This window comes from Felis catus, chromosome B3, assembly GCF_018350175.1.
Source record: "Felis catus isolate Fca126 chromosome B3, F.catus_Fca126_mat1.0, whole genome shotgun sequence".
NCBI lineage: Eukaryota > Metazoa > Chordata > Mammalia > Carnivora > Felidae > Felis > Felis catus.
The window spans coordinates 74,674,204-74,743,702 of NC_058373.1; the positions used below are offsets into that span (position 1 = coordinate 74,674,204).

Genomic DNA, 69,499 nt, shown 5'->3' on the forward strand with positions numbered 1-69,499 from the left:
AACCAAGAGCAATATTATATTCATGGAGACATTCAGAGATTAGTGCAACCACCAAATTATAGAAGGATGCAAGAGTGATGATTCCTACCACATCTCCATTCAGATCACCTATTTGGTCTACTTAGTTTTTAGTTATAGGACTTCTGGGATCTCTGTCTTACGCCTGAGGAACTCTCAATGTTTTTTTAAAGGTTTGTCTATCTATCTATCTATCTATCTATCTATCTATCTATCTATCTATCTATCTATCGGGAGAGAGAGAATCCCAAGCAGGCCCCACACTATCAGTGCAGAGCCCAATGTGGGGCTTGAACCCATGAACGGTGAGATCATGACCTAAGCTGAAACCAAGAGTCGGATGCTTAACCGACTGAACCACCCAGGCGCCCCTCAATTTTTTTAAAATTGTGTTGGTGCTTGAAGGTGTTAGAGAACAAAGAAGCCAGGGAGATAATAGGTTGAGGGGATGTGGATTGTAATGTCTCAGGGAGAGAACTCCCTCTGGGGTGAAAGATGGCAGGAGAGCTTGTTTTATTTATTTTCCTTTCTCACTTCTGTTGTAGGCTCATTGCAGAGCTGAGAACAGTTGGCTTTGCATTGTTTCCTTTTCTTTCTTTCTTTCTTTCTTTCTTTCTTTCTTTCTTTCTTTCTTTCTTTCTTTCTTTTTCTTTCTTTTCTTAAAAAATTTTAATGTTTATTTTTAAGAGAGACAGAGACAGAGTATAAGTGGGGGAGAGGACCTTAAGAGAGAGGAAGACACAGAATCTGAAGCAGGCTCCAGGCTCTGAGCTGTCAGCTCAGAGCCCAGTGTGGGGTTTGAACTCACGAACTGTGAGATCATGACCTGAGCTGAAGTTGGACACTTAACTGTCTGAGCCACCCAGTTGCCCCTGTCTCATCTCCTTTCAATAGCTTCTAAATTTATGGACATGCTAGGCAGTCCTCAGGCCGTCCCCTTCCCAAGGGTTTGAGTAGTCCCTTAAATCTTGGATGCTTCTTTCATTAACCATGTGATGCTGCCAGTCTGTCAGCAATCAGCATTGGTCAGGCCAGCAAGAGACAGCTCTCTGCATCTTAGAATCAAATCTATCAATGGCAATCTTCCCATTATCTAGTGAGCTGTTGGAGGAGATCTGTTTGCACCATCTGTCTTTTTCATTTGCCTGCTTGAAGTTTGATTTGTGGTTGCTGCAAGGAATGAGATGGGGCAGCTGCTAGGAGCCAGCACAGCAGCAAGGGTCAGGGACATAGTCTCAAGGTGTCTTTTATGCTCTCCCATCTGTGGGTTCAATTAACTGAAGGGGTGCTACTCAGAACTCTCCATTTAACTTTCCAGGATGTTTTCTCATGTAATGATTCTTGCAATTCCTTATCTCTTTATAGAACCATCCAGGAATAACTTTCTCCTTCCCTTAGATACCACATATGATTGATAAACTTTTGAGCTTTTGGCTGGTCTGTGGATACTGCTATGGTGGAGGGACCCAAGCACTAAGATCTCCTGTGAAGGCTGACTTTTTAATGCTTGTAAGAGGATTGTCATATGGAGAAGAGAGGAGTGCATCTCTTAGGGCAAACATCTCTCATTTGAATATAAAGATCACACTGTCAAGGCTTGGGAAAGGGTTATCCTTTTCTTATAGAAGCCTTATTCAGACCAAGCATTTGGGAGCTAGGTGAAGTAAGTGCATAGTTAAGAGCTCTGGAATCAGACTGTGGAATCCTGGTAGTGTCCTTTACTAGCTTTGTGATTTGGGGTAAGTTTCTTCAACTCTTAGCCTCTCCCACCCAATAATTCATCTTCATAAGATGGTGAAGATTAGGGGCGCCTGGGTGGCTCAGTCAGTTAAGCGTCTGACTTCAGTTCAGGTCGTGATCTCATGGCCTGTGGGTTTGAGCCCCACGTCCGGCTCTGTGCTGACAGCTTGGAGCCTGGAGCCTGCCTTGGACTCTGTGTCTCTGCCTCTCTGTCCTTCCCTTGCTCTGTCTCTCAAAATATATAAACATAAAACTATTAAAAAAAAAAGAATGGTGAAGATTAAAGGGGAGCCTTGGTGGCTCTGTCAGTTAAGCATCCAACTGCAGCTCAGGTCATGATCTCATGGTTCGTGAGTTTGAGCCCCACATCAGGCTCTCTGCTGTCAGCACAGAGCCTGCTTTGGATCCTCTGTCCTCCTCTCTCTCCTCCCCTTCCCCACTCGTGCTCTCTCTCTCTCAAAAATAAATAAACATTAAAAAAGTGGTGAAGATTAAATAAGAGAATTTATTTGTGTAAAGTACCAGGTAAAGTAAGTACTCAAAGTTAATTACTAGTATTAGCATTATGAGCCCCCAAGATCACAAACCTCTTCCAAGAGTTTGTGAACCAGAATTGTCTTCCTCTAAGTTGTGCCAGGACTCTAAAAAGCCAATGGAAGTAAAAAGCACCTTCTAGCACTTGGAACCATCTTCTATCTGCCCCAAACCTATGACTGTATCTGAGTGAGTCTGGGACCCTCCATTCTGTTCTCAGGGGAGTGGTGGCTCTGTGCCCTGGGGTTTCCCAGCCCTGTGGGAATGCTGTCCTGCTTTCCATGTTAAACTGTGGGAGCTGAGTGCTGGAGCAGCTGGTTCCATCTCCGTTTTGTGTTCTGGGACCTCCTAGACCATATTTCTGTGGATTCTTTTTTTTTTTTTTTAATTTTTTTTAATGTTTATTTATTTTTGAGACAGAGAGAGACAGAGCATGAATAGGGGAGGGTCAGAGAGAGAGGGAGACACAGAATCGGAAGCAGGCTCCAGGCTCTGAGCCATCAGCCCAGAGCCTGACGTGGGGCTCGAACTCACGAACCATGAGATCGTGACCTGAGCTGAAGTCGGATGCTCAACCAACTGAGCCACCCAGGCGCCCCTCTGTGGATTCTTTAAGCTGCTCATCTCCTTCCTAATTTCATGGCCTTTTCCACCCAGTCTTTTTTTTTTTTTTTTTTTAATTTAATATTTAAATTTACATCCAAATTAATTAGCATACAGTGCAACAATGATTTCAGGAGTAGATTCCTTAATGCCTTACCCATTTAGCCCATCTCCCCCACCCCCTCCAGTAACCCTCTGTTTATTCTCCATATTTATGAGTCTCTTATGCTTTGTCCTCTCCCTGTTTTTATATTAATTTTGTTTCCCTTCCCTCATGTTCATCTGTTTTGTCTCTTAAAGTCCTCATATGAGTGAAGTCATAGGATTTTTGTCTTTCTCTGACTAATTTCACTTAGCATAAAATGCTCCAGTTCCATCCATATAGTTGCAAATGGCAAGATTTCATTCTTTTTGATTGCCGAGTAATACTCCATTGTATATATATACATCACATCTTCTTTATCCATTCATCCATCGATGGACATTGGGCTCTTTCCATACTTTGGCTATTATTGATAGTGCTGCAATACATTGGGGTGCATGTGTCCCTTTGAAACAGCACACCTGTATCCCTTGGATAAATACCTAGTAGTGCAATTGCTGGGTCATAGGGTAGTTCTATTTAAAAAAATTTTTACAATGTTTTTAATTTATTTTTGAAGGAGAGAGAGAGAGAGCATGAGCAGGGGAGGAGCAGAGAGAGAGGGAGACACAGAATTCGAAGCAGGCTCCAGGCTCTATGTTGTCAGCACAGAGCCCAATGTGGGGCTCGAACTCATGAACTGTGAGATCATGACCTGAGCTGAAGTCGGATGCTCAACCGACTGAGCCACACAAGAGTCCAGGTAGTTCTATTTTTAGTTTTTTGAGGAACCTCCATGCTGTTTTCCAGAGTGGCTGCACCACCTTGCATTCCCACTAACAATGCAAAAGAGATCCTCTTTCTCTGCATCCTCGCCACCTGTTGTTGCCTGAGTTGTTAATGTTAGCCATTCTGACAGGTGTAAGGTGGTATCTCACGGTGGTTCTGATATGTATTTCCCTGACGATGAGTGGTGTTGAGCATTTCTTCACGTATTGGTTGGCCATCTGGATGTCTTCTTTGGAGAAGTGTCTATTCATGTCTTTTGCCCATTTCTTCACTGGATTATTTGTTTTTTGGGTGTTGAGTTTGATCAGTTCTTTATAGATTTTGGATACTAACCCTTTATCTGATATGTCGTTTGCAAATATCTTCTCTCATTCTGTCAGTTGCCTTTTAGTTTTGCTGATTGTTTCCTTTGCTGTGCAGGAGTTTTTTTTTTTGATGCGGTCCCAGTAGTTCATTTTTGCTTTTGTTTCCCTTGCCTCTGGAGACGTGTTGAGTAAGAAGTTGCTGTGGCCAAGGTCGGAGAGGTTTTTGCCTGCTTTCTCCTTGAGGATTTTGATGGCTTCCTGTCTTACATTGAGGTCTTTCATCCATTTTGAGTTTATTGTTGTGTCTGGTGTAAGAAAGTGGTCCAGGTTCATTGTTCTGCATGTTGCTGTCCAGTTTTCCCAGCACCACTTGCTGAAGAGACTGTCTTTATTCCATTGGATATTCTTTCCTGCTTTGTCAAAGATTAGCCGGCCATACATTTGTGGGTCCATTTCTGAGTTCTCTATTCTGTTCCACTGATCTGAGTGTTCTTGTGCCAGTACCATACTGTCTTGATGATTACAGCTTTGTAGTATAAGTTGATATCTGGGATTGTGATGCCTCCTGCTTTGTTTTTCTTTTTCAAGATTGCTTTGTCTATTCGGGGTCTTTTCTGGTTCCATACAAATTTTAGGATCGTTTGTTCTAGCTCTGAGAAGAATGCTGGTGTTATTTTGATAGAGATTGCGCTGAATATGTAGATTGCTTTGGGTAGTATCGACATTTTAATAATATTTGTTCTTCCTACCCAGGAGCATGGAATCTTTTTTTTCCATTTTTTGGTGTGTTCTTCAATTTCTTTCATAAGCTTTCTATAGTTTTCAGTGTATAGATTTTTCACCTCGTTGGTTAGATTTATTCCTAGGTATTTTATGGTTTTTTTGTGTAACTGTCAATGGGATCAATTCCTTGATTTCTCTTTCTGTTGCTTCATTGTTGGTGTATAGGAATGCAACCGATTTCTGTGCATTGATTTTATATCCTGTGACTTTGCTGAATTCATGGATCAGTTCTAGCAGTTTTTTGGCAGAATCTTTAGGGTTTTCCATATAGAGTATCATGTCATCTGCGAAGAGTGAAAGTTTGACCTCCTCCTGGCCGATTTGGATGCCTTTTATTTCTTTGTGTTGTCTGATTGCAGAGGCTAAGACTTCCAATACTATGTTGAAAAACAGTGGCGACAGAGGACATCCCTGTCTTGTTCCTGACCTTAGGGGGAAAGCTCTCAGTTTTTCCCCATTGAGGATGATATTGTGTTGGGATGCTCGTATATGGCTTTTATTATCTCGAGGTATGCTCCTTCTATCCCTACTTTCTTGAGGGTTTTTATCAAGAGAGGATGCTATATTTTGTCAAATGCTTTCTCTGCATCTATTGAGAGGATCATATGGTTCTTGTCCTTTCTTTTATTGATGTGATGAATCACGTTAATTGTTTTGTGGATATTGAACCAGCCCTGTATCCCAGGTATAAATCCCATTTGGTCGTGGTGAATATTTTTTTTTAATGTATTGTTGGAGCCGGTTGGCTAATATCTTGTTGAGGATTTTTGCATTCATGTTCTTCAGGGAAATTGGTCTATAGTTCTCCTTTTTAGTGAGGTCTCTGTCTGGTTTTGGAATCAAGGTAATGCTGGCTTCATAGAATGAGTTTGGAAGTTTTCCTTTCATTTCTATTTTTTGGAACAGTTTCAAGAGAATAGGTGTTAACTCTTCCTTAAATGTTTGGTAGAATTCCCCGGGAAAGCCATCTGGCCCTGAACTCTTGTTTTTTGGGAGATTTTTGATTACTAATTTGATTTCCTTACTGGCTATGGGTCTGTTCAAATTTTCTATTTCTTCCTGTTTCAGTTTTGGTAGTGTGTATGTTTCTAGGAATTTGTCCATTTCTTCCAGATTGCCCATTTTATTGGCATATAATTGCTCATAATATTTAGTCCCTATTATTGTTTTTATTTCTGCTGTGTTGGTTGTGATCTCTCCTCTTTCATTCTTGATTTTATTTGGGTCTTTTCCTTTACTTTTTGATCAGACTGGGTAGTAGTTTATCAATTTTGTTAATTCTTTCAAAGAACCAGCTTCTGGTTTCATTGATCTGCTCTGCTGTTTTTTTGGTTTCAATAGCATTAATTTCTTCCCTACTCTTTATTATTTCCTGTCTTCTTCTGGCTTTGGGTTTTATTTTCTGTTCTTTTTCCAGCTCCTTAAGGTGTAAGTTTAGGTTGTGTATCTGAGATCTTTCTTTCTTCTTTAGGAAGGCTTGAATTGCTGTATACTTTCCTCTAATAACCGCCTTTGCTGTGTCCCAGAGGTTTTGGGTTGTGGTGTTCATTTTCATTGGCTTCCATATAATTTTAAATTTCCTCTTTAACTTCTTGGTTAGACCATTCATTCTTTAGTAGGATGTTCTTCAGTCTCCAAGTATTTGTTACCTTTCCAACTTTTCTCTTATGGTTTATTTTGAGTTTCATAGCGTTGTGGTCTGAAAATATGCACTATGATCTCAATCTTTTTGTACTTGCTGAGGGATGATCTTTGTCCCAGTACGTGGTCTATTCTGGAGAATGTTCCATGTGCACTGGAGAAGATTGTATATTCTGCTGCTTTCGGATGAAATGTTCTGAATATATCTGTTAAGTCCATCTGGTCCAGTGTGTCCTTCAAAGCCACTGTTTCCTTGTTGATTTTTTTTAATGTTTATTTATTTTTGAGACAGAGAGAGACAGAGCATGAATGGGGGAGGGTCAGAGAGAGAGGGAGACACAGAATCTGAAACAGGATCCAGGCTCTGAGCTGTCAGCACAGAGCCCGATGTGGGGCTTGAATTCACAGACCGTGAGATCATGACCTGAGCCAAAGTCGAACACTTAACCGACTGAGCCACTCAGGCGACCCCCTTGTTGATTTTTTGATTAGATGATTTGTCCATTGCTGTGAGTGGGGTGTTGAAGTCTCCTACTATTATGGTATTATGATCAATGAGTTTATGTTTGTGATTAATATATTTGGGTGCTGCCACATTTGGCGCATAAATGTTTACAATTGTTAGGTCTTCTTAGTCTATAGACTCCTTGATTATGATATAATGCCTTTCTGCATCTCTTGATACAGTCTTTATTTTAAAGTCTAGATTGTCTGATATAAGTATGGCTACTCCAGCTTTTTTTTGATGACCATTAGCATGATAGATGGTTTTCCATCCCCTTACTTTCAATCTGAAGGTGTCTTTAGGTCTAAAGTGGGTCGCTTGTAAACAGCATATAGATGGATCTTATTTTCTTATTCATTTTGTTACCCTATGTCTTTTGATTGGTGCATTGAGTCCATCGATGTTTAGAGTGAGTACTGAAAGGTATGAATTTATTGCCATTATGATGCTTGTAGAGTTGGAGTTTCTGGTGGTGTTCTCTGGTCCTTTCTAATCTTTGTTGCTTTTGGTCTTGTCTTTTCTTTCTTTCTTTCTTTCTTTCTTTCTTTCTTTCTTTCTTTCTTTCTTTCTTTCTTCTTTCTTTCTTTTCTCTTTCTATTTTCATCTATTCTCCCCTCAGAGAGTCCCCCTTAAAATTTCTTGTAGGGCTGGTTTAGTGGTCACAAACTCCTTTAATTTTTGTTTGTCTGGGAAATTTTTTATCTCTCCTTCTATTTTGAATGACAGCCTTGCTGGATAAAGAATTCTTGGCTGCATATTTTTCTGATTCAGCACATTGAATATATCCTGCCACTCCTTTCTGGCCTGCCAAATTTCTCTGGATAGGTCTCTTGTGAACCTGATATGTCTTCCCTTTTAGGTTAAGGACTTTTTTTTTTTCCTTTGCTGCCTTCATGATTCTCTCCTGCCTGAGTATTTTGTGAATTTGACTATGATATGCCTTGTTGATCGTCAGTTTATGTTGAATCTAATGGGAGTCCTCTGTGCTTCCTGGATTTTGATGTCTGTGTCTTTCCCCAGGTTAAAACTTCCCCAAAGTTTTCCACTATGATTTGCTCCCATAACGCTTCTAAGCCTATTTCTCTCTCTTCCTCTTCTGGGACCCTTATGATTCTCATGTTGTTCCTTTTTAATGAGTTACTGATTTTTCTAATTTTTTTTTTGTTTATTTGTTTTTGAGAAAGAGACATGGAGCGCGAGCAGGGGAGGGACAGAGAGAGAGAGGGAGACACAGAATTCGAAGCAGGCTCCAGGCTCTGAGCTGTCAGCACAGACCCTGATGCAGGGCTCCAGCTCACCAACTGCGAGATCATGATCTGAGCCGAAGTTGGACACTTAACCAACTGAGGCACCCAGGTGCCCCTGATTTCTCTAATTCTTTTTTTTTTTTAATTTTTTTTTAACATTTATTTATTTTTGAGACAGAGAGACAGAGCATGAACAGCAGAGGGGCAGAGAGAGAGGGAGACACAGAATCTGAAACAGGCTTCAGGCTCTGAGCTGTCAGCACAGAGCCCGCTGCAGAGCTCGAACTCATGGAGCGTGAGATCATGACCTGAGCCGAAGTCAGACACTTAACCGACCGAGCCACCCAGGCGCCCCTGATTTCTCTAATTCTTAAATTGTGCTCTTTTGCCTTAATCTCCCTTTTTTTTCTGCTTTGTTATTCCCCATAAGTTTGTCCGCTATATTGCTGATTCTCTGTTCTACCTCATCCATCCTTGCCACTGTGGCATCCGTTTGTGATCGCAGCTCAGTTATAGCATTTTTTATTTTATCCTGACTAGTTTTTACTTCTTTTATCTCTGCAGAAAGGGATTCTAGCCTTTTTTGACTCCAGCTAGTATTATTATCGTGATTCTAAATTCTGGTTCAGACATCTTGCTTGTCTGTGTTGGTCAAGTCCCTGGCTATCGTTTCTTCCTGCTCTTTCTTTTGGGGTGAGTTCCTTTGTTTCATCATTTTGAAGGGAGAAAAGGAATTAATGAGGCAGAAAAAATTAAAATTAAAAAAATAAAATTAAAAAAATTAAAATTTAAAAAATATTAAAATTAAAAAATTAAAAATACACACACACACAAAATCGAATAAATGATGCTAGATCCTAGGTGTGTTTTGGTCTGAGTGTTGAAAGTGGCTTGATTGGGGCGCCTGGGTGGCTTGGTCAGTTGGGCGTCCGACTTTGGCTCAGGTCACGATCTCGCGGTCCGTGAGTTCGAGCCCCACGTCGGGTTCTGTGCTGACAGCTCAGAGCCTGGATCCTGTTTCAGATTCTGTGTCTCCCTCTCTCTCTGACCTTCCCCCATTCATGCTCTGTCTCTCTCTGTCTCAAAAATGAATAAACATTAAAAAAAAATTAAAAAAAAGTGGCTTGATTAGAGAAAAAAGGGGAAAGAAGAAAAAAAAGAGGAAATCGTTTGAAAATTTGAAAAAATGAATACACTGAAGTAGACTAAAATGAAATGATGGAAGTAAACTAGAATTTGAAAAAACTTACGCAAAGGGGGGCGCCTGGGTGGCACAGTCGGTTAAGCGTCCGACTTCAGCCAGGTCACGATCTCGTGGTCGGTGAGTTCGAGCCCCACGTCGGGCTCTGGGCTGATGGCTCAGAGCCTGGAGCCTATTTCAGATTCTGTGTCTCCCTCTCTCTCTGCCCCTCCCCCGTTCATGCTCTGTCTCTCTCTGTCCCAAAAATAAATAAACGTTGAAAAAAAAATTAAAACTTACGCAAAGGTAAAAAATATAGTAGAAAAAAATTAAAGAAAAATATTTTTAATAAAAATTAAAAATAAAGATGAATCTTTTCTCTTTCTGTATTCAAGAAAAAGAAATGAAAAAGAGAAAAATGAAAGTAAAAAAAGGAAATCGTTTGAAAATTTGAAAAAATGAATACACTGAAGTAGAGGAAAATAAAATGATGGAAGTAAAATAGAATTTCAAAAAAATTTACACAAAAGTAAAAAAATGGTAAAAAATATTTTTAATAAAAATTGAAAATAAAAATGAATTTTTTCTTTCTGTATTCAAGAAAAAGAAAAGAAATGAAAAAGAGAAAAAAAGAAAAAAAAGGGAAAGAAAATTGAGTAGATGGACCTACTGACAGACTAAATACGGCTGAAATTACTTCGTTTCCCCCTAGAAATCAGACTATGAAGCGGTTTATAGTCCATAAACTAAGCAGGCGGTGAGACTTTTATTCTTGAAGAGTGAGGTTGGCCCAGTTGGGTGGGGTTTAGTGTAATGGCTCCGTTCTCCACTAGATGGTGCTGCTAGCCTCCTGGGGTAGATTATTGTGGTGCTCACAGGTGTGTATGTGCATGTGCGGGAGCGGTGAAAATGGCATCACCCAGGTACCCGGTCTTTAGTATCAGAACTCTGTTCTCCCTGATCAGCAACCGCGCACCCGTCCTTTGTCTTCAGCTTTCATCCGTGACCAAACCCCAGGTAGTATCTCTCTCCTGAGTTTTGTCTCAGATGGGGTTGTTTTTCCTGACCCCTTACTTCTGAAGGACTGCGGCTTTGACCCGTTCTGCCTCTCTGTGGAGGGTCTCACCGAGCAATGGCTGGGTGCCAGCTGCACCCAGGAAAGTTTGTGGGATAGTGTAGCAGCAGTGTCAGGGATTATAGAAAATCACAACACACATCTGGCACCAGGCTTCACCCTTAGCGACCTTGTTCCAGCACCAGTGAATGTGGCCGTTCTCTGGGGTCTGCTGGGACCAGGTGGCTTCAACAGTCTCTACCAAACGTCCTTTCAGCAGTGGAACTGCTTCTCCCCATGTGGCTTGAGAACCTCCCGGGCCCCAGTCTGCTCCTGAGGATTCGCCCTTCCCACCAGAGCACTGCCAGGTATTGTACTGAGGAGTTTCAGACTCTGTGCTCCCCTTGTTTACAGTCTTAATGGAATTTAAACCCTCTCCTTTCTCCTTTCTCCTTTCTCCTTTCTCCTTTCTCCTTTCTCCTTTCTCCTTTCTCCTTTCTCCTTTCTCCTTTCTCCTTTCTCCTTTCTCCTTTCTCCTTTCTCCCTTTTTAGTTCAGCTCCTGTGGCTGTTTCCAATTTTTCACTTTCTCTCTAGCTGCTTTTCAGGAGGGGTGCTTTTCTGTATTCTCCCCCCTGACTCCGTCCTCTCTCTGCACGCAAAAACACTTCCCTGCTTTCCGTGACTCCTCTCTCCCCAAGTTCACCTCTCTGTGCAGTGTACCTGCTGAATTCTATTGTTCAGGTTGTGCAGATTGTTGTGTTAATCAGATCAGTTTTGTAGGTGTGCAGGATGGTTTAGTGTTGGTCTGGCTGTATCTCATGAATGCGAGACACACAGAAAACTTCCGTGCTGTTCTGCCATCTTGGCTCCCCCCACTTCCACTCAGTCTTAATCCCTTGATGATCACATGACACATAATTGGCACTATCTCCCTTATCCTGACCTTCCATTTATCTTCTCTTACTAACATATGAGTTCTTTCAGTGACAATGTTAGTGTCAGCCTGGATATCACAATTCTCCATTCCTCTCAGGCTCTGGGTTTCTGATAAAATGCCACTCACTTACTCACTTTATCGTTCAAAAATGTTTGATGGCCACTTACCAGGTGCCAGACCCTGATGAGTGTGCCATCTCATCATCGCAGTGCAAACAGCACAGTGCAAATAGCACAGTGCTGTAATGGACAGATGTAGAGACACTGTGGGTGGTAAGAGAAGCTGTCCATGCCAACCTGGGAAGGCAGCGACAGCTTCATTCTGTCTGAGATCAGAAGGATACGTTATATTTTGTCACTGGACAAATTGAGACAGGTCCTTCTCAGCAGAAGTAGCAACATATCTAAAAAGGGCAAGGGAAAGCCTGCGTGATTGGGGAAACTACAAGTCCCTCAGTATTACTGAGGCATAATGTTAATGAAACAAGGGCAGGAATGGTGGAAGATGAGGCCAGCTAGATAGGAGCCAGTTTAGGGATGGCTTGTCTGCTGTAGAAGTGTGGAGTTTGTCCTATAGGTCAGCGGTTACAATATGGTGGTAAAAAACACATTAACATAAAACTTACCATCTCCACTATTTCTGAGTATGCAGAACACTGGTGTTAACCTTATGCACATTATTGTGCAATAAAAATGTTTATTTATTTTGAGAGAGAGAGAGAGAGAGAGAGAGAGAGAGAGAGAGCGAGCAAGTGGAGGGGAGAGGGGCAGAGAGAATCCCAAGCAGGATCTGCATTGTCAGCACAAAGACCTGATGCAGGGCTCAAACTCACAAACCATCAGATCATGACCTGAGCTGAAATCAAGAGTCTGACACTTAACTGACTGAGCCACCCAGGCGCCCCACTAGGATTTTTTCATCTTGTAAAACAGAAACTCTGTACCCATTGGACAACAGCTGCCCTTTTCTCCTTCCCACAATTTTTGGGAAATCACCGTTCTAGTTGTTTCTTTTTTTATTATTTATTTGTTTATTTATTGAGAGAGTGCACACAAGTGAAGGAGAGGGACAGAGGGAGAGAGACAAAAAGAATCTTAAGGCTGCATGCCGGGGCGCTTACGTGGCACAGTTGGTTGAGCATCCAACTTCAGCTCAGGTCATGATCTCACAGTTTGTGAGTTTGAGCCCCACATTGGGCTCTGTGCTGACAGCTCAGAGTTTGGAGCCTGCTTCAGTTTCTGTGTCTCCCTCTCTCTGCTCCTCCCCTGCTTGCTCTGTGTTTCTCGAAAATAAATAAACCTTAAAAAAAAAATAAGGCTCCATGCTGAGTGGGGCTTGGTCTCATGATCCTGGGATCATGACCTGAGCCAAAATCAAGAGTTGGATACTCAACAGACTGAACCATTCAGGTGCCCTATGTTCTATTTGTTTCTAAGAGTTTGACTACTTTAGATACTTCATATTAGTGGAGTATTTTCTTTTTAAGACCGGTTACTTAGTATAGTGTCCTCAAGTTTCATCCACGTTGTAACATATGACAGGATTTCCTTCCTTTTTAGGGTTAAATGATACTCCATTGTATGTATCTATCACATTTTTTTTAACTTAAAAATTTTTTAAATATTTATTTTATTTTTGAGAGAGAGAGAGAGAGTACGAGTGGGGGAGGTGCAGAGAGGGAGGGAGACACAGGATCTGAAGCAGGCTCCACACTCTGAGCTTTCAGCATGGAGCCCCACGTGGGGCTCATACTCACAGACCGTGAGATCATGACTCGAGCCGAAGTTGGTGCTCAACTGACTGAACCGCCCAGGCACTCCTTCCTTTTTTTTTTTTTTAAGTTTTGTTTATTCATTTTGAGAGAGACAGAGAGAGTATGAGTGGGGGAGAGGCAGAGAGAGAGGGAGACAGAGGATCTGAAGCAGGCTCTATGCTGACAGCAGAGAGCCCTATGTGGAACTTGAATTCATGAACCGTGAGATCATGACCTGATCCGAAGTCTGATGCTTAACCTACTGAGCCACCCAGGTGCCCTATAACTTGTACCTTTCATTTAAAATTATGTTTGTGGGATTTGTTCATGGGTCATTGTTTCTGTTGTATGAATACATCATAATTTATATATCCATTTTACAGGTGATGGACACCTTTTTTTTCTAGTTTTTGATTATTAGGGATAATGCCAGTGAAAGCATTCTTAAACACATATCCAGTGCACATTTGCATGAATTTCTTTATGGCTGTAACTAGGAATGTAATCATTAGGTCAAAGCATATGCATTCCTTTAACTCTGATAGGAAATGCCAAACTGTTTCCAGAATCATTTTGCAAATTTGTGCTCTCATCAGCAACTTATAAGACTCCTTTTTGCTCCATATTTGCACTAGCATATAGTATTTTCAGATTTTTTTAAAAGTCTATTTTTATTTATTTTGAGAGAGTGGTAAAGAGCAAGCGGGGAAAGGGGCAGACAGAGAGGGAGACAGAATCCCGAGCAGGTTCCGCACTGTCAGCACAGAGCCTGATGCAGGGCTTGAGCTCGTGAACTGTGAGATCATGACCTGAACTGAAGTCAAGAATCAGCCACCTAGGCACCCCTCAGATATTTTTATTTTAGAGAGAGAGAGAGCGCGCGAGAGCATGTGGGCCAGTGGGGGAGGGGCAGAAGGAGGCGGGGATAGAGAGAATTGTAAGCAGGCTTCATTCATGCTCAATGTAGAGCCTGACTTGGGGTCCATCCCATGACCCTGGAATCATGATCTGAGGCAAAATCAAGAGTAGGAAAAATCAACCAAAATCAATCAACTGAGCCATCCAGGCACTCCTTCAGATATTTTTTAAGTAAATTTTTTTTTGAAGAATTACACATATCAAAGTATACAAATCTTGTGCTGGAAGTCCTTGCTAGATTAATTTGGCAAGAGAAAGACACAAAAGGCATCCAAATTAGAAAGGAAGAAGCACAATTGATATTTGCAGGTGATATGACCTTATATGTAGAAAACCCTAAAGTCTCAATCAAAACTCTATTGGAACTAATCAAGGAATTCAGTAAATTTGTAGGATATAAAATCAACATACATAAATCAGTTACATTTCTAAATACTAACAATAAAATACCTGAAAAAGAAATGAGGAAAGCTATTCTATTCACCAGGAGATCATGGTGCTGTGAATCTGGGTGTTTTCTAACAGTATGATAAGGAAGACTTGCTCGCTCCTCCTGTCAAAGAAAGAATAGTTTTGGCAGGGGAGAAGTGGGGGGAAAAAAAAAGCAATTTGCATTTTTCATTTGTATTGTGAAATGTGAAAATAAAATTGTCAACTGTTTTAGTTAAAAACAACAACAACAACAACATACTCCTGGGGCACCTGAGTGACTCAGTTGGTTAAGTGTCCTACTCTTGATTTCAGCTCAGGTCATGATCTCATGCGGTTCATGGGACTGAGCCCCGCGTCCGGCTCTGGGCTGACAGCGTGGAGCCTGTTTGGGATTCTCTCTCTCTCTCTCTCTCTCTCTCTCTCTCTGCTCCCTGCCCCCAAAATAAATCAATAAACTTAATATATATATATATATGTATATATATATATGTATCTACATATATATATATACATATATATGTATATATATATATATACATATATATGTATATATATATATATATATATATACATATATATGTATATATATACACACACACATATATACTCCCAATAAACTATCATAAAGTGGCACACTCATGAAACTATAGCCTAGATCAGAAAATAGACTATTGCCAGCACCCCAGAAGCTCCTCTCTGCCCTTGCCAGTCAATCTCTTTCTTTACCCTAAATGTAACCTCTATCCTGACTTTCATCACCATAGATTAATTTTGCCTATTTATTTTTAAACTTTATACATTTAGAATCAATCAGTATGTATTCTTTTGTGTGTGGCTTCTTTTATTCAACATTGTTTTCATTTTTTTTTAATTTATTTTTTTTAATGTTTATTTATTTTTGAGAGAGAGACAGAGTGTGAGCAGGGGAGGGGCAGAGAGAGAGGGAGACACAGAATCGGAAGCAGGCTCCAGGCTCCGAGCTGTCAGCGCGGAGCCCGATGCGCGGCTGGAACTCACAGACTGTGTGGTCATGACCTGAGCTGAAGTCGGACGCTTAACCCACCGAGCCACCCAGGCGCCCCAACATTGTTTTTATTTTTTATTACTTTTTTCAACATCATGTTTTTGAAGACTCATCTTTGTGGGTTGTTTGGAATGGTTTTTCTTTCATTCTCATCGATGATTCATGTTCTATTATGATTATTCTACAATTTATATGCCCATTTTACTGGATATTGGAATTTCCAGAGTTTTTGCTATTGGCAATAGAGCTGCTATGAACACCATGTATCAGTATCTTATTGCAGTTTTTATCTTTTTTGTCTTTAGCTTTCTCTGAAGACTAATACTGTTGCAAAATTTTTTACATACTTATGGGCCATTTTGGTATTATTTTGCAAAATGTGTGAGATTTTGCTCATTTAAAATATTACGTTGCTGAGGAGTGCCAGGGTGGCTCAGTCAGTGGAGCGTGTGACTCTCAATCTCGGGGTTGTGAATTTTGAGCCCTGTGTTGGGTGTAAACATTACTTAAAAATAAAATCTTAAAAAAATTACATTGCCTGTATTTATCTCAGTGATTTGTGGAAGTTGTGTGGCTTTATATATCCTGGATGTAAGTCCTTTGTCAAATATATGCCTTGCAAAGGTTTTCTCCCACTTTACGGTTTGCCTTTTCACTCTCTCATCTTTTCATAAACAAAAATGCTTTTTAAAGATATTTTTCCTTATGATTAGTGTTTTTTTGTGCCTTATTTAAGAAAATTCTTACCCACCTGGAGGTCATGAAGATAGTCTTCTATATTAACTTCTGAAGTTTTCTTTGGGAGGATATTTTATTTTTATTTTTATTTAGTTTTTATTTTTAAAAGAGATTTTATTCATTTATTTATTTTAAGCAGTCTCCACACCCAGCCTGGGGCTCAGACTCACAACCCAAAGATCAAGAGTTGTGTGCTCTATGGACTGAGCCAGCCAGGCACCCCCTCTGGGGGAAGATTTAAAATCAGATTCTATCTCTTCAACAGACATTGGGCTAGTCATATTTTCAAAGTTTCTTGTGTCAGTTTCGATGAGTTATGTTTTTCTAAGAATCCATGAATTTTCTAATCTAGAATTTCAAATTAGTTATCATCAAGTTTTATTATGTACAATTATAATATCATTTAAAAATATGTTTATTGTCTGCAAAATGTGGAGTGATGCCAAACTTAGGAGATAGGAAGAAACTGAAACAGCATTAGGGTGGGAAAGTCAGGGTAAGGCAGTAGGGGCATAGCAAGGATTCAGAAACCAGGCCACGGTATTCCAAAAGAGTGCCCAGAATCTGCTAGGGAAGGTGGACAGATGACGACACATGTAAGAAATAGGCAGAGGTCTTACCCTTCAGGGACTCTGAGCATACCAGGGCTCAGGAAAAAGGTCTGCTCAGCCCAAGTTGAGTTGGGATGGGGAGTAACTTCTTTCTTCCTTCTCTCTGTCTCTCTCTCTGTTTTTCTTTTGAGCCCCCAGCAGGAAAATGAAATGCCCCTTAAGCATTTTCTCCTGGGCAGAGTAGCTGGGGGTGGGGTGGGGGTGGGAATGTGAGGTCTGGACATTTTTTAGTGTGAAATTTTAGTGCTGGTCCTGGTGGGGACTGGGGAAGTCCTAAATATATAATGATTTGCATTTAACAAATTGCAGGGTGGGAGTGACCATCTTTCTCCAGACTGCTGCTTGAATTGGGGGAAATCCTGGGAGTAACAAAATGAAACGAAAACCAGATAAGGATGTTGGTTTTCTTGAGTTCATCACTTTCTCATCACGAGTCTCATCAAGATCATGGCAAGTTCTCACTTGCATGGTGGCATTCTTTTCTCTATCCTGTCCATCACTTTTCAGAAAGCTGATAAATGAAGTCACATTTTTTTCCCCCAAAGGAAACAAAAAAGTCTTAAGGGTGTAACCCTAAGCCTGTGCTCCTCATCTACTCTTTCTTCAAAGGTCACTGCCTAAGGAGCTTTACGAAGATGGGTCCCTTGGCTCACTCTTGGACCTGAGGCTTACGGAAGCTTCCCTCTGGGCTTCTTCTCCCATTGTATTTCTTTGCTTTTCCTGTCAGATTGTCTCAGTATTAGCTAGACACAATTCAGGAGAACTTGGTCCTAGGAACATCCCAGCCCTGGGCTCTGAGAGAGTTTTCAGGGAGGGTCTTGTGTGGTGAATGGGCTCCCTGCTGTCTCACAGAGCAAATGAAGAACTGAGAGTGAGGGTGTTTAACTCAGAACACAGTGGAATTGCCTGGGTTGGGATGGGGCAGGTGTGTGTGGCAGCTGACTGGAAGCATTATATGGACTGTCATATGGTTTGTGTTTTGTTTGGACCTATGCTTTCATATGTATGGTGGAAAAGGGAAGAGGTTGAATTCCATGTACTTTCTGTCCAGGTTGTTGTCTGAGTAGCCAGATGGGCGAGGTTGGGATGCAGGCTGGTGAGGAAGGAGGTGGCTACGCGAACTGAAGCTCTCTTGCTGCTGAAATGGTTGCGTCTTGGAGAGGACTGGCCTGGCAGTTGGGACACCAAGGTTCCCATCTGGGGACAGCTCTCTGAATGGCCCCATGTGGTTACTTCCCTTTCTGTGCCTCAGTTTCTTCATATTTCCAAGGAGGAAGTTGTTATATATCAATGGGTTTCAAAATTATTAATTTTATAATGCCAGGTATATCTTTTATCAAAGAAAATTTTATACCTATGCCTGTACCTGAAAGAGCTAGAGATAGGCTCTTCTGATTGAATCAGAAGTGAGGGACTGGGACCTGAGATTATTTCATTCATTACCATTCTCTTCCTGTTTAAAAGCCATGGAACAAGATGATAAATTACACAAGCAACCTTCTGTTCTAGTGCCAATAGAATGTATGTTTAGGACTAATGAGCGAAGGAACTGAAACCTTGACAATTTTGAGTCTTTCTACCCATGATCATGGAATACCTCTTCATTTATTTAGTTTTTCTGTGACATCACTCATCAGAGTTTTGTTGTTTTCCTTATATAGATCTTGCACACATTTTGTTAAGTTTATACTTAAGTATTCCATTTTTTTGGTGCCAATAATGTAAATAATATTGTTTTTAATTTTGAATTCCACTTGTTCATTGCTAGTATATAGAAAAGTGATTGATTTGTGTTTATTAATCTTGCACCCTGCAACCTCGTTATAATGGCTTATTAGTTCCAGCTGTGTTTTTGTCAATTCCTTTAGACTTTCTACATAGATAATTATCTCCTCTGTAAATATAGACTTTATTCTTTCTTCCCAATCCATTTACCTCCTTCCCACCCTTTCTTATTTCATTAGCTAGAACTTCCAGTATGATGTTGAAAAGAAGTGGTGAGAGGGGACATCCTTGCCTTGTAGCTGATCTTAAGTGGAAACTTTCTCGTTTTTCACCACTAAGTATGATAATAGCTGCAGGTTTTTTGTAGATATTCTTTATCAAGTTGAAGAAGTTCCCCTGTATATCTAGTTTGTGGTAAGTTTTTATCATAAATTGGTGTTAGATTTTGTCAAATGTTTTTCTATATCTATTGATACGGTCACGTGAGTTTTATTTTTCAGCTTGTTGATGTGATGGATTACATTAATCGACTTTCAAATGTTGAACCAGCCTTGAACACCTGAGGTGAACCCCACTCATTTGGGGTGTATAATTCTTTAAAAAACATTATTGGATCTGATTTGATCATGTTTTATTGAGGATTTTTGCATCTATGTTCATGAGAGTTAATTGGTCTGTAGTTTCTTTTCTTGTAATGTCTTTGTCTGGTTTTGGTATTTAGGTATAGCTGGCTCCAAAGAATGAGTTAGGAAGTAATCCCTGTACTTCTATCTTCTGAAAGAGATTACAGAGAATTGGCATAATTTCTTCCTTAAATGCTTGGTAGAATTTACTAGTGAATCCATCTGGGCCTGGTGCTTTCTGTTTCAGAAGGCTATTGATTTATTGGTAATCTCTTCACTAGATATAGACCCATTCAGATTGTCTATGTCTTTTTGGGTGGGGTTTGGCATATTATGTCTTTCAAAAATTGTTCCATTTCATCTAGGTTGTCAAATTTGTGGGCACAGCGTTATTCAAAGAATTCCTTGATTATTGTTTTAATGTCCATGCGATTTGTAGTGATGTCCCTCTTTTATTTCTGGTTTTCATGACCTATGTCCTCTCTCTCTTTTTTTCTTAGTTAGCTAGAGGCTAATCGATTTTATTAATCTTTTCAGAGTCAGACTTTGGTTTAACTGATTTTCTGTATTGATTTCCTGTTTTCAATTTCATTGATTTTTGCTCTAATTCTTATTATTTCTTTTCTTCTGTTTACTTTGCATTAATTTGGTTGATTTTAGAGATTTCTTCTTTTCTAATAATATAGGCATTGACTGCTATAAATTTCCTGTAAGCATTGCTTTTGCTACATCTCACTAATTAAAAAAATTTTTAAATGTTTATTTATTTTTGAAGAAAGAGAGACAGAGCGTGAGTGGGGAAGGCAGAGAGAGAGGGAGACACAGAATCCAAAGCAGGCTCCAGGCTCTGAGCTGTCAGCACAGAGCCTGACATGGGGCTCGAACTCACAAACTGCAAGATCATAACCTGAGCCGAAGTCGGACATCTAACTGACTGAGCCACCCAGACACCCCAACATCTCACTAATTTTAGATAAGTCATGTTTTCATTTAGTTCAAAATATTTAAAATTTTTTTTGAGATTTCTTTTTTGACTATATGCTCTTTAGAAGTTTTTTTTTTTAAATGTTTATTTTTGAGAGAGACAGAGTGAGTGGAAGAGGGGCAGAGAGAGAAGGAGACACAAAATCTGAAGCAGGCTCAAGGTTCTGAGCTGTCAGCACAGAGCCGATGTGGGACTTGAATCCCTGAACTGTGAGATTATGACCTGGGCTGAAGTCGGCTGCTTAACTGACAGAGCCACCCAGGTGCTCCAGAAGTTTAATCTCCATGTACTTTATGATTTTCTAGTTATCTCTGTGTTATTGATTTTTAGTTAAATTCCATTGTGGTGCAAGAGCAAACATTGTATGATTCCCATGATTTTATTTTTTTTTAAAAGGGTATGTATATTTAAAAAAATTTTTTATGTTTATTTATTTTTAAAGGAGAGAAAGACACAGTGTGAGTGGGGGAGTGGCAGAGAGAGAGAGGGAGATACAAAGCAGGGTCCAGGCTCCAAGCTGTCAGCACAGAGCCTGACTCAGAGCTCGAACTCGCAAGCCATGAGATCATGACCTGAGCTGAGGTCAGATGCCCAACCGACTGAGTCACCCAGGCGCCCCAGGGTATGTATATTTTAAAAGTTTGTTTATTTTGAGAGAGAGAGTGAGCATGCATGCGGAGGAGAGGGGCAGAGAGAGAGAGTGAGAGAGAGAATCCCAAGCAGGATCTGCAATGTCAGCCAAGAGCCCAATTATGTGAGATCATGACCAGAGCTGAAATTAAGAGTCAGACACTTTACTGACTGAGCCACCCAGGCGCCCTGATTTCCATTCTTTTAAATTTGTTAAGGTGTGTTTTATGGCCCAGAATGTGGTTTATCTTGGTGAATGTTCCATGTGATCATGAGAAGAATACATATTCTGCTGCTGTTGGATAAAAGAGTCTAGAGATGTCCCTTGTATCAAGTTGATTGATGGTATTGTTGAGTTCAACTATGTCCTTACTGATTTTCTACCCCTGGATCTGTCCACCTCTGAGACAGAGGTGTTGGAAGTCTCCAGTTATGATAGTGGATTCATCTGTTTCTTTTTTCAGTTCTATAGTTTTTGCTTCAAATAGTGTGATGCTCCTGTGGTTAAGCAAATGCATCTTTAGAATTGTTATATCTTCATGGAGAATTAGTCCCTTTATCATTATGTAGAACCCTTCTTTATCCCTGATAACTTTCCATGCTTTGAAGTCTGGTCTGGTGAAATATAGCTATCCCTGCTTTCTTAAAAAAATTTTTTTAAATACTTATTTGCTTTTGAGAGACGGTGAGAGCCATGGAGAGGCAGAGAAAGAGAGGGAGACACAGAATCCAAAATAGACTCCAGGCTCCAAGCTGTCAGCACAGAGCCCAGCGTGGGGCTCAAACCCATGAGCTGTGAGATCATGACCTGAGCTGATCCACCAACTGAGCCACCCAGGCGCCTTTCCCTGCTTTCTTTTGATTAGTGTTACCATAGTATATTATTTTTCTCTATCCATTTACTTTTAATCTATATGTGCTTTTAAGTGTAAAATGGGCTTGTAATCAACATATAGTTGAGTCTTCTTTTTTGATAGACTCTGACAATTTCTGTATTTTAATTTTTTTTTTAACGTTTATTTATTTTTGAGACAGAGAGAGACAGAGCATGAATGGGGGAGGGTCAGAGAGAGAGCGAGACACAGAATCTGAAACAGGCTCCAGGCTCTGAGCATCAGCACAGAGCCTGACGCGGGGCTTGAACTCACAGCCCGTGAGATCATGACCTGAGCCGAAGTCGGACGCCTAACTGACTGAGCCACCCAGGTGCCCCAATTTCTGTATTTTAATTGGTACATTTTGACCACTGACATTCAAAATGATTATTGATCTACCATATTTGTTACTGTTTTCTTTCTTTCTTCTTTGCTTTTTGTAGTGGTTGACCTACAGTTTGCAATATATTTACAACCAATCCCAAGTCCTCTTGCAAATAATACCGTACCATTTCACAGGTAGTGTGCCTCCCTTATAATAACAAAATAATCCTAATTCCTCCCTCCCATCCCTGTATCATTACTGTCATTCATTTCGCTTATGTATAAACTTACATTCCATAATATATATATAATATTCTATTATTTCCACTTACACTTGTCATATATATATCACATACATATATAACATTTATGTATTAAGTATATACATATAGGATCTCACTACAGACACCATGGACATTGCAAGGATAATCAAGGAATACTATAAACAGTTCTTTACCCACAAACCTGATAATCTAGGTGAAATGGGCCTATTTGAAAGATACCACTTGCCAGCCTGCATGGTTTCTGAGGAGAAGTTGGATGTAATTCTCATCTTTGTTCCTCTATAGGTTAGGTGTTTCTTTCCTCTGGATTTTTTAGGGATTTTCCCCCTTTATCTTTGATTTTCTGTAGTTTAAAGATGAGATGCTTTGGTGTAGTTTTTTGGGGCAAACAGGTGGACCTTTGGTTTGATGACATGAAATTTGTGGGAAATTCTCAGTCATTATTATTTCAAATATGTCTTCTGCTCCTTTCTCTTTTTTCCTTTTCTGGCATTCTCATTATGCATGTTACATATTTTGTAGTTGTCTCACAGTCCTTGGATGTTCTGTTTGTTTGTTTGTTTTCAGCCCAGAGCCCGACGCGGGGCTCGAACTCACGGACCACGAGATCGTGACCTGGCTGAAGTCGGACGCTTAACCCACTGCGCCACCCAGGCGCCCCTGAAAAGCGTTTTTGATCTCTAGCCTTTCTTTTTGGTTCTTTCTTGGCATTTTCACCTCTCTGCTTACATTGCCCATCTGTTCTTGTGCCCTGCCTTCTTCTCCATAGAGCTCTTGGGATATTAACCATAGTTGTTTAAATTCTTGCTCTGATAATTCCAATATCCCTGCCATATGTGGCTTTGGTGCTTGCTCTCTCTCTTAAAATTTTATTTTTTGCTTTTTGGTATGCCTTGTCATTTTTCTCTTGATAACTAGACATGATGGTAAAAGGAACTGCTATAAATAGGCCTTTAATTATGTGGCAGTAAGATGTGGGGAGACGGGAAGCATTCTGTAGTCCTTTGATTCCTTCTCAGTCTTTTAGTGAGACTGTGCCTCTGGACTGTGAATTTTACGTGTCTCCCTGGGGGGGACAGGATAGCTAGGGGGGCTGGAGTTGGGTATTTCCTTTCTCCCGGGTCAGTTAGGTCTGACAGTACCCCAGCAGGTTAGGCTTAGGAGAAACTGGTTTCTCCTGAGGGCAAGGCTTTTTAAGAAGAACAGAGTCTTCTGTTTTCTTTCAGAATGGCTCATTTTCCTTCTTTCCCTGCCAGGAGCACGAGGGGATTTTCCTCCAGTATTTACTGTGAAAATCTGATTGAGCACTAGGAGGTAAATCTCACCAAAGTGTGGGGTCCCTCTGTGGCCAGGTCGTCCTGCAGTTTCTTAACTCGCAGGCTTGTCCACACTGAGCCTCCAGCAGTCTGTCAATTACAGCTCAGGTTTTTCTGCACCAGCACTGGTTCCCACAGTGGTTCTTGCTCCGGGAATCTCGACTCCATTGAGCTGTGGCTCCCTGTATTTGCCTGTCAGTTTTTCCAAATCATAGGGGTAGTGGTTTGCCCTCTCCCCCCCACCTCTTATGACCCCAAGAAGGGTTTGCTGATTGTGTAGTCTGTCAGCTTTTTACTTGTTGTCTGGATGGTCTGTCAACTTCCAAGCTCCTTACATTCTTAACTTTAGGCGCTAGCTGATTGTGTCAAGTTGGATTGGATGTTGCCAGATAAGTGCCTTTAGACCTGGGGTTTTGTGGCCGCATATTGAAATCATGTCTAATTTGATCACTTTCATATTATCAAAAACAGTTTTGTATTTTCTAAGATTTTATGATGCTTTTTCAGGTTACTTGTTTTTAATTTGGGGACTTCCTTTTCTTTTTCTTTTTGTGTTATTTATTTATTTATAAAATTTAAATCCAAATTAGTTAACATAGAGTGTAATAATGATTTCAGGAATCGAATTTAGTGATTCATCACTTACATATAACACCTAGCGCTCATCCCAGTAAGTGCCCTCCTTCATGCCCATTTGAGCCATCCCCGTACCCAACACCCCCCCAGCAACTCTCAGTTTGCTCTCTGTATTCAAGAGTCTCTTATGATTTGTCTCCCTCTCTGTTTTTATCTTATTTTTCTTTCCCTTCCCCTATGTTCATCTATTTTATTCTTAAATTCCACAAAGGACTGAAATCATATGATATTTGTCTTTCTCCAACTGACTTATTTTGCTTAGCATAATACTCTCTAATTCCATCCATGTAGTGGCAAATGGCAAGATTCCATTCTTTTTGATAACCAATATTCCATTGTATACATATACCACATCTTCTTGATCTTTTCATCAGTTGATGGACATTTGGGTTATTTCCATACTTTGGCTATTGTCAATAGTACTGCTATAAACATTGGGGTGTGTGTGTAATTTGGGGACTTTCTGACAATAGCTCCTGGGATAGATAACCACTTTCAGCTTTGGAGAATGAGAAGTTCCAGCCCTCATTTTCAGCTTTCCTCTGCTGCCAGGATCCTGTGGCATCCTAGTAATGTCACTTTTTGGGTGACAGGGTATGATCCATCTAGGGGAAAGGACACATTATGTCTCTTTGGAAGCAGTTTTCTGTTCTGTAATTTCTGTACGTTGTATATCCAATGACAGACCTGGGGCTCAGAAAATTTATGGGAGTGAGGCAAGAAAGAATCATAGTAATAACTTCCCTGGGATGCTGGGGAAGTGTCACTGCTGGCATAAGCCAGGCCTCTGAGTCTAGGGATTGTTACATAACAAACATTCAGCTGAGGAAATTTTAAGGATCTAATTGGCTTTATTAAATGATTTATGAGTCAGGCAGCATCGCATCTAGAAAACAGAGGGTCACTCCGAAGAGATGCACAAAATGGAGGGTTTTTATAGAAGGAGGATGGGGCAAGAAAGCAGAAGGAAACGATTTGTTTCAGGCAAGGTGGCTTTTCCTTAGGGAAAAAACAGATTACCTCATCTTCCTTAGGGGCCTGGAGAGGGCCCACAAGGCAGACTCAATGGAAAAATTCCTGACTGACAGGTTTACACAACATTTCTGAGGGAGGTTGAAACTGCAGTTAGACTAGGTATCAAGCCCTGGTTTGGGGACTGGATCTAAGTGAAGCCATTTGGGGCCTGTGGTTTTCTTTTTAACAGAATGGTCCCTTACCTCCTGGAGGGTAGGAGATCAGCCAAGAAAAACAGGAGTAGAAGTAAATTCTTGAAAGGCTGAATGGGTCTGTTAAGAGGTTTTCTTTTTCCAGGCTTTTCAGTCCTTGAGGTGAAGTAGAAAAAGGGGCTGGCTCAGTGACCACCAATTTTCTCCTGGTTCTGATTCTCAGGGTATGAGCTTTCACTATATCGCCCTTCCCCTCACACAGAAAGATCTTTTCTGTGGTGAGGTTGTTGCAGGAACCACATTTCTAGGCTGTTGATAGTGTTATCAACAATGATAGTATCATTGCTCTGCAGTTCTCTGTACACAGGGGCTTGAGAGCTATCAGCTTTTTTTTTTTTAATTTTATTTTTTTAAATTTACATCCAAGTTAGTTAGCATGTAGTGCAACAATGATTTCGGGAGTAGATTCCTTAATGCCCCTTACCCATTTAGCCCATCCCCCCTCCCACAACCCCTCCAGTAACCCTCAGTTTGTTCTCCATATTTATGAGTCTCTTATGCTTTGTCCCCCTCCCTGTTTTTGTATTATTTTTGTTTCCCTTCCCTTATGTTCATCTACTTTGTCTCTTAAAGTCCTCATATGAGTGAAGCCATATGATATTTGTCTTTCCCTGACTAATTTCACTTAGCATAATACTCTCCAGTTCCATCCACGTAGTTGTAAATGGCAAGATTTCATTCTTTTTGATTGCCAAGTAATACTCCATTGTATATATATACCGCATCTTCTTTAGTCATTCCTCCATCGATGGACATTTGGGCTCTTTCCATACTTTGGCTATTGTTGATAGTGCTGCAATAAACATTGGGGTGCATGTGTCCCTTTGAAACAGCACACCTGTTCCTTGGATAAATACTTAGTAGTGCAATTGCTGGGTCATAGGGTAGTTCTATTTTTAGTTTTTTGAGGAACCTCCATACTGTTTTCCAGAGTGGTTGTACCAGCTTGCATTTCCAGAGGGCTGTCAGCTTTTGGATAGAATACAATCAACCTGATACTTCCAATGACTTCTTTGTTCATTTATAACTTCATACAGATAAGAGAAGACCTCTGAAATCTTATCTCAGATTGGACATAATGTTGATGCTGCTTTTATATCTGTTGGATAGGTCATCACTTGGAAGGTGGAACATATAAAGTAACTTCTTGTTTTCATTCTTGGCCCCTAACTCTCACAGAGGGTTAAGTAGCTTGGTAAGTCACACTAACACAGGGATTCCAGAAGATACTCAGGTTAGTCAAACATTGTCACTTGACAGAGCTGTACAGATTGTGGGAAGCCACAGGGAGGCAGGTTTCATTTCGGAGAAGGGAGAGACAGGATGGGTCCACTTGGCCTCAAAATACAGACATGAGAGTGGCAGGCCCACGGCCATGTGGCCAAGGGCCTGGGAGAGGAGAAAGTGTGAGGAACAATATCTTTTCATTGGCAGAACTGGCTGGGAGTTGGGAGACCAGGGTCCAGTGTTGTGCCTGAGAAGAACTCACCCCAGGGCCGTGCTGGTCGCTTTCCTTTCCGGGCCTTCTCTTTTAATGGAGCTGGTTAGTGTCTATCAGTGTCCTTCAAAATTGTGACTTTCTTAAGCCATGAATATTTTCCTTAAGTAAAATTTGGACCTGTGCTAAGTATTTAAAATTGATGAGCTGTTCTGATGGGGTGGTATGGGGTGAGGGCTGGTCCCTTCATTCTCCTCCCCTTTCAGGCGGTGCCTCAATTGGAAAACCATGTGACAGGATGGATTTTGACTAATGGCTTGTCCACCAGAGCAGTCCTGCAGGCCCAATGGAGACACAGTTTTGGAGAGCTGGGAACTAACTCCTGCAAATCAAATTGCCTGTTGCTGGTGAGAAGTAAAATCCTCAGTATTGCACACTCAAGCGTTTCTGCTGAGAGGCTGTTTAGCTTGAGGAGACCAGGAACCAGCCAGAACTGCAGGTCAAAGTATATGATGTTTGAATATAATTCACTCTGTTTTTACCAAAAGAAGGAAGGATGTTCTCAAGAGGCAGACAGTTAGATCATCTAGTATCATTGTAAAAGGAAACAAGAAAAATGGTGAGATTCTACTCTATCATAAGACAGAGATAACACAGCACTGCTATTTTAATCATATGTAGGCATTGTCTACCTAATCCTTATGTATTTATTTTTTCCTTTAGAATATTGATATACATAATGATATACTTTTTTTTGTATATTAAAGCAACACAATAAGATACAACGAAGTGTAACTCTAAGAAAAGATGAAAAAAAATGCTGTTCAAGTGACAGAAACACAAAATAGCATACTTTACCATACATATTAATGTTTCATTAGTCTTACAGTTAGTTACTAGTGGCCATAGTCAATAATCTATTGTTGATTAGTTTAAAAATAGCACATAAGAGAGAATTAAATAAGAATGAAATTAATTTTTGAAACACCTATGGAAACACTCAATCTTAAATAACTTAGATATGTATAATTATTTATTACATATTATATTATTATGTTTTACTTTTTGTTGTCTATTTTGGCTAACTCCCCAGGTAGCATTCTAAAAATTAGTCTCCCTAGTACTGGGAGAAATATACTTGGGTAAATTTTGACTTTCTGTGCCTTTTTGCAGGGGGCAACATGTTTCTCCTAAGACCATGTTGACAGTGAAGGGTGCAGAGCACATTGTCCTGGGAGGGCAGAAGTGCAAGTGCAAATGGCGTGGTTTGGGTTGGCAGAGATGGGGTGACCCTAGTGCCCACGTCTTCAGTGTCTCCTACCTGTCAGCACACCTGTTTTTTTTTTTTTAATTTTTTTTTCAACGTTTATTTATTTATTTTGGGACAGAGAGAGACAGAGCATGAACAGGGGAGGGGCAGAGAGAGAGGGAGACACAGAATCGGAAACAGGCTCCAGACTCTGAGCCATCAGCCCAGAGCCTGACGCGGGGCTCGAACTCACGGACCGCGAGATTGTGACCCGGCTGAAGTCGGACGCTTAACCGACTGTGCCACCCACGCGCCCCAGCACACCTGTTTTTTTTGAGCAACAGTCTGGAGGCAAACTTCACTTTCTGTCAAGGCTGGGGTTCCCAGGTCCTTTGCATTCCGGTTCCATTTCTTCTGTCGCTGTTGACTCAAGGTCAGGGCTGTCCTGTGGAGGTGACAGAGCCACGCTCCTTGAAGAACCCCAGCCCTCAATATCCCTATCCTATGTCTAACTTTCCGTACCTGTCCAACTTGCTCTTGGAGCACCCACCTTTCCCCTCTTTTCCTCAGACACCATTATCAAGGTCACCACCCCTCACCTCTGTAGCTCTGCTATAGCTATGATGAACTGCCAGTGTCTAGTTTCTCCTGACTCTGATGCTCTGCCTTGGGGGTGGGGGGGGAAGGTGGGGGGGGGGTCAGTGGAGGCACCAAGTCTCTGTAGATAGGAAGTCTGCTGTAGCTATTGGTTTGGGAGAAGTTCCCAGTTGGGTTTCTGTGTATGAGCTTATCATGGTTGTTTTATGGCTTTTCAGTCAAGTCAGGAGGGCATGTAATACAGAGTTTGCACCTGGAGAAAGAAAGTGGGAGAAACCGAGTCCTTTTGCACTAGTTTTCAGTGTGCAAAAGACTTGCTTCCCAAAGTTTTGCTGCTGCGGTTTACTTAATAGGGAAGAGTGCAGACCTGTGGAGGGGTGGGGATAGGCTTGGCTTCTGAGATGCTCATGATCAGAATTGTCCTCTGGGGGTGAACACTGTGAGGTCTGTGGCAATCTTCCCAGCAGGGCAGCGGGAGAGAGAGAGATGCCTTGGAAGTGCTGACTGGCAGAGAAAGACATGGATGTGAGATGGGTCGGCCCTGGTGTTTCCTGGGCACTGAGTCCAGAGTGGTGCTCTTGGGCTCTGAGTAAATGTCACGGAGAGGCAGGGCTAAATGGACTCATTCGTCGCTCTGCCTTCCCTTTTCCCCACCAGCAAGTACTCTTCCTGTTTGCCAATGCAAACACTTAATAATGAAACTGTTATCCCCCAGAACATGCAAATAATAGATAATTCCTATGGATAGATGATAACAAATATAGAGAGTGCCTGTGTATTGTCAAAGATGTTATGTTGATTACAATTTGGTTGATAAATGGCTTACACTGAATATTATAGGCAAATGACTTTCTGATAAAAAATAGCCATACGATAATGATTAAATTTACTTCAAAGTATTTTTGTATATAGCCAGTTAGACTTGATAAAATATGAGTTCAGTGACTATTCCATTTAAGATGATGGAAACTGTTGGGGCGCCTGGGTGGCGCAGTCGGTTAAGCGTCCGACTTCAGCCAGGTCATGATCTCGTGGTCCGTGAGTTCGAGCCCCGCGTCAGGCTCTGGGCTGATGGCTCGGAGCCTGGAGCCTGTTTCCGATTCTGCGTCTCCCTCTCTCTCTGCCCCTCCCCCGTTCATGCTCTGTCTCTCTCTGTCCCAAAAATAAATAAAAACGTTGAAAAAAAAATTAAAAAAAATGATGGAAACTGCAAAAAGTCAGATGGTAAATGTCACACTGCAAGGAGTAATTAGCATTTTGATGGATGTAAAAAAAAAAAAACCCTTCCAGCTGATTCTGTGCAGTTATCTTAAGAAGGTGTTTAAAGTATGGTTTAAATTATGCAATTTTTAGTAATCTTTTATTTGAATATAGTATTGGTATACACAGTTATGGGCTAATTTTTAGGATACACGTCCTTATTTTAGTCAACATTTTGTGTGGAGTTTTGTGTAATGTTGGAGTATCAACATAAGAAAATGAGAGTGCCTAGGTGGCTCAGTCACTTAAGTGACTCTTGATTTTGGCTCAGGTCATGATCTCACGATTTGGTTCATGGGATGGAGCCCCGAGTGGGGCTCTGTGCTGACAGCACATAGCTTGCTTAGGATTCTCTTTCTCCCTCTCTCTCTGCCCCTCCCCGACTTGCATGCATGCATGAGTGCACTCTCTCTCTTGAAATAAACATTAAGAAAAGAAAGATATTTAAAAAAAAAAAAAGATGAGAACAGTGGTCTGTAATTCAGTGGGGTTTGGTTGTAGCCTAAGGGTTTAAGAGAAGAATGTTGGCTGTCCATAGGCCCTTGGATTGCTTCCATTTCTTGGCCATCGTGAATAACGGTGCTGTGAATGTGAGTGTTTGGTCGCTATTTTTAAGCAAGCAAATCTTTATTTTTTTCTTCCTTCAAGTACTTGTATGGTTTCATTTTTTTGCTTTTAGATATTTGATTCGTTTGAGGTTTATTGTGGCTTACAGTGCAAGGAGTAGGTCCAATTTTATCTTTTTTCCCCCAAATGACTACTATCTCGTTGTTCCAATAGCATCTATTGAAAATTCATTGTTTCTCAGTGATTTGAGATGCCACCTTTATCATGTATTAAATCAAGCTTTGTATTGAATTTCAATTCTGTCCCTTTGGTCTCCCTGCCCTACACATAGCACTGACATACAGTTTTAGAGTCTACTTTAATACCTAGTAGGGGAATCTCTGGTAGGGTGAAGAGTAGAGAGCTTTGCCCTGAGAAGAGATATGTCTTTCCACCCTTCTCCCAGGTGGTGGGGGGAGGAGAAATGAGGGAATGGATGGCCGGGAGGAAGGAAGTAGCTCATCCTGATCTCCAGAGTGGTGTGGGAGGGGTTAATTTGTCCTAGGGAAGAACCCCATTTTCCTGGAGGAGCCCAGACTCTGTCCTGGCATGTGCTTGTTGTGTACCGAATGATGTTTAATGAACCCATGAAAAGTCAGTTAATTCCACTCTAGACATGGACATTTATTAAGGCTCTGGCCACCCCCTCTGGAGCCGCCCAGAGCAGAATCAGTCACAGCGGCGTCCAGGTCTGGTTCTGCTGCTTGAAGCGTTCCATTGTTCTGGTTATCCAGTTCACGAAGCTGGACACCCTGGTGAAGACTGCGGGAGGAATCCCCCTGCTGTCTCCATAGGAGACAATCCCCTCGGCCACATTGTTACATATCAGGGGGCCTCCGGAGTCCCCCTGTGGACAAGGAGAGGAAAAGACCTTAAACCAGACCTCTGGGCTCCTGCTGCCCTAAGGCCTGGCTCTCAGAGAAAGCAGGGGCGAGTGGGGGGAGGATGGAAGGGCGGTGGAAATATGGAAGTCAGCCTTCCGGTCTTTCCATGGTTGGGCTTCAGGCCTGGCTAGAGTTACTGTCTCTAGCTCAACCCAAGTCAAGGTGCCTTTGCCTTCTCCAGGAAAACACTGCACACGTGTATGTTGTGTGCCCAGTGCTCCTCCCGTTACCCTAGAGACCAGATTGATGGGAAAAGACCCTACCTCCCTCTGCTCTGACCCCTCCAGACTGACGCCGTGGGGAATAGCCTGTTTCGACCGCCCAGCCTGTCAGGCAGTATTGGCAGATGCCCATGGCCTTACCAGGAAGGCGGACTTCCTCGAACTTGGGTTTCCCACACAAATTTGTGTTTGGCCGGTGTAGAAACTGAAGCGATCGCGACACCTGCTATCCCTCTGCACGGTTAGCTGCACCTCATGGAGTCTGTTTGTACTCCTGCTCAGGCTCACCAGGCCCCAGCCTGCCACGGTGCACACGGCCCCAGGTCTCAGTCTGGCCTGTGCCTGAGGCAGAGACACTGTCCTCACAGCTTCACTCTGTTGGATTCTGTTTTCCAGCTGGCAGGAGAAGGGGAGGGGGCACTCAGGGGCGGTGTGTGCAGCACACCGTGCCCACCCTGCGGCTCTGCCCCTGCCTCCTCCTCGGCCTCCCAGGATGGCCAGGCCCCCCTGCACTGGGAGTGGACTGGCTCAGCAGGAGAACTGGAGGGTCGGGTGGGCCGTACCTGCAGTAACATGATGTCATTCACGTTGCTCTGTTGATTGTATTCAGGGTGGCGGATGGCTCTGAGCACAGATCTGTGCTGCTGGGTTCTTTCCTCCCTCCTGATGTTGTGGGCCCCCAGGATGACGGTGATAGGACTGCAAAGGAGAGGTGGCCTAGGGGTAGGTGTGAGCCTCAGGAGCTCAGCCCGCAGGCTCTGCAGGCCAGGTGGATGGCCCAGGGCGGCAAGACTGCAGCCGAGGGAACTGAGGGGACAGGAGGGTTTCAGGGGCCGAGTCCTCTGTGCTTCTCCTCAGCCCTGAGCTGAGGGTGGTGGGGGACGCAGAGACTGAGCCTTGCTTCCCCTGGAATAAGTTGAGAAATAGCTTGAACTCCTATTTTGAGCCCTACTGTGTGCTTTCATCTCCTCCTCCTACTCTTTTTGATCATGTCCTCCTTTTCTCTTCATTCACCCTGGCCCGTTCTCCACCCCCAAATCCCACTCGTCTCTTTTTCCCCTTTGTTGCTGGAAGCTTGCTTTCACATGGCTGGTCAGGGGCTCTCCTGGGCCTGCGGTACTGGCACACGAGCTGCTCACCTTCCCCAGCAGTGAGCTGCCGTCAGCACAAAGTCTTCTCTCACCAGGAAACCCCCGCAGGTGCTGTACCCCACTGGAGTCTGGATTATAAGAAAAGCCATGTAGGGGCGGGAATGAGGCCTGGCCTCTTGGCCTCCGATGATCTCCCCTGGAAGGAAGCATTGCGCACTTATCTCTGTGCTTGCTGACCCCGTGGTGTGGGCATCAGGGTGGTGGCTCCAGAAAGGCTGGCAGGTGAGGAGGCGGGAGACATGAGGGAGTGGAGGAGTTGCCGGTGAGAATTGGGTTTGCAGGGCACCACACGTTGGGGGAGGACTCCCGGGTTTGGCAGGAACCACTGCTGGCTCCCCATCCCAGACCTGAGCTCCCTCCCAGCTCCCCGGAGGATAGCTCTGGTTCCAGGCAGGGTCAGATTCAGGCTCCCACCATGAGGAGAGGTGGGCTGCTGCTGGGTGGCAAATCTGGAGCCCTCTGGGGTGGCCTCTTCCGAAGTTCCCTGGTACTTTCTTCCTCAGGGAGCTTCCCAGGTCCCTCTGAGGCCTCCTCAAGGTCAGTGCATGAGCAGCAGGGGACTGGTTTTTCAGATTCTAGACATGAGCTGATGGTATTGTTATTGCTGCATCCTTATTTCCTAGGCTCGGACACACGGACTGCAGAATGAATCTAGAGAGCACATGTATATCACGTGTCCTTTGTGCTGGCGGCAAGTCCAAGGGTTTCATGTACACCAACTAACTTAACTCTCATTGAACTCTAGGAGGTACACACTGGTATTCTTCCTAGTTTATAGATGAGGAATCTGAGGAACTGTGAATTCAAATAACTTGCCCAACAGTACAGAGTTAGGAAGTGTCTAGGCAGTCTGGCTCTAGGGTCTGTGAGAGGGGTCGGGCCTGAGGTTGGGGGTGGTCACTTACCTGCCCCAGCCCCGGGGGGTAGGAGAAAGGCCATCAGGAACAGGAGCAGCTGCATCTTCTTGGGAAGACTGCCCCAGTCAGATGCCGCTGCCGCTCTCACTTGCCAGACTTGTACCCCCCAAGAGAGGAAGGAAGTCTGGGGGTGGGGGCTCAAGAACAGTCCCATACTCCTGCTGGTGTGACAGGTTTCGTCACCTGTGGCTGCCCAGGAAGCTTGCCCACCAACTGCCGGTGATGTGGGGGGAAGAGAATAGTCCAAGCCAACGCTGTCCTGCACAGCTGCTGAGTCAGTGCTGGCAGCACAAATGGGCACCTGGGGTGACAGGGAAGGGGGCTTGGGGCCCTGTGTCCCAGAACCCTAAACCCACCAAATTCAGTAATATCCCAACAAGGCAGGAAAACTGGTAGCTGCCTATCTCCTCTGTTTCCTGCCTTTCCAGGATGAGAGCCTCAGTCCTTTGGCACTTGAGTTCTTTAAATGAATGCACATTTCCTAGATTGCTTATTTATTTATTTTAATTTTCTTTAGGGAGAAAGAGAGCGCATGAGAGTGGGAGAGAGGGGCAGAGAGAGGGGCTGTGTGTGGAGCCTGACGTGGGGCTAGATCCCATGACCCTGTGATCATGACCTGAGCCAAAATCAAGAGTTGGATGCTCAGCCAACTGAGCCATCTGGGCACCCTCTAGATTTCTTCTTTTTTTAAAAAAAATTTTTTTTCAACGTTTTTATTTATTTTTGGGACAGAGAGACAGAGCATGAACGGGGGAGGGGCAGAGAGAGAGGGAAACACAGAATTGGAAACAGGCTCCAGGCTCTGAGCCATCAGCCCAGAGCCGGACGCGGGGCTCCAACTCACGGACCGCGAGATCGTGACCTGGCTGAAGTCGGACGCTTAACTGACTGCGCCACCCAGGTGCCCCTAGATTTCTTCTTTAAGTCATACTTAGTAAGGTGGGGCCATGGGTGAATGAAAGATGGGTGTGGCGTGGTGGGGGGATGTGGTGAGGACACTAGGAATAAGTCAGAAGAGGAGGCCAAAGAGTGAAGAGGAAGCCTGCCTATCTTTACCCTTTGGTCCCTGGACCCCCTGCTGGCACCTTTGCTACTCCCACTTCTTTCTAGAGGTTGTGGAGGCAGATCAAATAGCTCCCTCTCTTGAGTGGGTAGAGTGCACTGCCAGGGAAGGAAAAGGGCAGGACAAGGCTCTGCCACTGATAATTACTTTCTCAGGGCACTTGAGCCCCAACAAACTCTCCGTGAAAATTATCACACAGTTGAGAATTTCTGTTTTCCTGCTTCCTACTTAAGGTGAGGACCTTTTTGTCCCAGAATGCTCCCTGCACACAGAAAAGACCTAGAGACTTAGTTTTGTTGAGAGCTGTCAGACCCTGGCTGAAAAACAGCGAAGATCCTTTTCATCCATGATATGAGTCCAATTAACTTAATCCCTGTTCTTTGCCCCCAGGGGCTTCTAACAAGGGAACTCATGCTTGCTGTGCTCCCTGTAACACATAAAGCACCACCTACAATACATAAAGAACATGCAGTCCACGTTGAGAAGAAGGCAGTACAGAGTAACACAGACACTCTTAAAAATACTTAGAAGATTCTGTGCGTGCACAGAAAAACATTGTAATATAGCATAATTTTTGCAAAAATGTCAGAATTAAAAACTAATACAATTCTCAAACTTTTATGGATATGATGGCCCCATTTTAACGTCTTATGAAAATTAAGAATCCTCTCCTTATATACAAATATACATGATTTTCACAGCTGCAAAGAACTTCATCCTTCTCTGATACATGCTTAATGATGGCAACCTTGTGAAATTTCTTTCTGCATCTAGAAAGAACTGTGTAGAGAAAAGAGAAACTATTATAAGGGCTTTATTAGTGCCTTAGCTTTTGGGACAATTTTAATTTATTGCTACTTAAATGTTTTCAACACTTTAAAAGCATTAGTCTATGGGAATGCAAGCTGGTGCATCCACTCTGGAAAACAGTATGGAGGTTCCTCAAAAAACTAAAAATAGTTTTTTTTTTTTATGACTATGACTCAGTTTTTTATGACCCAGCAATTGCACTACTGGGCATTTATCCAGGGGATACAGGTGTGCTGTTTCGAAGGGACACATGCACCCCCATGTTTATAGCAGCACTATCAACAATAGCCAAAGTATGCAAAGAGCTCAACTGTCCACCGATGGATGAATGGATAAAGAAGATGTGGTATATATATTCAATGGAGTATTACTCAGCAATCAAAAAGAATGAAATCTTGCCATTTGCAACTACATGGATGGAACTGGAGGGTATTATGCTAAGTGAAATCAGTCAGAGAAAGACAAAAATCATATGATTTCACTCATATGAGGACTTTAAGAGGCAAAACAGATGGACATAAGGGAAGGGAAACAAAAATAATATAAAAACAGGGAGGGGGACAAAACATAAGAGACTCTTAAATATGGAGAACAAACAGAGGGTTACTGGAGGGCTTGTGGGAGGGAGGGATTGGCTAAATGGGTAAAGGGCATTAAGGAATCTACTCCTGAAATCATTGCTTCGCTATATGCTAACTAATTTGGATGTAAATTTTATTTATTTTTTTTTATTTTTTATTTTTTAGAAAATTTTTTAATGTTTATTTATTTCTGAGACAGGGAGAGACAGAGCATGAACAGGGGAGGGTCAGAGAGAGGGAGACACAGAATATGAAGCAGGCTCCAGGCTCTGAGCTGTCAGCACAGAGCCCGACGCGGGGCTAGAACTCACGGACCGCAAGATCATGACCTGAGCTGAAGTCGGCCGCCCAACTGACTGAGCCACCCAGGCGCCCCTGGATGTAAATTTTAAAAAATAAAAAAATAAAGTTAAAAACAAACAAACAAACAAACAAACAAACAAACAGTCTAACTCTTTTAAAAAGGGGAAAAGGATAAAGACCAGCCTGAGGGAAAAAGGGGAGTAAAATGTATGCTCCCAATGATCTACATAGAAATGTGGACAGAAGAGTTCATGAACAGCGACCTAGGATTTCATGCCAACCTTCCCACGAGAAACAACCCCAAGCAAACCTGTTCAAAATATCCCAAACCTTATAAGCCTCAAAGAACTGCCAATGCAGGAGTGTTTATCACGCTAAAAAGGAAGGAGTAATGGGCATTAGGTGGCTACTATTGTTCTGAGGGAATTTACTGAACCTACAAAATTCAAAGCTCTGCTTTGATGGCCACATAAGGTGAAGGGTGTAGAAATCAAAGACCAAAACCCACACAACCAGGTCCAACCAGAGACACTCCTCACAATGAGCTGGGGCATAAAAAGTCTATACTCTCAAAGTAACAAAGAAGAGGTAATGAGCTCATCCTTGCAAGTGATTTAATGAAAGATTGGAATTACTTGGACCTTTCATAGAATCTCAGACCTTGAACTTGCATTGATGTGGTTATGGACTGTGTCCCAAAGTGCCTGATGGAATCAAATGCAAATCTAGAGGAAATTCACTTAATTCCAGGGTTTGATTTATACCTAAAAATTATTTTTCAAGTAGAATGACAAGCATATAGTCAAGTATAAACAAGAGGATAAGCAAAGAGATAAGACAACGGAAGTAGGAAATGATAGACAATAAGAACAGAGAACAAATTTAATTATTGGGATAAGTGGATTCGAATAATAAAATATAGATAATAAGACAATTATGCCGAAATAAAAACAAGCTTTAAAAAAGCTGCAGGGAACATGAACCTTAAAAAAAGTGACATAACATTTGAAAAAGTGAAAAATGTAATAACCAAAATTAAAGTCACAGTGAAAAATGTAATAACCAAAATTAAAGTCACAGTGGAAAAACTTAATAACAGATTAGACAAAGCTAAAGAGAATTACTAACCTGAAATGGCTCAGAAAAAAGTGTTAAGAAAGGAACATAGACAGACCTAAAGATAAAAATATAGAAAATAATAGAATTAGAAGATTGTACATATATTTACTTGGAATTCTAGAGGAAGAAGAAAAAACAAGAGGTCATATAAAATAGAATAGTGGCTGAGATTTTTAAAAAGTTGATGGAAAATATCCAACTAGAGGTTAAAAAAAAACTTCAAGCAGAATAATACAAAGAAATTGATACCTAGAAATCATTGTCTTAAAGAAATGGCAGAAATCTTTAAAAAAATTTTTTTTTATTAATTTATTAAGTCAGCTCCATGCCCAATGTGGGGCTTGAACTCTCAACCCTGAGATCAAGTGTTGCATACTCCATTGACTGAGCCAGCCAGGCGCCCCAAGAAATGGCAGAAATCTTAAGAACAATCAGAGAAAGAAAGATTACTTTCAAATTAATACTGGATTTGAGGCTGACTCCTTAGCAGCAGCAATGAGTGAATACTCTCCAGGAAGAAACAACTTCATAGTCATTTGGGAAGATTTTAAAAACACATCCTTTCTTAAAAAAAATTTTTTTTAAGGTTTTATTTTACTTTTGAGAGAGAGAGAGAGAGAGAGAGAGAGCGAACAGGGGAGGGGCAGAGAGAGAGGGAGACAGAATCTAAAGCAGTCTCCAGGCTCTGAGCCGTCTGCACAGAGCCCAATGTGGGGCTTGAACTCACAAACCATGAAATCATGACCTGAGCTGAAGTCGGAGGCTTAACTGACTGAGCCACCCAGGTGCCCCTAAAAACCAAAACTTTTAGAAGATAAGATAGAAGAATTAATTTTTTTACAAACTTAAGGTAGGGAAAAAAAAACTTGAAATAGGACATAAAAAGCCCTAATATAATTACAAAGGAAAAAAATAAATTGATCTATATAAAAATTTCAGAAATTCTGACCACTAAAGCCACTATTAGCATAGTGAAAAGTAAAGCAACAGAATGGAAGAAGATATTATCAATAACTGAGAAAGGGTTTGTATTTGGGAGATACATGTGTGCATATTTGTATATAAAAATCATATTTATATATAAGCCATTGGAAAACCATTATGTAATTTTGAAAATCTACATGAAATTGACAAATCCTCAGAAAGTTTAACTTAATGAAACATATTCAAGAAATTTGCATTTTCTTATAAACACTAAATAAATCGTTCAGTTGTCAAAAATATTCCATTAAGGGCAGCTATAGACTCATATGGCTTCACTGGAAATCTCTACAAAATATTCAAAGAATACTACACAATTTCTTCTAGAGAGTAGATGGCACCTATCTCCTTTATGAGACTAGCAAAATGTTGAGGCCAAGCCCAATGAAGACAATACGGGAAAGAAACATTACAGGCCGTATCAGTTCAGAATATTGATGCAAACCAAATCAACCAATTAGTAAAAAGATACCATGACCTTCCTAGGAATGGGGAGGGATTTCATTCAAAACTCAGTTGCTGAAACACGTCACATTGATTGATGGAACAAGAAACATATGAATCTTCACTTGAAGCAAACCAAGGAAAACATTTGCCAAAATTCACCCTCATTATTAAAAAAAAATTTTGGTAATCTATGAATAGAAATGATGGCTTTAATCCGGTAAAAATTATCCACAAAAATCTCACAGCAGTCCTTATACTTAAGGGTGAAATGTTGAATTCTTTTTGTTCAAGAGCAAAACAATACAAGGACACATGAGTACCCATAATTATCATTTCTCTTCAACATCAGACTGGAGATTTTAGCGAGTGCAGTTAGGCAGGAAATAGAAGTGAAAGTTATGGGGAACAGGAAAGAAGAAACAAAACTGTCATTGTTTGAAGATGTGATAGTGTACATAGAGAATGCCAAAGAATGGACAGATAGATTACCGTAATTAATAAGATAGTTTAACAGATTTGTTAGACACAAAATCAATTTAAAAATTAATCACATTTCTGGGGTGCCTCGGTGGCTCAGTTGGTTAAGTGTCTGACTCTTGATTTCCACTCAGGTCATGGTCTCACGGTTTGTGAATTCGAGCCCTGCATCTGGCTCTTGCTCTGTCTGCCTACCTCTCTCTGCCTCGCCCTCACTCTCTCTCTCAAAATAAGTAAATAAATATTAAAAATTAATCACATTTCAATATAGATAGCAATACTGTTAGGAAATGAAATTTTGGAAAAGGTAATATTTAAATGGCATGAAAATGATCAAATAACTAAACACAAATCTAAAACAAGATGTGCAAGATGTCTTTGGTGAAAATTATAACATTGCATTAAGAGACACTTGACAAAACCCAAACACAGAGAGATTCTATGTTTGTGGATTGGAAGACTAAATTAAAAAAATTTTTTTTTAACGTTTATTTATTTTTGGGACAGAGAGAGACAGAGCATGAACGGGGGAGGGGCAGAGAGAGAGGGAGACACAGAATTGGAAGCAGGCTCCAGGCTCTGAGCCATCAGCCCAGAGCCTGACGCGGGGCTTGAACTCACGGACCGCGAGATCATGACCTGAGCCGAAGTCAGACGCTTAACCGACTGAGCCACCCAGGCGCCCCTAGAAGACTAAATTTTATAAAAATATCAATTCTCTAAAAGTGATCTGTAGATTCATTGTACTCAAGAAGTATTTCATACAGCTTAATCAGTTCTAAACATGTGTGGAAAAACAAATGGCTAATAGCCAAGACGCTCTTGAAGAATAAGATGGGAGGTCATGCTTTTAGCAAATAAAGCCATAGTAAGGAAGATGGTGTGGTAGCGATATGGGCACAGGAACATAGACTGATGGTCTGGGAATAGAGATCCCATACACATTTGGGCACTGACATACACATATGGACACATGTGATATATGGACACTTGATTTATAATGGAGTTTGAATGGCAAAGCAGTGGGGAAAAGACTATTTTCTTGTTTCTCCCTGATAGACACAGCCAGGACAATAGATGTCTTTATGGTGTCCCATAGACACCCCCCAAAATAAAACATGACCTTTATCACATACCATATCCAAAAATCCATTTTCAGTGGATTATGGATCCGAGTATAAATAAAGATTTGAAAATATAATATAACAATATCGTCACAATAGGTAAAAATTTTAAATCATATGCATAAAAACACTAATCATAAAGAAAAGGATTGATGAACTGATACATTAAAATCAAGAGGAAACAAAGACAATAGGTAGAGGGGGCAAAGATGCTTATAACACACATAGCACTTACATTCCAATTATGTAAAGAACTTCTATAAATTGATAAGAAAAAGACAATTCAATAGAATAATGGGCAAAAGACTTGAACAGCTTCATCTCGAAAAAGAAAACATCGAAGTGGCCAACACACATATGAAAAGATGTTACTCTCAGTAGATACCAGAGAACCAACCAGTTTAAATCACAGGGAGATACCGGTTACAGTCATCAGGTTGGCTCTTTTCCTAAGTATATATTCTAGAGAAGCATATGAACATTTCCACCAGATACATGTCCAAGAAGGTCATAGCAGCGTTATTCATGAAAGCCCCAGACTGGAAACAGCAGTAAGACTCATCAACAGCAGCACAAACATCAAATCGTGGTATAGTTATATAATGGAATATTGCATATCAATGAAAATAACTAATACCACATGCAGTCCCACAAATAAATCTTACAGACGTAATGTTGAGAGAAAAGTCCCTGAAGGATTACATTCACTGTGAAAATGAAACTATTTTGGATAGAAATGCGTCCATAGGGGGTAAGGGCATGATGCAAAGCAGGGAAGTGGTTATCACAAAAGTCACAACAGTAAGTTATTTCTGGGGTTGGAGGGCAGAGAGAGTATTTTTAGCAGGAAGAGACACATGGGGGCTTTCTGAAATTTGGCCAGCATTCTTAAGTGTATGTATATTTCATGTGTGTATATTTTGCAATAAAAATTTCTTTTTTTATTAAAAAAATTTTTTTTAACATTTATTTATTTTTGAGAGAGACAGAGACAGAATGCGAGTGGGTTATGGGCAGAGAGAGAGGGAGACAAAGAATCCGAAGCAGGCTCCAGGCTCTGAGCTGTCAGCACAGAGCCCGACGCGGGGCTCGAACTCACCAGCTGTGAGATCATGACCTGAGCCGAAGTCGGATGCTCAGCCGACTGAGCCACCCAGGCGCCCCTGCAATAAGAATTTCTTAAAAGTCGGTTTTCCAGTGGTTGGGGAGTAGAGAGACCATTTGGACAGAGAATGGAATGTCAGAGAATAAATGGGGGCACATATTTTTTTTAATGTTTTGATTTTCCCTTTTAATAAAAATTGTGATATTTGAACAAACATGACTCTGGTACATTTCACAATATTCCTAGCTGGTTACATCTACATTTGACTGTTTTATTACATTTCCGTCAGTTACAATTTTTTTCTCCTCTGGGATATTGGGACATTAAAGTAGGATGTCTCCCACCTCCTCCCTGGGCCCCATATACCGCCAAAATGCAAAGCTCTGGGCAGGCAGTTGCCTGCTGAGGCTGGGACACTTCCTCTCCCTCCCTTTGATGCTGCTCTGGTCAGAAACCAATCTGGTTGCCCTTGGCATTGTAGGAGACCAGTGTACTACTGAGAAGTTCCGGACATTCTTAGGGTTGCCCTAATATCACAGTTAGAAGGACAGACTAGAAGCTCCTTGGGAAGTTTCTACTGATGAGCTGGTGATTGTTTTATGGAGTGCCAGCCCTGGGAGAAGTCTGTTTCTTCACTATTGTCTTCCCACCACACATGTCTGCTGGGAGTGAGGCACTTTCTTGTAAAGAACTGGCCCTTGTTTTGGTCTAGTAGGAAAGAGCAGGTGACAAAGGAAAGTCAATGGGATCTGCATACAATCTCCCCATCAGCGTAGTTTGAGGGAAAGAAGGATCCAGAAACCCTGGATGTGGCAGAGGAAGACTTGAAAAGAGGCTCAAGGCCTTCAGTGTCTCCTGGAAGAAAAGCATGCTAGTGAGATGGAGTGACTGGCCCTGGGGCCTTGGGTAAATGTGAGAAAGAGGTGGAGGTGGACATATACCTTGAGACTCTCTTCCCAATTGCTCAGGCCATCCAACTATTCAACAATAGGAGCTCAGTAATATTAATTCTGATATATTCATGGAATGAAATACTATCTGGCCATTAAATAGCGTGTTTTGGAAGACTGCTTAGTGGCATGGAGCACTTTGCATCACCTAATAGTAAGTGGAAAAAGTAGAATATGATGTGGTGTATGCAATTTGATACTAATTCTGTTTAAAAAGAGCAACAGCCAGAATAATCATTTTATGACTCTTTTTTTTCCACCTTTATATTATCCATTTTTTTCTGTCATCAGTGTGTATTAGTTTTATAGGCAGAACAAAATTTAGGGCCCATGATCCTTATAAACAGCAAACACTATAACGAATTGTGGTAGAGGCGAGCTAGCAGTTTAGCAAAACAATTTCCTTTTCTTGCAGAGGACCTGGTTGAACCCAGTCATCCAGCCTCACTTGAGGTGAGGTGTGACTGTGTGATTACTGTAGCAAATGGGGTGTGAATGGAGATGGTGTTGTACCTTTCAGACCGGCCTATAACGAACCTCTACCTGGGTTCCACTTGGATGAACAAGAGGGACTTGAAAGACATCGTTAGGAACTTGAGCCTGGTTTCCTTAATCATGGGCATTTTGTCCCAGCTGGGATACTTGAGAGTAAAAAGGGGCATTACTCAGCAGGAACACTCATTTTGGACTGTGGGTGAGTGAGAAACAGGTTTCCATTGTGTGAGTCACTGAAATGCTAAAGTTTATCTGGTAGAGTAGTTAGGGTTGTCTTAACTAACACATGTGTCAACTTTTTTAAAAAAAAAATTTTTTTTTTCAACGTTTATTCATTTTTGGGACAGAGAGAGACAGAGCATGAACGGGGGAGGGTCAGAGAGAGAGGGAGACACAGAATCCGAAACAGGCTCCAGGCTCTGAGCCATCAGCCCAGAGCCTGACGCGGGGCTCGAACTCACGGACAGTGAGATCGTGACCTGGCTGAAGTCGGACGCTTAACCAACTGCGCCACTCAGGCGCCCCACTTTTTTTTTTTTTAATAGCTTGCCTATTAATGTTTTTGGCTTAGTTTTCTTTCTTTTGTTTCCTTAGCCTAGTTTTCTAGAGCGGTGGACAATGTAGATGTCAATGGCTGCATAATACATAATGTAAATGTGCCATATTTTACCATTTCTCCATTTTGGACATTAATAGTGATTCCAATCTGAGGTCCATTATTAAATAATGGTGTGATTAATGAACACCTTTTGAATAACTTTCCTACACATGTGCATGCACACACACACACACACACACACACACACACACTTTAAACCTTATATAGGATTAAGTTCTAGAAATAAAAATCACAAAAGCAAGAGAGAGAAATAGGTGTGAACTGACTTCAAAATTTTAAGGGAACGTCAATAGCAGCCCAGTCTTCATGATGCTACCGTCATTGTAAGGTAATAGTTTTTCTTCCTAACGTATGTCATACTGTGTCAAGTGCTTCTATCAGGTGTAAGGGAAAAACTGACCCATCAGGCTCTGTCTTTCAAGGTCACACACCTCTGCCTCTGGTGGTGGATGTCTTTGGTTACGCTGCCCTTGGCTCAACCTTGCATCCTGGGGCTCCATGGAGCTCTTCATGGCTGACTTTCTGAGGTCTCTACATTTCTTAGGTGTGATGGCTTCTCCTCAGAGTGTTGTTTTTTACTGCTGTGCCCAGAGCTGTCCCCTGGTCATCACCTTCTACTGTTCTCTTGCTCACCTCCATACATGCATTCAGCTTTAATCTCACCTGTGCTGTTGCTTTGTGCTGTGAGCTCCAGGGAAGACTTGGCAGACGGACATAGGGACAGTCTTGTGTGAAACATTGGCTTTTATTTGCTTTTCACTTTTTTTTCAGTTTACTGGATTTTGTTTTTCACATCTATGTGGTTTGTTTCCTTTTTAGTGAAGTTCTTTCTCTCTCTCTCTCTCTTTTTTTGAGAGAAAGAGAGAGAGAGTGCATGTGTGGGGGAGAGGGACAGATGAGAGAGAGAGAGAGAGAGAGAGAATCTTTTTTTTATTTTTATTAAAAAGATTTTTTTAATGTTTATTTATTTTTGAGACAGAGAGAGAGCATGAATGGGGGAGGGTCAGAGAGAGAGGGAGACACAGAATCCGAAACAGGCTCCAGGCTCTGAGCGGTCAGCACAGAGCCCGATGCGGGGCTTGAACTCACGGACTGCGAGATCATGACCTGAGCTGAAGTCGGACGCTTAACCGACTGAGCCACCCAGGCGCCCCAAGAGAGAGAATCTTAAGCAGGCTCCATGCCCAGTGCTGAACCCACCGAGAGATTGTGACTTGAGCCCAAATCAAGAGTCGGACACTTAACTGACTGAGCCACCCAGGTGCCCCAGTTCTTTCTCCTTTTGATATGGGTCCTACTTGATTCAGTGTTTGTCTAGTTGTTCAGCTATCGTGAATTTGTTCTGTCACATTCAACTCACTAGTTGTGGTGTTTGAAGGATATGGGACCCTAAAATAAGGTTATCTGGTCACAATGAACTATCTTCCACCTGAAATGTGGCATTTCATGGGTCTGTGGACTAAGGTTCATGTCTTCTACGTGTGAAATAAAAATAAGCCTGCCTCCTCTCCCTCTCTCCCTCCCTCACTTCTGGGCATGGCCTCTATCGTGCATAGATTACAAACCCGAGGACCTGTGAGTCTCCCACTTTCTTCCAACTTCACATTGCCCTTCTGGAACCAAACAAAGTCATGCCTGTGAAACTGTGATGTGCGATACAGATAAAGTTTAGGGATGTCAATTATTTTCAAGACAAGTTTTCTTGGGGCACCTAGGTGGCTCAGTCGGTTGAATGTCAGGCTTCGGCTCAGGTCATGATCTCATGGTTCATGAGTTCAAGCCCCATATCGGGCTCTGGGCTGATGGCAAAGAGCCTGCTATGGATCCTCTGTCCCCCTATCTCTGCTCCTCGCCAGCTCATCTCTGTCTCTCAAAAGTAAAATAAACATTAAAAAAAAAAAAAAAGAGAGAGAGAGAGACAAGCTTTCTTGTGGATTCTAAAAACAGATCCATTTATGCCAAACTGAACTGCTTGGTGGAAGGAGAGAAACCAGGGGAATTTAGGAGAGATGTCTCATCACTGTATGTTTCCCAGTGGCAGGAACAGAGCCCCTTATATGCTTGGCACAAAGAGATCAAATTTGATCTGGTGGATGGCAATGTGGTACTTTACAGTCCAACAGCCTGGAGCCGTCTGCCTCACAAAGCTGCCATAACCCAGGGTACCAGCAGGGGGAGTCTGGGTCCTGAGACTAGGCCAGGCTTAAAGGGGCTGAACTACTGAGTGAGTGACTCCATAGGCTATAGTAGCTAAGCTCCTGGGGGATGCTGGTTTGGACTGAGGGACTCAGCAGGTCCTACTCCTTGGGAGGTGGGTACTGGCTCCTCTGACAGGCATTGGGCGGGTTGGCAGCTCCAGGTGTGGCAGGATGGAAAACAGAGGCTGTTGTGGGATGGTCAGCCAGGGAGGAAGGTTAACTGAATTTAGTCCTGGGCCCTGGGCAGTGCAGAAAAGTGAAACCTGGGTGGGGCTGGGGCTGCATCTCAGCCTCCTAAGCTGCAGAAAGTCTTGGCTGTAGGAGAAACCTGCCCCCATTGCCCCAGAAAGACCCCCCCTGGAAACAGGAAATGGAATGCTTGTGGCATGGTCCCCTGGAGTTATTCCCTTTCTACTGACCAAATTGTGGGGTTGGTGATGGTGGTTGGCTTAGAGAAGTTATGGCATTTTTTATGGCCCAGAAAAGATAATTTTTGGGGAGAGAGGATTGTCCTTTTATAACAGCGTTTAGGCTGAACCCTTGCAGAGGGCTAAGCCCCAAAGAGGTGTTATTGAGGAACTGATGAGAAACTATGCAGCAAAGGGTTTAGGGAGGACCAAGGGCTGGGGGAGAAAGGAGAAAGCAAAACCTGGAATTGACAGCAGAAAACTTCCTGGGGCAGTGTTGCTGCATATTGAAAGTGGTTCAGTGAATAAATAAGACCGCAGCCATACTCGCTCTAGAGATCTATTTATTATGACCCTGCAATGCCCACTCCCCATCCCCCGAGCCCCAATGGGTTCTTGCCTCTGCCCCAGAAAAGGTGGCCAAGCACAGAGGACAGTTAGCCTCACGCCTGCTGAGAGAAGTGCTTCATTATTCTCTTTATCCAGGGCAGGAAGTGTGAGACCTTGTCGAAGACCCCTGGAGGTGTCCCATTCCCGTTTCCATAAGAGAAAGTCCCTTGGGCCACGTTGTTACATACGAGGGGTCCCCCAGAGTCCCCCTGTGGGCAGAGAGAGGAAGGACTGGGCTGGTGACCGCACTCCTGGTGGTCCTGCCCTCCCCATTGCCCTGGGGCTGGGGGTCTGTGTCAGGGGGCTGCATGGGAGATTGGGCCCTGGGCAGACCTTGTCCCCTCTCTCGGTCCCTGCACTCCATCCAGGCACTGACTGTTCTTTCCAGCACCACCCAGGCCAAACATTTCTCTCCAAACCTCAGGGAAACACAGGTGACAAGGCTGCTGTGAGGAGACTAAGCCTTCTTCCCCCAACAGGGGACCACTGGAAGGGGTGGGGAACTGAAGACTGGATTTGTAGACCCAGCTGTCCAGGCTCTCAGGCTGAGGCATGAAGGCACAGCCACTCCCATACCCCGGACATCCCTAGGTTCCTCAGCCCTGGGGCCTGTCTAGGTAGATGCCGGAAGCCTGACCTTGAAGCTGGTCTTCATCTTCTTCGGGTCTCCTACACAGATCTGGGTGGCCCCCATGTAATAGCCACGGAAGCGGGATCTGCACTCCCGATCCTCCTGCACGATCAGCTCTACCTCCTGCAGAGTGGTTGCTAGAGTGCCCATGGCCATGCGTCCCCAGCCGGCCACACTGCACACCTGTCCCGGCCTCACCCGGTCCTTGCCTTTGGGCAGGCCCAGGGGCCTCACAGCTGCAGTCAGCTTGGCCTTTTTCACCAGCTGATGGAAAGAAGCAAGAGGGGCCAGCTCAGTCAGTGGTCTCTGGGCCCAGGTACTCTATGCGGCTGCCCTGTCTTCCTTCTCCCCTGAGCCACTGAGACTGGTCAGGTGGCCAGGCCAGGTATGAAGGAGGGGACAGGTCCCAGTGGGAAAGGAGACAATGTGGACCCAGGAGAGCGAGGGCAGTGGGGAGGTCTCCTTACCTGCAGTAACATGATGTCGTTGGAGTAGTTCTTTGGATTATAGTCTGGGTGGGGGATGGCTCTTCTCACGGGGATGATCTGCTGGGTCTTCTCCTGCTTCTTGATGTTGTGGGCCCCCAGGGTGACGTTGATGGAGCTGTGCGGAGAGCAGAGTGGGCAAGGGGGTGTGGGGTCACAGGACACAGCTCTGCCCAGGAACCAGGAAGGGCAGGTGACAACCAGGGTGGGCAGGACTGGAGCCGAGGGGCACATAGAGGTGACAGATGGGTCCTGGATTCTCTTTTTTTCAATGGCACTGAGGGTAGGAGCTCTGGGAGCTCTCTTTTGCTCTCAAGCAATATCATGAAATTACTGTGAGTTTGCATTTTGGTGCTAGGGCATGCTTCCATCCTCCACTGCTGCTTTATTTGCCTGGTGTGGTCCATCTCTTCTCCACTGTGCCACTTACTCTCACATCTGATCCACCGACTCCAAAGCTCACCTGTCCTATGTGTCAGCCTTTCTCTGCCCCAGCCACACTCTCAGCTGGCTCCTTTGATGAGCTCTCATAGGCTTGAGTGACCAGGAGCCTCGGATGGCCCCCTGGGCTGCAGCCCTGGGGGGGAAGGGCAGGGGTCCCCCTAGGGGTCTTTGCCCCTCACCTTCCCAAGCAGTGAGCAGCCGTCAGAACAAAGTCCTCGTTCACAAGGGCACCGCCGCACCTCTTCTTGCTGTTCCCGACGAGAAACTGAACAAATACCATGTAGGGCCGAGAGTGGGGCTTGGCCTCATGGCCCCCGATGATCTCCTCTGAAAGAAAAGGCTGGTGGATGGGGTGACTGGGGGCAGCTGTGGTCAGGAGGGAAAGAGTAAGAAGGCGGTGACTGATGGTCTTCTAAGGTTCTCCTTGTAGCCGGAGGACCTTTCCTGAACCTCATGCCTCAGAACCCCCCTGAGAAGGGACAGTGCTTGTTCTCCACATCCTATTTCAGACAAGTGTGTGGGGGAGGTAAGATCTACCTTCAAGATGGTAGAATCTCAGAGGATCGTGGACAGGACTCCCCTGATGCCTTCTTTCTCAGTGAGTCCCCCCGGGCCCGTCTGAGCCTCTGCTAACATCCTGATGGGTGCCATTTTCTAATAAGCTACCTATGGCCTTAGGGAGTTGGATTCTCTAATATCCTCATGTTCCAGGGCCTCGCACACCCTAAGGTGTCAGTAGACGTTTTTAAGTTGCATGAATGAACAGCTTTCAATTAGCATTTGGCTGAGGTTGGATGGAGAGATAGGGCTGGTGGGATTCAAGGCCGCAGGAATCAGGGAGGGCATCGGCAAAGACAGTGGAGCAGCCGAGGGCCTAGGAAGGCAGGGGTGGGTGGCACTGACAATGGGTTACACGGGCCTGGGACTGAGGTTGGGGTACAGTCATCTAGCTGCTGCTGAGATCACCCTCCGTGGGCAGGATGGAGCAGGTGGAGAGCACTGAGAAATTTAATTGGCTTTTAAAGCTGAGTCCAGGGACAACACCCTCTACTGCAGCTGGTTGGTCTGAGCTTACCTTTCCTGGGTTGGAGCGAGCAATTTCAATGCCTGTGTTTTGTAGTTTCATATCTCCTACCAAATGTCTTTCTACAAACAACCCACTTTCCAAGCCATAAGAGAGAGGCTAACCCCTACCAAACGTTCTAGGGAGTACCCTTCCTGCTGGCCATCCTTGTTGAGTGTGTCTGTCGAGCATCAGACCTGTCAGTCTTGGTTTGAGATAGGAGCTGGGGCTCAGAAAATTCCTGGGTTCAAAGGAGGACAATCCAGGGCCGCACTGGGCAGAAGGGTCAGGACTTACAGGGGGCTTTGTGGGATGGGCTCAGGCCTCTGGAATGGGGCTGGTCACTCACCTGTCCTGGCCTCAAGGGGCAGCAGAAGGGCCAGCAAAAGCAGAAGTGGTTGCATCTTCCCTGAAGTTCTGCCCAGGTCAGAGCAGCCTGTCTTTCTTCCTTCCAGAAGTGAAGCCCCGAGGGGAATGAAGGACAGGTGGCTCACTGACCATCTAGGCCTCCTCGACTTGTGTTCCTGTAGAGCTGGGCGTCGTCATACAAAGTGGTTTTCTTGGGCTGGGTGACAACGGTACTGCCTCCACACTTGCACTCCCACTGCTGAGTCACGAGGTGAACGTGAGAAGAAATAACAAGAAAGTGACGGCTGGGACTGCAGCCCGCAGAAGGGCTGGTACCTCAGAAGCCACTCGGTGACTAAATCGAGACAAAAATGTCTTTCTTTCTCGGCTCTTGGCTCTTTTTCCATTCTGAGGAAACCGTGAATAATAACTGAGCTAGCTGGGTGCGGGGACATGAGAGGCATGGCTCCTGAGCTTGAGATGCTGATGGTCACCAGGGGCAGACCAAGAATCTGCGCTGAGTGTACCTTTCCCTTCAGTCTAAGCACACTCATCAATGGCAGACATTCAGCAAACCGCTTCTTTTCACGCTGCCTTCACTTAGGTGGGGGTTTTATTTTATTTTTTTGTTATTGTTTGCTTAAATGTTAATTTCTTTTGAGAGGGAGAGAGAATGAGTGGAGGAGGGGCAGAGAGTGAGGGGGAGGGAGAGAGAGAGAGAGAGAGAGAGAGAGAGAGAGAGAGAGAGAGAGAGAGATCCAGGCAGGCTTTGGGCTGTCAGCAAGGATCAGGACTGTGAGATCCTGACCTGAGCCGAAATGAAGGGTCAGATGCTTAACCACCTGAGCCACCCAGGTACCCTGAGGTGGGTGTTTTTAATTTTTTTTTATGTTTATTTATTTTTGATGGAGAGAGACAGAGCCTGAGTGGGGAAGGGGCAGATAGAGAGGGAGACACATTATCCACAGCAGGCTGTCAGCACAGAGCCTGATGTGGGGCTCAAACTCATGAGCAATGATATCGTGACCTGAGCCCAAGTCGCCCACTTAACTCACTGAGCCACCCAGGAGCCCCTAAGGTGGGTGTTTTTATATAAGAGACTTAGTGATGGTTGAAAAATGGGAGAAAAAATTTACTCGATAAGCTGTAAGCTATAGGACACCTTTGAAATAATAGGATACCTTTGAAACACAACTTTTTATTATAATTTTCCTTTGGAGACACACTCACACGTACACACACACACACACACGCACGCACGCATGCACACACATGCGAATCAGTGTGAGGTGGGAAGAGGCTGGATTAGACCAAGATGGAAGAGCACCTGAAGGTTATTCAAGCCCATGGAAGATGGGTTGCAGCACACCAGAGGGTGCGACCATGGCAAGGCTGTGACAGGCACTCGGGCTAGGCTGGGAATACTGAAGGGTCCTCTTGAAACTTCTCAGGCTCCAAGCTGCCACCCTGATTTGGGGAGGGAGTGCTGCATGGGGAGAGCTACAGCTCTCCAGAATCTTCTCGCCCATTTCTCTTAGGGTGGAGAAGTGGCCCCCTATCTCAGAGCTTCTGAGGTGGTCCTCCTTCCAAATGGATTTCTTTATGTTGCCATATTGAAGTAGGATGGGGTGGGAGTGTAGGTGTGGGAGGAGGTAGAGGGCAATATGGATGAGACAGAAGGGTGCTCTAGAAGAGGGTCATTTTTCCTGGGACAGTGTCTCCCTTTTCCCGATGGAGCTAACAGTCAGCCTGGCAGGGGGCTGTGGCGCTGGGAGGTGTATTTGGAAGGAGCCGGGTCTCAGTGCAGCAAAACTTTTTATTCTAGAGAATGTGAACCAATGGTCGCCATAACGAATGAATGTTGTTTTGGTGAATAAGGGAGGAATCTAATTTCCACTAGAGATGGAAGTTTATTAAGTCCCTGGCGGCCTCCTCTCCACCCCCTTTGCCTAGTGCAGTTCTGGCCTCTGCCCCAGAGAAGGTGGTTGCATTGATCCTGGAGGCGTCTGAGTCTGGTCCCGGTGGGCTGAAGTGTCTCATTATTTTTTCTATCCAGTGCATAAAGCCTGAAATCCTGGTGTAGACAAGTGGAGGTGTCCCACAGTGTTTTACACAGGAGACAATGCCCTGGGCCACGTTGTTGCACACAAGGGGGCCTCCGGAGTCTCCCTGTGGGCAGAGGGAGGAAAGGCTGAGCCAACCCTTCTTTGGTCCTGCCTCCCTGCTGTCCCTGGGGATAGGTGGTCTCTGTTAGGGGGCTGTGGGTGAGATCAGGGCCAGGGTAGGCCTGTGGCCTCACCTGGTCCTGGGGTTCCAGCCTGGTCCTTACACTCCCTTCCCTCTTCTCCCTCAGAAAACCTCTGCCCATAAGGAGCTGTGGGACAGTCTCTCACCCCTGCTACAGACACAGGGCCAGAGATGGGTTTGGATGGAAAGGCTGAAGACAGGGATATGGCTAGTTCTGACTGCCTCTTCTCAAAGCGCGGCTGTCCCAGGGCTGGGCATGGACAGTACTGGGGATCTCACCTGAAGGGCAGACTTCTTCCTTCTTGGGTTCCCCACACACATCTGGGTGGCGGGGTTATACAGGTGATGGTAGTGTGACATGCATTGCTCATCCTTCTGGATTTCAAGCTCTACCTCATGCAGTTTCTCTGCCCCAGAGGAGCTGTCCATTCTGAATTGTCCCCAGCCGGCCACACTGCACACCATCCCTGGCCTCACCCTCACGTTCCTTTTGGGCAGCTTGATGGGCCTCACGTTGGCATCCAGGCGGGCCTTTTTTGACAGCTGAGTGCCGGAGGAAAGGTATTGTAATCTACCGATAGTCACAAAGAGCCCCGGGACAGTCATGGCATTGCCATCTTCACAGCCCCGGGTCAAGTGGAAGGTCATACTGGGAAGGAGGGAGAAGCATGAGGTCCCAGGGAATGCAAAGCCCCCAGGAATAAAGTGCACAAGGACCAGTGGAGCGAGGGCCCTACCCGCAGTAACATGATGTCATTGAGGAAGGTTTCAGAAGTGTAGCCTGAGGGGCGGATGATTTGTCTCACGGGGATGCTTTGCTGGGTGCTCTCCTTCTTCTTGATGTTGTGGGCTCCCAGCGTCACAGTCATGGCGCTGCACACAGAGCAGGGTGGGGGGTGGGGTGACAGGAGGTACAGCCTCAAAGCCGTGGAAGGAACAGGACAGGACAGGAATTGGAGAGTAATTATAGGCAATGGGGCCCTGGGGCTGAGCATCTCTGTGCCCTCTGCTTCTTGGCAGCCCAGGCTGGGCGGAAGCTAACTTCACAGTTAACACCTGAGAGGTGTCACAGAAGGGCGGGGTTCCAGGCGTCCCTTCTTACCTTCCCCAGCAGTGAGCTGCTGTTAGCACAAAGTCCTCACGTACAAGGAAACCCCCGCACTGTTTCCAGGTTTTGTCTGGTTTGTAGATCCGGAGAAATGCCATGTAGGGACGAGAATGAGGGTTGGCTTCATGGCCCCCGATTATTTTCCCTGAAAGAAAAATTCTACCCTGCTTGCTGTGCTCATGAAGCCAAAGGCTGGATGCAGAGAAACTGCGGCAGGTGGGAGTCGGGGTGGTGGAGAGCGCAGTCCCTAGTAGCCAGCAGCAACCCAGAAGGCTTCCTTGGGCAGCCTTCCTGGCTTGCTACATGACCCGTGAGACTCACATCTTCCCTCTGACAAAGAGCAGAGGAGCCCTTGTTCCTTATTTCCTGCTGCAGACACATAGGGTGGCAGACAGAATTTGCATTTGGAGCAAGCAGTGAAATCCCCATGGATCCTGGAAAATCCTTTCCCTGAATGTACCTACGTCCTCTCTCCCCTTTTGTTTCCCAGACCTTAATGAACTGCTCCTCGTTTGTCATGTTTGGAACGTGAGCTCAAAATGCTCATGTATTGTGGGTTGCGTTTGATCTTTGCCAGAGCCCTGCACGTAGTAGGTGCTCAGTAAATGTCTTGGCCGCCTGAAACAATGGTTCTCGATGAGCCTCTCGATGAGGGCTGGTCATGGTTCTAAGTAGCAGGGAATACGGGGCCTGCCAAAGCCATTGTGCCCGTTGTGACTGACAAATTACCAGAGGGAACTTGAAACAAAAATGGTCCAACGTAAGTGTTATGGGGACCAGGATGCCACCAACTGTGAGATCAGCTGGGTCCTCGACTTCTTTCGTGGACAGCATAAGAGTGCCAAAGCTTGGAGAAATGAGTGAAGGTTGAGGGTAGATTTTAACACCTTGGGTTAGAAAGTTAGCAGGCGTTACTTTGACTACAGAAGCCAGTCCCCTTCTCCAAGCTGCCCTTTCCTGAGGCATTACTCATTTCTCATTCCTACCTTCCAACCTTCTTTCAGATGCCTTTGTAAAAGAACCCAATTTCCAGATTACTAGGTTAGGACCTGGGAAGTGGATGGTACCCACGGGCCCTCCTGGGGATCAGCCCCCTGCCCTGCCATTCCTGCTGAGGGTTCATCCCGCTTCAGATCTGCCCATCTCTGAGTGAGGTGGGCGGATCTGATGCGGGATGAACCCTCAGCAGGGCTTGGATGTGCCTGAGTGTAGCATGTAGGCAGGGCTGAGCCACGGTGGGATGGGGCTGGGCCTCTGCTGGTGGGGACAGTCACTCACCCGCTTCAGCCTTGAAGGCCAGAAGAAAGGTCAGCAAGAGCAGGAGCGGCTGCATCTTCTCAAGAAGGCTGCCCAGGTCGGAGCTTCTGGTGCCTCGTCCTAGTGTCCTCTCCCTGGTGTTCTTCTCTGGTGTTGTGGTATTTATCACATAAGGCTCCTCCCTCTGAGTGCCTCCTACTGCTGTCTGATCAAGTCCTGGACTGAGTGAAATAACTTATCAGTCACCATATTGGTATCCATAGCTCTTGACCACACCAGCTGAAAACAGGAACCACAGACTAGAGATGGGGTGGTTAAAAATGTCCCATCAGAGAGCAGCAAGTCCCTGAGCTGCAGAAATCTGAGCTTCATGATGATAGATCCAAGATGTTTCCTCTTCCTTGGCTCTCTTTAGCCCATCAGGACGATCTTTTATGGAGGCCCCTTTCGAGTGAGACTCAGGGGTATTGGGGGTGAGATTCCTTGCTTCTGGTGGAGGAGACAAAATCATCGGTGACCTGATAAGGATGATAAAGGCCATGGCTAGAGAGATGGACAGAATGAATGGTGTGGGAGTCATGTTGAAGAGGGCTTGGTCCAGTTACTAAAGAACTGAGTGGTTTATTATTATTTTTTTTTTAAATTTTTTTTCAACGTTTATTTATTTGTGGGACAGAGAGAGACAGAGCATGAACGGGGGAGGGGCAGAGAAAGAGGGAGACACAGAATCGGAAACAGGCTCCAGGCTCCAAGCCATCAGCCCAGAGCCTGACGCGGGGCTCGAACTCACAGACCGCGAGATCGTGACCTGGCTGAAGTCGGAGGCTTAACCGACTGCGCCACCCATGCGCCCCAAGAACTGAGTGGTTTAAAACAACAGCAGTGACACCACCAACACGACCATAACCACCACCACCATTTATTTTTTCCATGAATCTGCAAGTTGGTCAGGATTTAGCATGGAGAGCTCCCCTTTGCTCCCCTTGGTGTCAGGAGAGGCTTGAAGGTTGGAGGCTGGGATCACCTGAAGGCTCAGTTACCAGTGCCAGTGGTTGGTGCTGGTTGTCTACTGGCATGTCAGCTCCTCTCCATGAGGTCCTCTCATGTCGTCTTTGCATGGGCTTGTTTAGTCTTCCTTGCAACGTGATGGTTGGCTTTCCCAGAGGGAGGATGTCTCCCAAATCAAGCCAGGCAGAAGCTGTGTTCTTTCTTTACCAGACTTCGAAGTCATACGGCATCCATTCTACTAAATTCAGCTTCTTGGGGCAATCAAAAGCCTCCACCCATATTAAAAAGGAAGGGGCATAGAACCCACTTCTGAGGGGGAGGAGTGTTTCAGTCATGTCAGAAGAGCCTGCGGGATGGGAGACATACAATGTCAGTCATAGTAAAGGACAATCTGCCACACGACTTTAGGGGCAGGTGGAGTTGGTCAGAGGACTTGAAACCACTGATTGGTTTCAGGTTATAAGTCGAGGTTATAGCCTTTGGACAGATTGGGGCCTGCTCTGTCGAAACCAAGTGTATTGAGGATGGAAGAGAGTTGGGTCTCTGAAACGAATTCCTGATAGTGTGTGAAGTGGCAATGAGTGCCAGGGAGCTAGAACAGGATCCTCACACCACTGTCTGGAGACCTATATTCTCATATCCTTGTAGTATTTGCTCAATAAGTTCTTCTGATGGTCTCTCCATAATGGATAACAAGAAGGGAGTCACGGAATTGAAAATATTGTTGCTTCTAAACATGTTGATCCCAGTTCTCTTGAGAAGCAATAAAGTCAACAGTGACTCTGGCTGGTGGGGAGCCAGAGTGAACCAAAAGACGGCTTTCAAGCCCCTGCGAGGTGGGGAAGGTGGCCACACCAGGCTTCCTATGCGGACACCCTCCCCCTTATCCCGCATGGGCTTGGACGCCCTGCACTGGGCAGTCCAGCTTGGGATGGCAGAATAAACGTGAGGTGAGGAGGGCAGCCCAGCTTGGGAAGTAGACGCCTAAGTGCTGTGAGGGGGCCATTCACATCAGGGACTGGCCTAGTAGGTGGTATCAGAGCTCAAGGAGGCAGACAGGGGCCTCCACTGAGGGGGCAGTCTGGTGCAATTCATCAGAGCAGTTGGGTATAGTGAGGTTTGCATTGGCACAAAGGGGCTGCCTTTAAAAGGGAAACAGCATACGCCAAGGGCAAGGCTTTTTTTTTTTTTTTAATTTGTGTAGCAAGATGTATATTTTTTTGTCTATAATTTTACTTTCATCTTATATATGCCTGTATATTTAAAATGTATCTCTTGTAACTAGTACAAAATTCGGTCTGGCATTTCTTAGCTAGACTAACAATCTCTGCCCTTTAATTAGAGTATTCAATCTCTATGTTTAATGGAGCTGCTGATAGGGTTGGTTGAAGAATATCTTATTGATAGTGATTTGTATTGGTGTGACTTAGCCTTTGTTTTTTTGTTCTTCTTTTTCTGCCCTCTTTTGTTGTGTTCCATTTTGTCCTCTTTGTTGGCTTTTATTTATACCTGTATATTTTATCTTATTTACTCTAGGATTACAATACGACTCCTCACGTATCACAGTCTCTACTTTGAATTGATGTTATGCCACTGCACATAAGAACCTTGTAACGATGTCTCTCCGTTTAACTGCCCTCCCACCATTTGAGTTATTTTTGTCATACATTGTACAATATGCCATAATTCCTAAAGCATTCTTGCATAAAGTAATCAATAATCTTTAAAAGAAATTTACATAAAAGCTTTTATATTTAGTCACATTTCACACTTTTATTTCTCTTTTTCCCTTCCTGCTTTCAACGGGATCATTTCCCTTTAGCCTAAAGAACTTCTTTTAGTGCTCTTTGCAAAGCAGTTCTGATGGCAACAGTTCTCTTATCATTGTTTTCCTGAAAATGTCTTCATTTGGCCTTTACTTTATTTTTTTAAAATTCTTAAAATTTAATTTATTTTTTTAATTTACATCCAAGTTAGTTGGCATGTAGTGCAACAATGATTTCAGGAGTAGACTCTTTAATGCACATTACCCATTTAGTCCCTCCCCCCTCCCACAACCCCTCTAGCAACCCTCTGTTTGTTTTCCATATTTAAGACTCATGTTTTTTCCCACTCCCTGTTTTTATATTATTTTTGCTTCCCTTCCCTTATGTTCATCTGTTTTGTGTCTTAAAGTCCTCATATGAGTGAAGTCATGTGATGTTCGTCTTTCTCTGACTGACTACTTTCGCTTAGCATAATACCCTCTAGTTCCATCCATGTAGTTGCAAATGGCAAGATTTCATTCTTTTTGATTGCCGAGTAATACTCCGTTGTGTATATGTACCACATCTTCTTTATCCATTCCTCTGTTGGTGGACATTTCGGCTCCTTCCACACCTTGGCTATTGTTGATAGTGCTGCTATAAATATTGGGATGCATGTGCCTCTTTGAAACAACATACATGTATCCCTTGGATAAATACCTAGTAGTGCAATTGCTGGGTTGTAGGGTGGTTCTATATTTAACTTTTTGAGGAATCTCCATACTGTTTTCCAGAGTGGCCGCACCAGCTTGCATTCCCACCAGCAGTGCAAAAGAGATCCTCTTTCTCCACATCCTCGCCAACGTCTGTCGTTGCCTGAGTTGGTAATGTTAGCCATTCTGACAGGTGTGAGGTGGTATCTAATTGTGGTTTTGATTTGTATTTCCCTGATGATGAGTGATGTTGAGCATTTTTTTCATGTGTCGGTTGGTCGTCTGGATGTCTTCTTTGGAGAAGTGTCTATTCATGTCTTTTGCCCATTTCTTCTCTGGATTGTTTGTTTTTGTTTCATTGATTGTTTGTTTCACTGGATTGGTGTTGAGTTTGATAAGTTCTTCATGGGTATTGGATACTGACCCTTTATCTGATATGTCATTTGCAAATATCTTCTCCCATTCCGCCGGTTGCCTTTTAGTTTTGCTCATTGTTTCCTTCACTGTGCAGAAGCTTTTTATTTTCATGAGGTCCCAATAGTTCATTTTTGCTTTTGTTTCCTTTGCCCCTGGAGACGTGTTGAGTAAGAAGTTGCTGTGGCCAAGGTCAGAGAGGTTTTTGCCTGCTTTCTCCTCGAGGATTTTGATGGCTACCTGTCTTACATTGAGGTCTTTCATCCACTTTGAGTTCATTTTTGTGTCTAGTTTAAGAAAGTGGTCCAGGTTCATTCTTCTGCATGTTTCTGTCCAGTTTTCCCAGCACCACTTGCTGAAGAGACTGTCTTTATTCCATTGGGTATTCTTTCCTGCTCTGTCAAAGATGAGTTGGCCATACGTTTGTGTGTCCATTTCTGGGATCTCTATTCTGTTCCATTGATCTGAATGTCAGTTCTTGTGCCAGTACCATACTGTCTTGATGATTACAGCTTCGGAATATAGCTTGAAGCCCAGGACTGAGAAGCCTCCCACTTTGGTTTTCTTTTTCAAGATTGCTTTGCCTATTCGGGGTCTTTTCTGGTTCCACACAAAGTTTAGGATTGTTTGTTCTAGCTCTGTAAAGAATGCTGGTGTTATTTTGATAGGGGTTGCATTGAATATGTAGATTGCTTTGGGTAGTATTGACATTTTAACAATATTTGTTCTTCCTATCCAGGAGCATGGAATCTTTTTCCATTTCTTTGTGTCTTCTTCAATTTCTTTCGTAAGCTTTCTGTAGTTTTCAGTGTATCGATTTTTCACCTCTTTGGTTAGATTTATTCCTAGGTACTTCATGGTTTTGGGTGCAGTTGTAATTGGGATGGATTCCTTGATTTCTCTTTCTGTTGCTTCATTGTGATGTATAAGAATGCAAGCGATTTCTGTGCATTGGTTTTATTTCCTGCGACTTTGCTGAACTCATGGATCAGTTCTAGCAGTTTTTTGGTGGAATCTTTAGGGTTTTCCATATAGAGTATCATGTCATCTGCAAAGAGTGAAAGTTTGACCTCCTCCTGGCCGATTTGGATGCCTTTTATTTCTTTGTGTTGCCTGATTGCTGAGGCTAAGCCTTCCAATACTATGTTGAATAACAGTCATTTTGCCTGTACTTTTAATAATGTTTTCACTGGATCTAGAATTCCAGGTTGAATTCTAGAAATACATTGCCTATTTCTTTTTTTGCCCTTCAACTGTTTAAAAAATGTTATTTGACTGTCTTCTGACTTCTATTATTATCTGGAAGAAGCTCGTTGTTATGCTTCTTGTTTCCTGTAATGTATCTTTTTTTCCCCTCTACTTTCATTTTTTGATCTTTATCAGATACCAATTTGACTATTATGTGCTTAGATGTGGCTTTCCTTGTCCTACCTGAGACTCACTGAAGTTCCTGACTCTGGGGATGAGAAATGCCATCCAGCAATAGGCCTGTGATGAAAAGGAACCCATGGCTGCCCTTCTCTCGTGGTGAAATATGTTGGGTGGTCAAAAGCAGTGTCGTGTGCGATACAGATTGGTAATAAAGCTGTAAGTTCTCTAAGTCCACAAAGTGTGGTAACGGAAGGCCGAGCCATCCCAATGCCCGTCCCTGAAACAAATGAGCAAGATTTGGCATTCCTCAGGCCTATCCCCCACCAGAAGCTGGCTTTGCATTTCTCTCTCCAGTCACACTGGGGCCTGACTCTTCTGGTGGGTGTGTGGGGAAAGAAGCGTAGTGAAAGGAGATCTTGGGGACGAGGGGCACTTCCTTGAGATCTTTAGAGAGTTAATTTATTTTGTTTTATTTCTTAATTTTCATCACAGAGATTTTTAAGCAAGGGAAGAATTGTTTCCTCTGAGTTGGGGGTTGAGGGATATTTCCCCAGACAAAGGAGATTTGAAGGAATTGGCATGTTAAGGTGCTCACCTACTTGCATCCGAATGTGCCCATGAATAGACTGCAGCTTTACCACGGCAGATGTTTTGAATACTTGTCAAGGAATGGCTGCCACAGGAGCCTACAGGCTTTTTCTCCAGGGAGGTGTCTGAGCAGAAGCTCATCTTTTGTTCAGGGTTGCTGATAATTCATCACAGACTGGGCATTAGAAAACATGTCAGGCTTCTTTTTAGAAAAATTAAAAAAGATGTTTATTTATTTTGAGAGAGAGAGAGAGATAGAGAGAGAGAGAATCCCAAGCAGACTCCATGCTGTCAGTGCAGAGCCCAACTTGGGGCTCGATCTCATGAACCTGAAGTCATGACCTGAGCCAGAATCAAGAACTGGACTCTTAACCAACTGAGCCACCCAGGCACCCCCGTCATGTAAGGCTTTTTCCTGGCCTGGCTGTCAGGAGGCCTGGGTTCAGTCCAGGTTCTGTCCTAACTCTGGTCCCTTTAGTCAGTTATGATCTGTTTCTGGTACTTTGTCTCTCCCTCATCTCTTGAGGGAGGATGAGAGACTACAGCAAGTGTTCTCAAGCTTCTTTTAAACCACAGAACCATTTCCTCAAAGCAGCTGTGCTATGTGAACTGAATATGCAGGTGGCTGGGCAACTTTAAAGAATACTATTTTTAATTTTGCTTTCTGCATTTTCCTTTTTGTCTTTTCCTTTTTTTTCTTTAATTTTATTTATTTGGAGAGAGAGAGAGAGAGAGAGAGAGAGAGAGAGAGAGAGAGAGAACAAGTGGGGGAGGGGCATAGAGAAGGAGAAACAGAATCCCGAGCTGGCTCTGTACCATCCGTGCAGAGCACGATGTGGGGCTCAAACTCATGAACCCACAAATCATGAGGTCATGACCTGCGCAGAGATCAAGAGTCAGACACTTAACTGATAGTGCCACCCAGGCGCCCCTCCTTTTGTCTCTGTTAATCAAGGAACCAGGTCCTTAGTATGCGTTCGATGCAGGGATTTTTTTTTTAGCTCCAAATCAGAAGCTGTATGATCTCATCGCTCTTCCCTTGCAAAAGTACTCGAGGTCGTTAAAAGATTGTGTTGCTTCAGGCTTTGTGCATAAGATGTGAAAGGGCATGCCTTTGAGGGTTACATGATCCCAGAGTGTTTACCCCTTGTCACAAAAGAGGATACTGTTGTGTATTTTTGGTGCAGGTTTTTTGGTGCAGGCTAAACCATCAGCCCAGAGCTGGGACCTTAGGCCCAGCTCCCAGGCAGTGCCCACACTAGTGGTAAGACCTTGGTGGTATGGCTCTTGCTGGTGTCTGGTGAGGTAAGCCCAGCATAGGGAGATCCTCGTTCAACAAAAAATCACATCTAAGCCTCTATATCGTGGCCTCCAAGCCACAAACTACCAAATGTGGAAAAGTCTAGGCAGTCTTGGGGTCTGTGGATGCAACTACGTAACCATGGGCCTAAAGGGCAGTGGTGGTTCTCCATTTTTCCAGACCATGTGAGCCTCCCTGATTCTAGTTTGAGTCTGCACAGGAAGGGTCTTGCAGTCATGACTGGGATCGTTACTGGCCTGTCCAACTGGATGGGTGTTTAACTTAAGCTTAAATTGCCTTTGGGCAAATATATAATGTGTTTTTTTTCTACCATTTGAATCTATGCAATGACATTCATACCTGCTGCTTTTGAAGCAAATGTCCCCTAGGTATAGAGGGTGTTATAGTAAACAGAGTTTGGTAACTTCATGTCTAGACGCTAAATGACTAAAGTCATTTCCAAATCTATGCACTGCTGTTCTAGAGTCACATGTGATAATATTTATACAGACTGTGACCAGCAATAATAAAAAAGTACAAATTCTTGATTCAGGTGGACTTCCCATAGAGATGTAGGCCGTGTGGACAGGTGTGAAGGAGGGAGAAGGGGTTAGATGATTCGGGTGAAATTCAACAGTGTCGGATTCACCTGGGCTCAAATGATAGAGCCTGCATTATGTTTCCTTCATGTCCCCAATCAATGCCTGACACTTAATAAGTGCTCAATCAGCATTTGTTTATTGGTTGATGGAAAATATTGTGCTTTCCAGTCCTACTGCAGTGAAGAGCCCTTTCAAACTCAAAAGACTGATACAGCCCAGGGTGGCCAGCAGGGAGTCTCAGCCTAGAGGCTGGCAGTGACGAGAGGGACAGGTGGAGAGGGACTTAGGCTATGGAGTGACTAGACAGCCAGTGGACCCTGAGCACATGGGGCGACATTGGGCTGGATGTGAGGAGTTGAGCTGGCCCTTCCCAGGTGATCGATGGGGCCAAGGGTTCTGGAGAGCCACCCGCCAGCCCTGTCCTCCATGGACCCTGTCTGGTGCCCTCATAGGGCAGGGGCCTCTGATGCCCCTCTCTGTGAGGGCGTGGACTGGGCTGACATCTCAGTGGCGAGGCCCTGTTGGAACTCTGGGTGTTCTAGGTGGAAGGGATATGAGGAAGGGGCCGGCTCAGATCAGTGTTGTCTGGAGGGGGCAGGAGTTGTGGCCACTGAACACTCCAGGGGTTTGGAGCACTCTGAGGTATGGAGAAGAAGGGGCAGCCAGGAGACTAGAGGCTGAGCTGGCCCCTGAGCTCAGAAGAGGTCAGGGAAGGGAACTCAGTCGAGATGAGGATCAAGAGCTACTCAAGAGACCCAGCCCCACTCTGTGCCAGCATCCTTGTTTGTGGGAGAGAAATGTCCTTCCGCTTCCCAGTGGGGGACTATGTCCTTGGGCCATAGCCCAAGACTGGGCAAGCGTGGTTTCTAGGACCCATGTTGTTATCCTTCCTCCCTGCCAGAGAACACAGGGAAAAGAGGTAAGAACTTCACCCTGAGCTCCAGGACCAGAGAGGTTCATGCTTTCTCCTGATGGTGCCCAGCTTCAGCCCTGGCAGAAGGGCAGGCTCTGGGGAGACAGGTGTGGGTGAGAGGGAGCTGGAAGGAACTTTTCATGGGGTTGAGGGGGGAGGTGGGGGGAGGAGAAAGAAGAGGAAGCAGAAAACAGCAGAATTGTGTCACTGGCCTTCTAAGCACAGAGTGGATGCCAGGGAAAGAGGGTCGGTAAACACACACAAGAAACCAGCCCTTCACACTCAGTTGAGAGACCTTTATTTGACAGCTGGCACCTTCCCTCCCACCCTCCCTGGTGTGATTCTAGATCAGCTTCAGAGCAAATAGTCTGGTTCCTGCAGGAAGAGGCCTCTCATCGTTTTCTTTATCCAGGGCAGGAAACTTGTGACTTTAGTGTAGGCCCGTGGAGATGCCCTATCTTTTAGTCCATAGGAGACGATGCCCTGAGCCACATTGTTACACAGGAGAGGGCCCCCAGAGTCCCCCTGTGGACGGAGATGGGGAAGGAGTGAGCCGGCTCTCCTGCTGTCCCTGCCCTCCCTGTGCCCACTCCCCAACCTCACCCCCCACACCGCCCTCCCCAGCCCCTTTGAGAAGGGTGTTTTGCGTGGCCTTCACGGGAAGTCAGGAAGTCTGAGGGCAGGGCAGGCCTGGACATGGTCCCTGCTTCACTTCACCCCAGGTGGCAGCTCCCTCTCCTCACCTGGTCCCAGATCCTCTGCTGGGGACTGCTGGCTTCACTCTCCTCTTTAGGCCCCCCTCCCCCAAAGCAGGTGGGCGGGGCTGCTCCTCAGCATGGAGGAGGAGCCCAGTACTCCAGGTGGGTGCCAGCTATGAGGAGCCCCCTGTTTTTCTCACCACTGCACGCCCAGGGCGCACAATTTTCTAACATCGGTGCCCTGGCACGGGGCAGAGTGCTGCCAATCCCTCCTTCTGGAGGAGCACTGCGTTTGGATCCATCGCTCACCTGAAAGGAAGACTTCTTTTCCTTTGGGTCTCCCATGCAGAGCTGAGTTTTGTGGTTGTAATAATTGGGGAAGCGGGATTTGCACTCCTGATCCTCCTGCACGATCAGCTCTACCTCCTGCAGTGTGTCTGGGTATCTTCCCGTGGCCACCCGTCCCCAGCCGGCCACACTGCACACCTGTCCCGGCCTCACCCGGTCCTTGCTTTTGGGCAGGCCCAGGGGCCTCACAGCTGCAGTCAGCTTGGCCTTTTTCACCAGCTGATGGAAAGAAGCAAGAGGGGCCAGCTCAGTCAGTGGTCTCTGGGCCCAGGTACTCTATGCGGCTGCCCTGTCTTCCTTCTCCCCTGAGCCACTGAGACTGGTCAGGTGGCCAGGCCAGGTATGAAGGAGGGGACAGGTCCCAGTGGGAGAGGAGACAATGTGGACCCAGGAGAGCGAGGGCAGTGGGGAGGTCTCCTTACCTGCAGTAACATGATGTCGTTGGAGTAGTTCTTTGGATTATAGTCTGGGTGGGGGATGGCTCTTCTCACGGGGATGATCTGCTGGGTCTTCTCCTGCTTCTTGATGTTGTGGGCCCCCAGGGTGACGTTGATGGAGCTGCACGAGAGCAGAGTGGGGCGTGGGGGTGTGGGGTCACAGGACCTAGCCCAGGATCCATGAGGGCAGGTGACAACCAGGGTGGGCAGGATTGGAGCCGAGGGGAAACTGAGGCAACAGAAGGGCCCAGGTTTGAGCTGTCTGTGCCTTCTGCTTCTCAGTAGTTGAGGTAGGATTCTGGAGCTGTTGCTGACCATGCCGGTGGTTCTCAGGGGACAGTTCCCCAGAGAAACATGTGAAATTGCATGACTTTGCATTCAGAGGTCAATGCAGGCCCCGGCTCTTCAGCAATGCCCCTAGCTCCGGCCTCCCCTCTCCCCACAATGTACGGCCCTCCCTCACTCCCTTTCAGGAGCCCTCCTGACTCCTGTCTTCCTTGGAGCCCTGGGAGATCCCATTGCAGAAGGCAGGGCTCCCCGCTGGGCTTTTCAGGGCTGTGCTGGCTGCTGCTCCTCACCTTCCCCAGCAGTGAGCGGCTGTCAGCACGAACTTCTCTTGTATCAGGAACCCACCACACTTACTGCACACCTCCCTATTCTGGATCCACAGATGTGCCATGTAGGGCCGGGAGTGGGGCTTGGCCTCATGTCCCCCGATGATCTCCCCTGAAGGAAAAATCTGTTCTGCTCCCATGCACCCACTGAATCCACAGAGCAGGCGTGGCCTGGATCTGGGAGGGCCATGGAGGGGGCCTCAACTTCCTCCTCTGGGAAAGGGATGGGTAGTAGTCTTGGTCTGTGAATCTATCTTCTACATACAATTGGAGGTGAGCATACCTGTCTTTGGGATAGCCAAGTTCTAGAGGCTCCTGAAAACTCCTTTCCTGACTTCGCTTTGTTTCAACTGAGTTTCTAAGGCCTCTGTCATCCTGTGAAGTCTAGAATGTTGCTGCTTTTCCAGTGGCTAGGACTTAAGTTTAGGGATCTAGATGTTGTCTGACATAGTCTATTTGCTAGGGCATGACATGGAGTAGGTGCCTAGTAAGTGTTGGTTGGCTGCCTGAAGGTGTGGCTCCCCATGAGCCTCTTGGAGGAGGGTCGGTAGGGCTACTGCTGGTAGGATTCTGGAAAGCAGGGAAGTTTAGGTCTTCCAAGCTCATCTTTGAAAAAGGAGAGCCACAGCCCTCAAAAGTACAAAAAGATTGGGATCATAACGTGCATATTTTCAGACCACAACGCTATGAAACTCGAAATCAACCACAAGAAAAAATTTGGAAAGGTAATAAATACTTGGAGACTGAAGAACATCCTACTAAAGAATGAATGCGCTAACCGAGAAGTTAAAGAGGAAATTAAAAAGTTCATGGAAGCCAATGAAAATGATAACAACACAACCCAAAACCTCTGGGACGCAGCAAAGGCGGTCATTAAGAGGAAAGTATATAGCAACCCAGGCCTTCTTAAAGAAGGAAGAAAGATCTCAGATACACAACCTAACCTTACGCCTTTAAGAGCTGGAAAAAGAACAACAAATAAAACCCCAAACCAGCAGAAGACAGGAAATAATAAAGATCAGAACAGAAATCAATGCTATTGAAACCAAAAAAAACCCCAGTAGAACTGATCAATGAAACCAGAAGCTGGTTCTTTGAAAGAATTAACAAAATTGATAAACCACTAGCCAGTTTGATAAAAAAGAAAAAGGAAAGGACCCAAATAAATGAAAGAGGAGAGCCACTAACACGCTGGGAAGAAAAGCAGAGTTGGAGAAAGGGATGAGGAGACTTGGGACAGAGCAAAGGCCACAGCAATCTTGTGGGGACAGTGATCCCACGAACTCTGGATGCAGCTGAGCCCCGGGCTTCTCTCCCAAGCAGATGCTTCAGGAAGCACCTGGCTCATCTCACTCGGAAGCCAGGCCTATTCTTCCCTTTGCAGGGGGATTTATTATGTTCTCTTCCAGTTCTCATCCTCTGCTAGGAAAGTTCCATTTCCAGATAGCAATGGTAGAGCCTGGGGAGGGGACAGTATCCCCTGGCTCTTCTGGAGACCAGCCTTCTGCCCTGGCCATTCCTGCTGGTAGCTAATTCAGCATCATACTTGAGAGTGTGAGGCAGGATGAAGCCTGGGGTTCCGAATGTTCCTGGTGGATAGATGGATCAGGGGTGTGCAGAAGGGGCAGGAGAGCTCTACCCACGGTGGGATGGGGTCGGGCCTCTGAGGGTTGTGGTGGTCACTCACCTGCCTTTGCCCTAGAAGGCAGGAAAAAGGCCAGTAGGAGCAGGAGAGGCTGCATCTTCCCAGGAAGGCTGCTCAGGTCGGAGATGCTGGTGCTTTCTCTGTGCTCTCTTTTAGCTCCCACCAGAGGAAGCAGGTGGAGATGGGCTCATTGACCTTGAACTCCCCTCTGGTTTTGTGGTGCTTCATCTTCGATGGCTTTCTACGAAAGCTTCCCTGCCCCCACTCCCTCTGTCTGATGGTGTTCCCTGGGTGGTTGTGTGAGAATCGTGCTGTGACCACATCAGAACCCACACCAGTTGACTCAGACCTGACCACTTGTTCCTCCCAGAATAGGAAACCAAAGGTACCAGGTTGGGGCTGAAGGTTGTGGTATCAACCTGTAGAGGTACTAGAGTCCAGAAACCTGAATCCCCAGTGATAAGACCACCAATGCCTCATTTGCATGCTGCTGCTAAGTTCATGAGGATAATTTCTTTAGTAGAAGTGTATGTAGACCCTTGTCTGTGCTCAAACGTATTAGAGATGTGTCTCCTTCCCTCAGAGGGCTGATGGTCTGGTGGAGGAGACAGAAACAGCAGTGATCAGGATCCAGTCTGGTAAGCGCCATGGTAGAGGGATACACAAGACGGTAAGAGAGCATGACTACTACCTACTAAATCCATACAGTAACCCATTCATCATCGCACCTTCTTTCCTAGGGATTTTTAGCATCTGTTTTTAAATTACAAAAATGCTCAGTGTGATAAAGCTCATCTCTCCTGTCAATGTTTTTTTTTAAAATTATTTTTTAATGTTTATTTATTATTGAGAGACAGAGACACAGAGCGTGAGCAGGGGAGGGTTAGAGAGGGGGGAAGACACAGAATCCGAAACAGTCCTCAGGCTCTGAGCTGTCAGCACAGAGCCCTATGTGGGGCTCAAAGTCACAAACTGCAAGATCATGACCTGAGCTGAAGTTGGCTGCCCAAACGACTGAGCCACCAAGGCGCCCCTCTCCTGTCAATGTTTTTAACAAAAGTCCTGCACCTAATACGTATTGGTTTAAGTTAATGAACCACTGTGACCTAGATGTTGAATCACTGATTAAGCCTAGGTCATTCCTACTTTGGGTGGACTGGGGTCAGTCCCACCCAAATCATAACAAGTCCAGGTTGGTTCAAAGAAGTCCAGGTTACTAGATTGCCAATACCATATGAAGTGGGAAAGTGTGCTGGGCAATCAAAGACCAATAGTTGTCCTTTCAGTATTCTCTGTCCTCTGTCCAGAGAGCCACACTCCTGATATAGCAGGCTTGACACATAATAGATTCACATTTGCTAACCAAACTCTGTTGCAGATCTCACTATAATGGATGGGAGGGACCAATTTTTTGTAAACAGCCAAGCCCAATTCTGTTTAAAGAACAACTAAGTAGGGGCATCTGGGTGGCTCAGTCAGTTGAGTGTCTGACTCTTGATTTTGGTTCAGGTCATGATCCCAGGGTTGTTGGATAAAGCCCCACGTTAGGCACTATGCTGAGTGTGGAACCTCCTTGGGATTCTCTCTCCCTCTGCCCATCACCCCTACATGTGCACTCTCACAGCACTCTCTCTGTCTCTTTCTTAAAAAAAAAAAAAAGAACAACTAAGTATCTCTGAGTGGTTAGAATCTGGTGATTTAAGTTTCCATCTCTACATTTTCTGTATTTTACGATTTTTCTATGAGGAATATTATGTATAAAAATATATAATTCCAGTGTTAATATCCTCCTTATCAAATCAAGTACATTTTTCAAAACTACTTTTTTTGAACTTAGCTTGCCCAGTAGTGGACATTTAAAAAATAAAAGCATCTTTCTGATTATAGTGGTAATATATGTTCATTAAGAAAATTTGGAAAGTAGAAAGAAAAAATGTCACTCATTTGTCTGTCTCTTACTGATAGACTGTTACCATAAGCAGTGCATTTTAAATACCTGGAATCAAAGTACATATACAATGTAGTTTTTTTTTATCCTCACTTAACCCTATAGCTTAGGTATTTTCTTTATACTCTTAAGAATCTATTAGCAATATCACTATAGTCTCTCTTTCCTAGTTGTTAAAAAATTTAGCACGCAATTATTTTCTAAAATTGTTGGAAAATTTGAAAAATAACTTAAGCAAAGAGAAAACAATTAAAATTATATGATTTCTCATCATTCATTGATAATCATCTTTAATGTCTTGAAGTATGATCTAATATATTTTTCTTTCATGTATATCTACATTTAAATTTTTTATTTTTATTTTTTTTAGATTTTTTCAATTTATTCATTTATTTTGAGAGAGAGAGAGAGAGAGAGAGAGAGAGAGAGAGAGAGAGAAGAGAGAGAATCTCAAGCAGGCTCCACACTGATAGTGCAGAGCCCAGTATGGGGCTTGATCTCTCTCATGAACTGTGAGATCATGACCTGAGCTGAGATCAAGAGTTGGACTCTTCACTAACTGAGCCACCCAGGCACCCCACCTGCATTTTTTAAAATTAAAAAAGGATTATGCTAAACATGAGGCTATGACTCAATTAAAAATTGAGGTGCTATGTGAAAT

General features: G+C 44.2%; 4 protein-coding genes across 7 annotated transcripts; all 4 read right to left on the reverse strand.

Annotated features, from left to right (window-relative positions):
• Positions 1–31,272: 31,272 nt before the first annotated feature.
• Positions 31,273–33,937, reverse strand: CTSG (cathepsin G). Its single transcript, XM_003987569.4, has 5 exons — positions 33,831–33,937; positions 32,914–33,061; positions 32,338–32,473; positions 31,916–32,170; positions 31,273–31,516 (listed from the first exon to the last, which is right to left on the reverse strand). Exons 1-5 carry the CDS (start codon positions 33,883–33,885, stop codon positions 31,343–31,345), a joined length of 768 nt encoding a protein of 255 aa, XP_003987618.3. The 5' UTR covers positions 33,886–33,937; the 3' UTR covers positions 31,273–31,342.
• Positions 33,938–46,848: 12,911 nt separating this feature from the next.
• On the reverse strand, positions 46,849–50,219 carry GZMH (granzyme H). Of its 4 annotated transcripts, none has more exons than XM_045059736.1 (5): positions 49,884–50,217; positions 48,651–48,810; positions 48,010–48,145; positions 47,549–47,806; positions 46,849–47,120 (listed from the first exon to the last, which is right to left on the reverse strand). In XM_045059736.1, the coding sequence occupies exons 1-5, from the start codon at positions 49,936–49,938 to the stop codon at positions 46,965–46,967; spliced, it is 765 nt and encodes a 254-aa protein (XP_044915671.1). In that variant the 5' UTR covers positions 49,939–50,217; the 3' UTR covers positions 46,849–46,964. The 4 variants fall into 4 exon arrangements, with proteins under 4 accessions (XP_044915671.1, XP_006932854.3, XP_044915672.1 ...); XM_006932792.4 differs by having other exon boundaries at positions 48,651–48,837; XM_045059737.1 differs by having other exon boundaries at positions 48,651–48,798; positions 49,884–50,210.
• Positions 50,220–51,680: 1,461 nt separating this feature from the next.
• On the reverse strand, positions 51,681–54,713 carry LOC101099215 (granzyme B-like). Its single transcript, XM_006932791.4, has 5 exons — positions 54,516–54,713; positions 53,232–53,382; positions 52,867–53,002; positions 52,409–52,672; positions 51,681–52,051 (listed from the first exon to the last, which is right to left on the reverse strand). Exons 1-5 carry the CDS (start codon positions 54,568–54,570, stop codon positions 51,779–51,781), a joined length of 879 nt encoding a protein of 292 aa, XP_006932853.3. The 5' UTR covers positions 54,571–54,713; the 3' UTR covers positions 51,681–51,778.
• Positions 54,714–63,461: 8,748 nt separating this feature from the next.
• GZMB (granzyme B(G,H)) lies at positions 63,462–67,399 on the reverse strand. The gene is made up of 5 exons (XM_006932823.4): positions 66,933–67,399; positions 65,210–65,357; positions 64,617–64,752; positions 64,156–64,413; positions 63,462–63,673 (listed from the first exon to the last, which is right to left on the reverse strand). Exons 1-5 carry the CDS (start codon positions 66,985–66,987, stop codon positions 63,503–63,505), a joined length of 768 nt encoding a protein of 255 aa, XP_006932885.2. The 5' UTR covers positions 66,988–67,399; the 3' UTR covers positions 63,462–63,502.
• Positions 67,400–69,499: the final 2,100 nt, after the last annotated feature.

Excerpts from the sequence above, each read along its gene's own strand:
- GZMB (XM_006932823.4), bottom strand. The coding sequence starts at position 66,987 with ATGCAGCCTCTCCTGCTCCTACTGGCCTTTTTCCTGCCTTCTAGGGCA. Across the intron at positions 64,753-65,209 it reads GCCGCTCACTGCTGGGGAAG|CTCCATCAACGTCACCCTGG; the intron begins GTGAGGAGCAGC and ends GCTCTCGTGCAG. Across the intron at positions 64,414-64,616 it reads ACGACATCATGTTACTGCAG|CTGGTGAAAAAGGCCAAGCT; the intron begins GTAAGGAGACCT and ends TCTTTCCATCAG.
- GZMH (XM_006932792.4), bottom strand. The coding sequence starts at position 49,938 with ATGCAACCACTTCTGCTTTTGCTGGCCCTTCTGCTGCCCCTTGAGGCC. Across the intron at positions 48,838-49,883 it reads GCCCCTTGAGGCCAGGACAG|CTGCCCCCAGTCACCCCATC; the intron begins GTGAGTGACCAG and ends TCCTGACCACAG. Across the intron at positions 47,807-48,009 it reads ACGACATCATGTTACTGCAG|CTGGTGAAAAAGGCCAAGCT; the intron begins GTAAGGAGACCT and ends TCTTTCCATCAG.
- LOC101099215 (XM_006932791.4), bottom strand. The coding sequence starts at position 54,570 with ATGCAGCCGCTCCTGCTCTTGCTGACCTTTCTTCTGGCCTTCAAGGCT. Across the intron at positions 53,383-54,515 it reads GGCCTTCAAGGCTGAAGCGG|GGAAAATAATCGGGGGCCAT; the intron begins GTGAGTGACTGT and ends TTTTTCTTTCAG. Across the intron at positions 53,003-53,231 it reads GCAGCTCACTGCTGGGGAAG|CGCCATGACTGTGACGCTGG; the intron begins GTAAGAAGGGAC and ends CTCTGTGTGCAG.
- CTSG (XM_003987569.4), bottom strand. The coding sequence starts at position 33,885 with ATGCAGCTGCTCCTGTTCCTGATGGCCTTTCTCCTACCCCCCGGGGCT. Across the intron at positions 32,474-32,913 it reads GCAGCTCACTGCTGGGGAAG|TCCTATCACCGTCATCCTGG; the intron begins GTGAGCAGCTCG and ends TCTCCTTTGCAG. Across the intron at positions 31,517-31,915 it reads CGAGGAAGTCCGCCTTCCTG|GGGGACTCCGGAGGCCCCCT; the intron begins GTAAGGCCATGG and ends CCTTGTCCACAG.